This window comes from Arvicola amphibius, chromosome 13 (genome assembly GCF_903992535.2).
Source record: "Arvicola amphibius chromosome 13, mArvAmp1.2, whole genome shotgun sequence".
Lineage (NCBI taxonomy): Eukaryota > Metazoa > Chordata > Mammalia > Rodentia > Cricetidae > Arvicola > Arvicola amphibius.
Genome location: NC_052059.1, coordinates 15,781,902 through 15,853,990, shown reverse-complemented (window position 1 = coordinate 15,853,990; position 72,089 = coordinate 15,781,902). Strand labels below are relative to the sequence as shown.

Below are 72,089 nucleotides of genomic sequence, written 5' to 3'. Positions count from 1 at the left end.
ACGTTTTCAGAATATCAAGTAAACTCTTAAATATTTTAAGAAATATAGTAAGAAAAGAGATGATGAGAGGAACAAAAGATAGACCATTACATATGAAAAAACCCAAGACCGGGACAGTATTCTAGTTATTAAAAACAGTACCAGAAAGTAGAAATTGAAAGACTGCTTTCAAAATTCTAAAGCAAGATGACTATGCAGCCTAAATTTTATGTTATTGACATTCTCAACTGGAACTGAGAATAAAGTAAATATTTATTTAAATATAACAGGACTCCAAAAAGCTATTACATTAGTTCTATGGGCAATGGAAGCTATAATTCACAAAAAGTGAGGGGCAAACCACTTTCAGAAATATAAAACATGAAGACGTTACTATTAAAGTGAAGAAGATGCCGGGGTTTGGGGGTATCTTCATCTGGCTTTGTTAGTTCTAAATCAGTTGTTAGGAGCATCTTTTGTATTCTCAAAAAACATTCAAGGTCTAAAAAATAGACATCCAATTTCATATTTTATGACATTCAAGGCTTAAAATTTCTCCATTTTTGGTTCTGTGCGAAAAATGTAATGAAGCCAGTAGATCAAATTATATATGTTCTGTGATGTATCAGAACATATACACAATTATCTTGAGGCTGTGAAGTAATTATGTTGTGAAAAAGCTCCCATTAACAAGTGCAATTTTCCTCCAGCAAAGACAGTAACTAAATGAGATAAGAACATGTGAAACTCTGTTTTCCGTACTCAAACTTTCCACCAATGTTTCACTTGTTTTACCCCCTACCAAGGCCAATAGAAAATGTTTATCCCAAGATTGCTCTCAGTACAGAGGAAGTAAAAGAAATGTACAATAAAATTGATACCAATAATGTACTTGCCAAGCTCTTTAGTTTTGGTGTTAGCTACTTCTGCAGAAGTTAAAAGATTCACTTATGAAAAAGTGAACACCTTTTTTTTTTTTTCAAAGATAGTCTGGGGGATGGAGATATCCACGTGTCACTGCTCTTATATAGGACTTGAGTTCAGTTCCCAGTACCTACATCAGTTGACTCACAGCCACCTATAACTCCAGCTCCAGGAGATCTGATACCTCTAGTCTTCCAGAGGCACCTGAATTCACATGCGCATTCTCACATACAGATACACATATATAGATAATTAAAAATAAAGTAAATCTTTAAAAAATTGAAAACCTACACAGACCCTTTCAGAGATTTGATGCATGCAACCACCCTAGGCACTGACTGGGCTTAGTGTTTTCCATTCAAATAGGCGGTTGGTTACATTTATCAACTCCACAGCATCTGGTTGACAGTGATTCAATACATGCTTCTGCGAGATCAAGAAACTAAGAAAAATTTAGTTTCCACATCCACAAACATTTTGCTAATTTTTATTTTGTTATATGACTGCTCCTCCAATACAGGGTTTAACTAAGAAATTCCTGGAATTCTCTTTATAATATCAGTGTGTTAGCCTTCTTTTTTTTTTCAAAATTAAAGGAAATAATGCATATAGTTAAAATGTTACTATTCACCATAACATTGTATCCAACAGAAATAATGTCTCTATCCTCATTGTGGTTTGATTCTTCAATGATCTCCAATGACTCACATGCTAAAGGCTCAGTCACCAGCTACTTGGAGGTAAGACTTTTTAGAGAGTAGGGCTTGTGGAGGAAAATGGAGTCCTTGGGAGTATGCCCTTGAAGAGAATTGTGGCACGTTTGGTCATGTCTCTCTATCTAGGTTTCTCTGCTTCCTGACTACTTATGAGAGGAGCAGCTTTGCTCTCTGTGTTTGCTCTCATTTTGTCCTACCATACCAAAGTCCCAAACAACCATAGGCTGAAAACCCTGAAACCATGAGCCCAGATAAATATTTCCTCCTTTCCATTGGGTGTCTCAGGAATATTGTTACACCACTAGAAGTTGACTAACACTAGCTTCAAAAAATTTGTCTTCCAAGACTTCCAAGTGTTGCAAGGAGTGGGCCCGCTTGTTCTTCCTGGCTGCCAGGCTAGCGTAGCCCCAAAATAACCAGACAGAAATTGTATTAATTAAATCAATGCTTGACCCATTATCTCTAGCCTCTTATTGACTAACTCTCACATTTTGATTTAACCCATTTTTTTTTGATCTGTATATTGCCATCTGGAAGTGGCTTACCAGGAAAGATTCTAACCAGCCTCTGTCTCAGGTGGAGGATCCATGGCAGCTCTTTCTCACTCCACTTTCTTCCTCCCAACATTCAGTCTGTTTTCCCCACATACCTAAGTTCTGCCCTATCAAAAGGTTAAGGCAGTTTCTTTATTCATTAACCAATGAAAGCAACACATAAACAGAAGGACCTCCCACACCATTTTTCCTTTTCTGTTTAAAGAAAAATGAAGGCTTTAACATAGTAAAATTACATATAAAAAAACAGTTATCAAGCAAGAATTACAGTTACAATATTTATATCTACTTTATCTTTTATCATAACTAAGAAAAACTATAATTATAACTATAAATTCTTTAACTCCATCAAAGATTTCAGAAGTATATAATATTACCTAAGTAAACAGGAAGTGCATTATAAACAACTTTCAAAACTCTAGTATTGACAGAGACATTTCACTGCCTGGACAGTCACTCAAAGTTTTTCTGTACTGTTGGGGCACCCATCTTCAGCCCACAGGCCCATAGTATCCAGCAGACCTTTTCACAAAGCAGAAGATTTTAAAGACAGTTCAGTCACTTTCTTCTGTTTCCTGCAGAATGTCTTGCAGACTCTCTCATGAAGCAGGAACCCAGGAGGATCATCTCACCTTTAGTCAAGTTTAGCAGTCATTTCTCTGTGGGTACTGCATGTCCAGTTTAGCAGTTCAGGCAAGAGCAGTTTCTTGCCCAAATGGCTAACCAACTCCATAAGGAATCTCTTCCATGCCCATATTCCTCTTGGAGTAGCTGATGCTGCCAGGAGCAGATGTGTCTCACTGTCATGAAAAGTCCTAAATTCTTAAACATTTTAAATGCCATATTCTGAAGGTCTTTGAAAGATTTGAAGAATGCCTATCTAACTGAAATGTATCTCTATACATCTAGAAACTCTAACTAACATGACTAAAAACTTCACATTTATAGATTATCTATAATCTATTAACCTATATTTTTATAGATAATCTATATCTATTAACCTATATTTTTAATTATACATTACATTTTTAAATGAACTATGCAATCACAGTACTTTAATCAAAAGCAGAAATATACACATAACAAAATTGACCTTGAATTTGTATCAATAAACCAAGATCCATACCAATATAAATATTCATACCTATATCATCCAAGGCTACTAGAAGAAGCCTTGGATATGAGACTATTTTTACCTCTACAAATTAAGGATAGCCACCAAGAAGCAAGAAAATGAGAGCAGTAAAAAATACCATGTTTGGCCCAATATGATTCTAGCTGGTACCCATTGTTTTGGGGGTCCTATTGTAAGAGGTACCATGCTCACGATTTATAACCAAATAGTAGGATTATGCTGACAAGTTCTTTTATAAAGATGAAACAATCATTGACCAGGTACTTCCAACATCTGTAAAATGTGCAGCCACTCTTCTCATTTCCTTTAAGATCTTAGAGGTTTGTTCCTGTTTCATTTATCTTTCTGTGTTTTTTTCCTAAATACATATGTATTTGTTCATGAAACAAGAGATGATTAAAGAATTGAAGTTTTCTGGTGAATGAAACAGCCAGACCACTTTTCATGACAAAGTTGGTAATTAGAAGACCAATTTAATGGTGAATCAGGCAGAAATATTCAAACCATGACAAATGACTTTAATAATGCAGCTTGCAATTCTTGAACAGAAATAAATTTCACTTCCTCAGACTCTCGCCTTTTGCTGCCTGCCTGGAAGACAGAACTGTCCAGGAGGCATTCTGTACCCTTTATTCTGTAAAGCTTTTACTAGGTTTTAAGCGGCCAAATAGCTTGCAAATGCAAAGCATCACTCAACTTCTTATGATTTTTTTTCCTGAAGGTATACTGTGTTCAGAATTCTGAGAAGTCAGGATTTATTTTTCTTCTATTCTGCTTAGCCCTGCAATCGTGTTTTATTGTTGCCACGTTGACTTGAGGTATTAAAGGAAGCTACATTGGCCTCAAAATTGAAAGCTAATTTTGGTGTTTGTCATAAGTTTGTTAAGACCACATGCATTCCACAGTTTGAAAAATTTCATTATTCTGTCCATGCTGGGGCTTCGTAATTGGATAGTAAGGATGTTCAAAGACTAATTTAGTGAATTGCACAATATTTTAAATGGAATTATGCAGGTTTATGGGTCCTTAGGGGATTCGACTAGGAGCCTCTCGAGAAAATCTGTTTATCAGTAAATGATATTAGCAGCTTTCACCTAGCCTTTGTCTTCATTAAATCGCTGCTCTCCCAATTGAGGGTCACATCTGAGGCCTGCTTTGATAATTTGTCATTATTGTCTTGTTTATTGGAGCATAAAGTTGATACAGGCTGGGCTGTGCTGTTTCTACATGATGTGCAAAGAAGTTTTTATTAACAATTCTACCAATGCTAAATCAAGGCGAAATTTTCCAGGGTTTTAGAAAAAGAATCATTTGTAGCCTGCTCATTTCCTCCAAAATTCCCTCAGCACATCCCAAGCCCTTTTTCTGTATAGCCACCTCTCTACAGATAATTTTAAATGCCATCTTATCAGTAAAAAAAAAAAAAATTTGAACTTCTGTCTACAGTATTGACCTATAATATAAAGACAAATTCATTCTCCCTTAAGCATAACATGTCCTCATAATTACCATTAACAATTTATCTCTAGGCCCTTAGGACTGTAGTTGAGATAAGAAAATGATGACATAGCATACTAATTTTTGTAGCACAGTCAAGGGCACTTTTCACGGCACTTGAGTCCTCTCCACGGACGGGGAGGGATTCCCTCTAGAGCTGGTGCATGGCCCTGATGAAAGGAACATTGAGTCTGTTTCTGACTGCTTTTTGTATTAATTTCCATGATTCTTCATCTCTCAAGAATGATATGGGATCTAAACTAGAGATGCAGGATAGCTAGGCTATCTTCCATCAAACATCTGGGGTAACCCCTACTTTCCCGGACTGCTCTCCTCCATAGACAGCCATCTGATGGCTAAAGCCTTCTCACTGCATGTAAGTTGGGATTCTTCTTCCCACTTTTAGGTTCAGATGTGTCTCCCATTTCACTGCTATCGTCCATGCCTCCACCCTCCATTCTCACTCCTTGCTGCCCCATGAAGGGGGGAAAATGTATACTTTTCTCAATGAGGGTTGGCCCCGGGACAGGGAGACTAGAACATCATCAGAAGATGTATACCATGCTTTTGTGGCATGGATTAGAAGAATAGGAGCAAGGACTCTGTAGTACCACCAAGGGGGCAGGGGGCCAATTTCTCCTTTGGAACCTGCCTAGGATGATGTGTTTAGCCATATCAACATGCTAAGCTCTTAAAATGCCCTTGGCCATTCCTTACCCAGAATGGAGGTAAGGATGGACAGCGGTCACTTGAGGACCTCCCTGGGCAGTACACATAGGCTTGGTCAAGATGCCGGAAAGGAAAATGCCAGTCCTTTAAGTGTCACAACAAATAGAAACAGTTAATGCACTCCTTCCCGGGCTCAGGATGATGGCGAGGCATTCCTTATGAAAGTTCTCAGGCCAGGAACTGAGCCAACTCATTTTTAGCCAGTATTACCTAGCCCATTTACAGCGTTCAAAGATTTATGGTTATTATTGCCATCTACTTACCCACGTAATCACCAGCCTTTCACTTTAAAATGGTTAAAAATTGTTTCATAGATTGTAGGTCATTAATGTAAATGAGACTATTTCTATATTTGATTTCTTAATTTTTAAAAGGAAAAGAATAGCTCTCATGCTCACATACTCCCTCTCCCTTTTCCACTTGAAATTTTTAAATGGCCCTCTAGACACCTCTTTCAATAATTCTTACCCTCCAAAGCTGGGCCGCCTTTTAATTTCACTTTAAAATAGCTACATTGGGACCATAATATGATTAGAACTAATGAATATTGTGGAGAGAAGCAAAAAAAATTATTTAAAATCTTTAAAAAGTATAAATACTTCATGTGCATAAGGACCCGTGGTTTATCGCAGCCCAGTCAAGAGCTCAGCTTTGATTCTGGGAATAAATCATCAGAGCCCGCCAGGCCTCACCTTCCACTTCTACACAAAGAGGTCACGACTCCTGAGGCTTCTGCAGAGAACAGTAGGAAGCAACACTATGAAGACAGCTTTCCATCCCAATAAGAGTTACATTAACAGCAGTAATACCGAAAATGTCACTGTCCTAAGACACACAAAGCTACTTTTGTTTTGAATCTCATACAGCCTTCCTTCTCTTCATCTTAGGGAGGTCTGTACACAAGAAACCTAACTACAGTGGAATCAGATAAAAAATTGTACAAATAACTGTAGTCGGACTTTTCTTTGGACTACCAGCTCACAAATAACGGCACGGAGACTAATTATTAATTATGAAAGTTTGTCCTTAGCTTAGTTTTTCCTAATTAGCTCATATAACTTAAAATAACTTGTTTTTCTTTTTTAAATCTACCTTCTGCCATGTGGCTCTGTTTCCTCTCTTCCGCATCATATGTCTAGCTTCCTCAGTGTCTCCCTGGTGTCCCTCTCAAGCCAGGATTTACCCCATGTTCCTCTCTTTACCTGGAAGTCCCGCCTATTCTCTCCTGCCTAGCTATTGGCTATTCAACTCTTTATTAAACCAATCACAGTGATAACAAATATTCTGCAACAAATAACCAACTTATTCATGAATATTCTACACTCATTTAGAAAGCTGTGCTTTCAGAAAATTTATTAATTCTTCACTGTTTTCTCTTTAAACTAATAAATCAAATCTATTCTCAGCTGTCTGGAATTTTCTAATGAATAAAGTTTTACTCCCAACTGTCTGGAATTGACCTGCTACTCTGGCATGTGAGGTAGTTCTATCAGAAAGAGCTAGAGGGGAAGAATGTGGCCTTCTTTAGACTTCTGTCAACACCAAGACTAGTCACACCTTTCCAAGGCCTTTGTGTGTCACCCCTACTTGTCCAAAAAGTACTGTGTCACTTTTTGCTGTACATGTCTTGCTCTTACATCTTGGGTCCAGCTCCAAGATCCTAAATTATGAGAAAAGAGTGAACGCTATGCTTTCTTTCCACTACCCACACCTCAACCATCCCAAGGCTAATTTTATCACAGAACATTTTAATCCTTGAATCGAGTGTTCTGCATGGAGAAAACAGGAGTCTTCTGAGAATCATGGGTTTATTATTACATTTTTTTATTGTAAATAAATTTTTATTTAAGGGATTTGATTGCATTGCTCTCCATCCTGAGTCACATGGTTTCCAGGTTTCTTTCACTCGTCTGATTTTATAGGTTTGTGAGAGCTACCACAGTGAAGATCCCTGAACAGGCCTATTACCCTAGAAGTCAAGAACTGAAAGGTAATTTTGATTATATAACGATGAGAAAACGTGTTTGCCACTAGTCCCATTTCCTCTATATGGAATGATAGAGCACTTTTTGCCCTGGTGTTTTCTGTGTGGCAAAGAGTACCTCAGATGTTCAGAGACAAAAGGAACCAGTATTTGCCCCATTGCTCACATATGGAGGGTTCAGCAGTAGAGCGCATAGTTGCCAACGCGACAGCATAGCAATCACCGAGTGCTGCAGGACGCTGTAGCCTAGAGAGAAATTCACAATCAGTTGGTAGAAGAGGCATTTTCAATATTCTTATTTTCTGTTTAGCAGTGAGCTTACTTAATTCTTCTATGGAATTTAACAGCTAGGCACTTCTATGGCAGTTATACCATTTAGAAAGAATTGATGAACACACAAAATGCTTCTGGCTTTAAACATTAGATATTCTGAAGAAGCGATATATAGATAAATAGAATCTTGGGTTTGTTATAAAAGTAAGTCTAAAAATTCTATTTCTTAACCTATAAAACTGGGGAAGAGATATTCTCTTTTTTGCAAAATGTATTTCTAATTATCTTCTATAGAAATGTCTCTGTGAAACATTCAGAATCTTAATATAATTCTTTTATTTTATTTTTTTTATTTTTATTGAGCTTTACATTTTCTCTGCTCCCCTCCCTGCCTCTTCCTTTTCCCCTTCAATCCTCCCCCAAGGTCCCCATGCTCCCAATTTACTCAGGAGATCTTGTCTTTTTCTACTTTCTACTTCCCATGTAGATTAGATCTATGTAAGTCTCTCTTAGTGTCCTCATTGTTGTCTAAGTTCTCTGGGATTGTAGTTTGTAGGCTGGTTTTCTTTGCTTTATGTTTAAAAACCACTTATGAGTGAATACATATGATAATTGTCTCTCTGTGTCTGGGTTACCTCACTCAAAATAATGTTTTCTAGCTCCATCCATTTGCCTGCGAAATTCAAGATGTCATTTTTTTTTCTGCTGTGTAGTACTCCATTGTGTAAATGTACCACATTTTCCTTATCCATTCTTCAGTAGATGGGCATTTAGGTTGCTTCCAGGTTCTGGCTATGACAAACAAAGGTGCTATGAACATAGTTGAGCACATGTACTTGTGGCATGATTGAGCATCCTTTGGATATATACCCAAAAGTGGTATTACTGGGTCTTGAGGAAGGTTGTTTCCTAATTTTCTGAGAAATTGCCACACTGACATCCAAAGGGGTTGTACCAGCTTGCACTCCCACCAGCAATGCAGAAGTGTTCCCATTTCCCCACAACCTCTCCAGCATAAGCTGTCATCAGTGTTTTTGATCTTGGCCATTCTTACAGGTGTAAGATGGAATCTCAGGGTTGTTTTGATTTGCATTTCTCTGATGGCTAAGGATGTTGAACATTTCTTTAAATGTCTTTCAACCATTTTAGATTCCTCTGTTGAGAGTTTTCTGTTTAGGTCTGTACTCCATTTTTTATTGGATATAATCCTTTTGTTAAATTCAATTTTTTAACATTTATCTTGAGAATTTGATATGTGTGTAGTGTATTTATATCATTTCCACTCCTCTCCTTACTCCTCACCTTTCCCCTACTACCTCTCAAACTCATGACCTTGTCTTATTATTTCATATGCATATGAATATATATATTGTATGTATACATGAATATGTATTTCATACAGTATATATACAATATGCACATACTGATATATAAATATATTGTATATGTCATATAATATATTATGAATATAACATATTATATGTGTATATACTGTATGTTTTACATATGTGTGTTGTACATATATTAACACAGTCTACTAAGCTCATTTAGTGTTGTTCATATGTCAGCTATGTAGTGATGACTTCCCAGCATGGGTAGGAATACTCCACATTGCCATACCCTTATATGAAGAGCTGCAGGCAATCAATGACTGCTGAATACAGGAGAGTCAGTTTTCTCTGAGAGTAAGCTCCTAGATAGATTATTCCATTATTACAAGACTCTTGTTAAATTAAATAGCACTGAAAACAGTTCTGGAAAATATAACTAATTTTCAATAGATAAAAAAAGAAGAACATTTGATTTAGCTATGAAATTTAAAACACAGATATTTCGGGAATTTCACCTAATTTACACACAAATATGAATTTTAAGACACTATTTTATTTATAGTCAGGAGCCAGCAACAGTGGAAGCTGAAGGACAGAAAATAATGAAAAGGCAAGGATTAAAAAAAATTGGTAATTTAAAAAGATGTTTAAATATTAAAATATAAATGCACAAGTCTCACCAAATTATTTCTGCCTCTATTAAGTATCTTAGCTATGTACCTCTCCAAGACATTCACATTAGCCTAAAAATGGTAAGGAATACAACGTCTATGCATGCTTCCTTTGCCCAGATAAAAAATAGTAACAAGAGTTCTACATGTTCATGGAGGCATCTGTTTCTAAAGGGAAAGTAACTCTGCCCAAATATAATACAGTAAGAACAGGATTTCCTGGAGCTAAGCACACTCTCTAGCATGGTGCAGTGGTCACATGTTTTCTGGAGAGTTTCTCTCTGTTCCACCCACAATGAAAAGTCTCTCTGTCACCAGAAGGTCACAATATTATAACCCTCATGGATTGCTCCACTTCCCCAAATCTAGCAGAAGGAAACAAATTTCTCCATTCCCTGTTGTCCCCTGAGAGCTCATAGGGCAAGCTTCAGGAGGTGGGTGCAGGAAAGGGCACTTAGGTCTTATTCACCCTTGAATTTCTGTGTAGCCAGCAGATTTTTCCAAACTTGCCCCGTGGTGCAGTGCACACAGAGATTTTATTTTGCATATCAATGCCTTCCCAACTGCATTTCTACTCTGTAGTAGCTTTACAAAACAGTCTTTGGAAGTCACTTTTAGGGTCCACAATCCATTTGAAATGGAACAAATTAAAAGTTTGGCTCTATATCTCAAAGAACATCATTCCAAACAAGTTTAAGTTAAATCTTTAGACAAATAATTTGGTTAAATGATTCTTGCTATCATGTGTATAGAGATTGCAGTATATACAAATGTATTGGAACTCTGAGCTATTATGTAGAAAAGCCATTTTACTGTATTTAAACTAAACTTTCACTAACATTTAACGTCGGTGGGGCACTTAGCATGCTGGGTAACTACTTTTCTGAGTCATATCTTTGGCAAAATCTGTAGTGGCATTTCAATTGTATTTCAATAAATAAAACTTACCTGAACATCTGAGAGTAAAACAGCACCTCTCGTCAGCCTTACAGACCAGGTAATGGTAACACAGACCTTTAATCCCAGTAGCCACAATGACAGACACCTTTAATCCCAGTGGTGCACACCTTTAATCCCAGCTCTAGAGAGGATTATAAAATGGGAGGAGACAGCTCTCAACACACAGCCTCATTCTGAGATTCCTGGAGGATCACCATTTCGGAGTGAGTTCGAGGTAAGAGCCTGTGGTGGCTGCTTAGCTTTTCAGATCTTCAGGTTGAACCCCAATTTCTGTTTCTGGGTTTTTATTAATCATGTACCAAAAGTCTGTCTGTATAACTATGACAATTATAGCAACCAACATCTGAGATAGAGCACAGCCAAGTAAGAGTCAGAAAATGAAGTCAATAAATCCAGCCATCACACACATGAACCCCATTTAATATCCCATTTGCCATCTGTTCAGAAGCAGCCAGCTGGAATGCTGATATTTCTAACATGACTACCCAGAGATGTTGAGAGAGAGAGAGAGAGAGAGAGAGAGAGAGAGAGAGAGAGAGAGAGAGAGAGAGAGAGAGAGAGAGAGAGAGAAGGGGGAAGAGAGGCGCAAAGCTGCCTCTCCGAGAGGAAGATGGGAAAAAGAGTGAGGTCAGGCCGGAAGCTGAAGATCAGCCTGCCTCAGCGGATGGGGGAGGGAGTGGGCACGGCTCGTCTCTTAAAGGGACAGGGACCAAAACCATAACATTAGCAACCAAAATTTGACTGGGATGTGTGCTGGGGCTGAGCACCAGCAGAAGGAGAAAACACTAGTATAATTTTCTCAGGTTATTTACCTCTTGGACAGATCAAGTGCATCTATTATATCGATTTTTCCTATACCCAAATCACCACAATCGAAAGTATTATTCATACTTTTATAATCAATGTAAGATGAGTTTATCAAGTTGGGTAAGTTGATATCTTTTTCTGTGTTCCAAGTTGATCCCTGTCTTAAAGCTTTGTACTTGTGGGGAGCTCCAGTTTACAGATGGCACTAGAGAAATAAATAAATATGCAGGCTTTTTTCTTCAATGGAAGAAACTGGCACCTGTTTTCCATTCGGAAGGCTGTGAATGAATGTGTCATTAGAGCCCATCTTTATGCTTATTACAAATCCTTCCTCCCTAGGCCCAGATTCCTGAGAGCTCGTTCTCAGTCAATAGAACCCACTCTTGTGAGAAAGGCCACAGGTGCTTTGCTAAAGAACTGTACTTTTTAGAGGAGTTTCTATGTAGCAGTACAGAAAGTTTTATAGTGTTTTATTGTGTTTAAAGGTATAAAGAAAAATAAACCTCTTGGTCAGACTCCAGAAGTTTTGACCCAGCACCATCTAAGGCGGACTGACCTGAGTATCATTTTCCTCACATCTGGATCATTTCCCTGACAGCTATCAAGCTTGCAGGGATCTCTGTGCATACCCGAGGCTTTGAGGTATAAAAATGCAAACAAATCAATGAGACAAAATATTATTTTTATGATACTTCAAGTCTGTCTAACAAAGAAGACTCATCCACTGAATGATTTCTATGCAGCCACATCTTCCATGCACCATGGAGCCAGCAGTACAAGAGAAGTTATCTGGAAATGGGGAGACTTCCAACCCTTCATTACCCTGAAAAGCTGATCAGGACACAACTTTTATATTCTGTGAGACTCAATTTTGTTTCTTTTTCAAGGCTACCTTGCATAGCGAAATTGGACAATTTATCACACAATGACCTAGAGCAAATTTAGTACATGCAAGTGATTAGTTTGTCTCTTCCCCATGCAGCGTTGATATGATTTGGTAAGAGAGGCCGCAGAAAAGGAAGGCCACTTATAACACCTATCTCTGGGGAGCTGCTAATGAGCCATTGACCCTTCTCCACTGTAGGCTGCTGTGTCATATCTGATTCTGGTTTTTGAGATGCAGTTTCTAAGTGGTGATATTTTAAGTCTGTGTAAGACGTGTTAGTCATCAAGTTTTTTTTTTTTCTCATGGTTTACTTTTTTTTTATATTTAAAAATTTCCATCTCCTTCCCTCCTCCTCCCCCCTCCCTCCCCTCCTTCTCCCCCTTCTCTCCCCTCCTTCTCCCCCTTCCCTCCCCTCCCCTCCACCCATATCTCCCCTCCCTCCCTCTCAAGGCCAAGGAGCCATCAGGGTTCCCCACTCTATGCTAAGACCAAGGTCCTCCCAACTCCCCCCAGGTCCAGGAAGGTGATGGACCAAGCTGAGAAGGCTCCCACAGAGCCCGTCCATGAAGAACAATCAGAGCCCAGAGCCATTGTCCTTTGCTTCTCAGTCAGCCCCCGCTGTTGGCCACACTCAGAGAGACGGGTTTGGTCGCATATTCTGGTATTATTCACACCACAAATGGCAGGTCCCAGTCCATTTAACTGGAGATAATTTCACTATTTCCAGAAAAGAAAGTACAATATTGACAACATAGGTTAAATTAATAACCAAGTATAAACCATATCTTCAGTCTGTACTTAACTGCCTTCCATCCCTCCCTTGCTTTGCCAATTTACATGGGGTCATTGAAACCAAGTCAACATTTTTGTGTGTCACTTGGTATATGATTTAAGACATATTTTATAGCTCTCTTGACTTCCAACTAATGGTTTCTAGCACATTGCTATCAAAAACTCTGAGAAAGATAAAAAAGGCCATTTTGGATGAAATCAAGGCTCAGCCAGCAATCCACAAACTAGAGAGCCAGACCCAACCATCTAAACTGTCAAACTGGTCAGTTGTCTGGTTGCTTGATTTCAAATCCTGTTTATTTATCCCAGGTTAACTTAGTTTATAATTGTATACTCTAAAAAGAAAAAGTAAACCTTGTAGGCATTTTTAATTACATTCAAATCAATGTATTACCCAGGTAGATAATTCCTCTGAGAATGAAGGAGAAATGACAGACGCTCTGGGAGGATGAAAGAAGCCAGGACAGCAATGGGATTTTTCTCTTGATTCTACTGTATGCTAATAATTATGAAATTGGCTAGGAAGGGCTCTTTGCTGTGTAATGGTGTAGGTGGTAGGGGGAAGAAATACTACAGAGAGAGGACCAGGTAGTAAGAGGAAAGTCCCTACAGTCCAAAGGGAGTGCCGTCACTTCTTATTGCCCACACTGCTATATGGACCAAGGCTCACAAAACAAGTAAATTTTTCTATACTCACAATGTGAACCTCAGAGCTAGGCAAGAATCGCCTACAGACAACAAGGCAGAGAAGTAGCCTTTGGCATTGGAAAGGAAACATCTCCTCATCATCACAATCAAAAAGCCATTGCAATAAATACAGAAGTGGATACATGATAGGTCCCCCCTTTTTTAACATAAAATTTATTTTGAAAGCATCAGTTTAGAAAGAAGAGGTTTTTAGCTTTCCAAGACCTACTAAATTAATGAACCAGGCCAATTTATGATCTTCTATGTGTTGCTGAAAGAAAAAAAAATCTCCCTGCAGGTAAACTGTCTATCTGGAGTCAGAGATATTAGAAGCAATTTCATGAGCAGGATCATTAATTATGACCTATGAAATTTTAATAGTTGCCTTCTTCGGAGCTCTTATAGGAGCTGAGATCAAAGTAGTTCCAAAGCACTAATGCTAACTCGGTTATCAAGGAGTCTGGAGTGTTTGGGAGGGTTTAGAATCTGCATGTGTATTTTTATTCCTTTTGCTGGTGACGTGTTAAAGGCGTCAAGTACACAGCATAAAAGAACAAACATGTATCTGGAAGTTGGTGTGTGTGCATGTTCGGCTTCCTCTAAATTTCACTTACCCAATTCCAATGATTGTATAACACCTCTTGTATCTTATATAACTATATGGCTAAGGGTGCTAATTTCTTTCTTAATTATAATTTAGAGAAAGCATGGTGTAGTTGAAAGATAAATCAATGTGAACTGACCTACATTTATCCCAGGTCTGTAATATAAGAGAAGCATGCCCTGGGGCAATGGACTTCAGTGGTCTGGACCTTGGTGTCTTATTCATGTGAAGTGCTGCTGTGGTATGAAGCCTAATTGGAAAACAGGGCAACACCCTTGCTAACACACTTGCCTTTCATATCTAAAGTTCTATGGACAGATATTTCCTTAGAAAATGGAGATGTTCATAGTGCCTACCCAGTGAGCTTGCTGTAAAGACAGAATAGGACAATCCTTGCAGAGGAAAGTACCTAGAACACAGTACATGTATATCCATCTCTTATTGTTCTTGATATTTCTGAAAGTCAATAGAGTTCAGGAAAAGGAAGGGAAGGGGAGATGGGAGGAGGAAAAATATGTGAATTCCTGTCTCAGGACTCTGCCAAAATTCATTGACAAGACTGAAGAGAGAAGTTGAAACCACATAACAGATATGACCAGTTCTTTATATGACCAGGTTAATCAAAAAATGAGCGAACAGACTTCTGACTTAATGCTTGTGATTATAAATGATGTCCCTGCCCACATTGCTCATGAGTCCCTTTGGAAATGGCGCATCTCCTACTGTGTACCCAGGACAATTTTTCTATGTCGTTAATCTCTGGTACATGTCTTTAAATGTCTTCACATGTCTTTCTATGTCTTTAAATTCTTTATGTTTCTGTCCAAATCTGTTTCATTAAAATTATTTTCATTGTTTTTATTAGCTACATTTTCATTAACTCTCAGAATTAATATATTCATCCACTGCAATTTGGTCACATTCAACCTCCAATACTTTCTCCTGCAACATTTCCAGATCCATTCATGCCTCCCTAGCCTTCTCAGCATTGTCTTTTTAATATTTGTATCAGTTCTTTGAGAATTTTGCACAATGTGTTTTGATCTATTCACCCTCTCCCCTCCAAGTTTCCAGATCCTCCCCATCCCATCCCTTCCAACTTCAGATCCATTTTATTGATTTTTTTTTCACATCAAGGCCAATATATGCTTTCTAAATATTTCTTAATGTGTAGCCTTCCACTGGAGCGTGGTTGATTATCGAGCGCAATACTGTTACAGAAAACTGACCCTTCTCCCTGCAGCTGAGACTTGCTAACCACTCCTCCATTAGGATCAGAACTTCATGCCAAACTGCCTTCTCCATGCTGGGATTGGCTGTAGCCCACAGCTTCCATTGCTATTCCTTGGCCTGGCTCTCTTCCTCTTGGTTTCTCACATAGGCAGGTATCCTGTCTTGGTTTTCTCCACAGCTCTGGAAACAACTTGAACAAAGGCTCTGTTCTTATCCTTGAGCTACTTAGGTAAGTGTCCACATCTAGGCTAAGGACTAGGCTGTGCCAGAGAATGAACTTATCGGCACCTTCCAGGCTGATGTCATCTCCCTGGAGCTCAGTAGCCAACCTTGATCTGCACATGTGGATTCCCTCAGCTACTGACCAAGTTCAAAGACATCATACCCTTTGGGTCTTGCAGATAAGCTATTCCCTGAAGCTAGTTTTCCTATTCTAAACTTCTATCGTACCTTGTCTAGGCTCTTCCTTACCATCAAGCAGGATTTCACCAAACAGTAAGTTAAAGAAGAATTATTCCACCTGTGAATCTCCAGCTCCTTCTCCACTTCATCTTAATCACCACTACCAGGCTTTAGGTGTCCTTCACTGGAGCTTGTTTTCCTGTCTGTAATGCTAACAAAACACTTCAAAATTCTCTTTTATCTATTTCTCCTCTTTGCAACTTCTCTTGATCAACATTATCACACCTGCTTTACCACAAATCCCTTCCTCTGGTGATACTATTTTATGGCCTTTCTTTGTCTTTACATTTTAGACATGTATTCCAGAGGAAATGGGACATTAAATAAATGACAAGTGTTGTCACTCTGCATTTTCTTGGATGATTGAATTAAATGGATATTCAGGGGTGGCATTTCATAGTGATGTAAATTGTATAAAAGCATTGTCTTGCACAGCTATTGAGTGTACATGAAGCTGCTTGCTTACATAAATGCAATAAATACTCTGTGTGATTGTACAATATTCATTCATTGTAGGCAGAGGCTGTTTGTTCATTCCCAGCCACCCAGATCCAAAATAATTACACAGAAACTATATTAATTAAAACACTGCTTGGCCAATCACTTAAGTGCATTGCTAGCTAGCTCTTATATCTTAAATTAACCTATTTTTCATTATTTTATATTTTACCATGAGGTTAGTGGTTTACCGGCAAGGTTCCACTGGTGGCTAATGTCTTTCTCCTGCAGCAGCCAAATGGCATCTCTTTGACTCCACCTACTCTATCTATATATATTTTCCAGCTTGGCTATATTCTGTTAAGCCATTGACCAAAATCAACTTCTTTATTAACCACTAGCAATAAAACATATTCATAGCATACAGAGGGAAATCCCAATTCACCTCTCTTTTCTGTCTAATTAAAAAGGAAGGTTTTAACTTTAAGATAGTAAGATTACAACAAAACAGTTATCAAGCAAGAATTATAGTTATAATATTTATATCTACTTTATCTTTTATCAGACTTAATGAAAACTATAATTATAACTACTTGTTCTTCAGCTCCATCAAAGACTCCAGAAGGATATAATATTACCTAAGTAAACAGGAAGTGCATTGTAAGCAACATTCAAAACTTTAAAATTGACAGAGACATCTCACTGACTAGACAATAACCCAAAGTTCTTTTGTAGCATAGGGGTACCCATCTTCAGCCTACAGGTCCATATGATAACAGCAGACTTTTCCATGAAGCAGGAAATTTCAAAGACAGTTTCACCTATATTGGCAGTTTGTCAGTCACTTTCTTCTGTGACCTGAAGAATGTATGGCAGACTCTTTCATGAAGCAGGAACCCCAAAGGACTATCTCACCTTTAGGCAAGTTCAGCAGTCATTTTTCTGTGGGTCCTGCATGTCCAGTTCATACAGCATACCATAAAGCTGTCCAGGCAAGAGCAGTTTCTTGCCCAAATGGCTAGCAAACTCCATGAGGATCCTCTTTGATGTCCATTATCCTACTGAAATAGACTGGTGTTGTCAGGAGCAGATGTGTCTCATTGTCATGAAAAGTCTTAAGTTTTTAAAACATTTTAAATGTAATATTCTGTTCATCATTGAAAGACTTGAAGAATATCTATCTAACTGAAATGTATCTCTATATAGCTAGAAAACCTAACTAACATGACTGCAAGCTTGACTATTATAGATGACTATTAACCTGAATTTCTTAATTATACATTAGTTTTTTAAATGAGCTACACAAACACAATACCTTAATCAAGAGCAGAAATAGACATATAACGAAATCGACCTGAAAAATTGGACCAACAGACCAAAATCAGTACCAATGCACAGTATTTAAATTATATCTATATTATATCCCTCTTTAAATATAAACAAACATTTATAAACAGTATTTAGGAATTTGGGCAAAGAGACGAGAAGAGAAGAGAAGAGAAGAGAAGAGAAGAGAAGAGAAGAGAAGAGAAGAGAAGAGAAGAGAAGAGAAGAGAAGAGAAGAGAAGAGAGCAATTTCATGGCTTTGAGCCGACATTAGATCTGTGGCCACCCAAGTTCTTCTGGGCCTCCAGTTGCAGTCAGGGCACTGGGCCATTGCCCCAGGCCAATGGCTCTTTGTTTGGATTCCCTTATATAACACTGTGATCTACAAGAGATTAGAAAACCTGTGATCTTATTACTGAATATCGATATTTCTATCCACCTTGATATTTTTATCACCCCACCGCTCCACAGTTTTAAAGCAAACTGTCTAAAATCTTTGCTTTTCTGAGCCATCCTCTCCACAACCCAAGGAGGAATTGTTATGGTTTGTTTGGTTCATTAGTTGGTAGATTTTCTTTTATTTTTCTATAGTGCATGTCGGTAGAGTAGGGGCTGTGGTGTACGTAGAGGAGCATGCAGACATGTCATTGCACATGTGTAGATATTTGAGGACAACTTTGTGAAATTGATTCTCTCCTTCCATTTTTACATGGGTCTCAGGGATCAGACTCAAGTCATCAAGTCTGCACAGCAATGTCTTTATCCATTGTGCCATATTACCTGCACGTGACTTGTTATTTCTTTTTTTAAACGAAAGGAAGATTTCTAGTCTACTATTTAAATAATGAAAGCTTTAATGCCCATTCCCAATGTCCAAGCTTTATAGCTGAAAACTCTATTCTGAAGTCAATGTTCACTACTAAAATTTTGGGAACTCACTTCAATAGTCTATAACTCACTGCTATTTTTCTTAAAATAGACACTGTGTTTGCTGCATTTGCTAACTGCAATGAGGGAATGGATCTGAAGCTAAAATGGCGTTCTACATATGGGTAGTATTGGAGGTTACATAGGGACAGATATTTTTAAAACCCATATATACTTGACATATGTGCACTTTACATACAAATCTTACCTTAAACAAATATTCAGCTTCACATGTGTTCAACAGAGAGCTAGAGAAAGAGGGGAAGAATATTGTTATTAAAATGATATTCCTGTTCAACATGCCAAATCCACTTTTCTTCTTTCTGGGTAAACAAATTCTAACTGAACTATAAACATTGGAATGTACCTTTTCCAAGTTGAGAACTATTTTCCCATATAAAATCTTTTAATTCTTGATTTTTTTTAAGAGGAGGATGATTTACTTTCTCATGGTCAGATGATTCAGTCCATTGTGGCAGCAATGGCAGAACAGAGCCAGGAAACTGATAAAGGGAACTGCTAGGGCCTTAATTCTTTTTTTAAAAATATATTCTTCACAGTTTTCACAATGCTACATTCCAGTCACACTCATCCCCATACCTTTTCTTATCCTGCTTGCATCATACCAATCACCTCCTCTAACCAAAGTTCAAATCCCACTTGGGTCTTCTTGTTTTGCTTGCTTTGTAACTCACTAGGCTTAATCGGGGAGAGCTGTGCAATGGAGCATACCAACACACCAGTGGCCACTATACTGAAAACAATGGCCTCCTTTGCCCACAGTTCCCTGAGTTGAGTGAGACACCATGATGGGCTCTAATTCTTGACCTTTGACACCTTAGTGTTAAATCACATTCCATTTCCTCATCATTCCTTTTGCACAACTTTGAGATTTGATTAGTTTAAGTTAGCTACTTTCTTCTCTATGAAATACATATTGCTATACTTAACTCCGTAGGCATTTGTGCTGAACTAGGTGGTTAATAGCACACTCTGGAGACTACTGAAATATTCTAAATGCAATAATTTAGATCTTTGGGCTAGAGAAGAAAATGATTTAGGCAACAGTGTCCCCTGAACAACATCTGTGCTCAGTCTTCTACAGTGGCTGTTCTTCATCCTGATAGTTTTTTTCCCAATCAAAATTTGTGCAAGCTACTCACACAGTTTTTAAATAATTCTTTGCTTTCAAATAACTGCTCAAGACATGTAAAACAAAAATATAAATAAATAAATAAATAAATAAATAAATAAATAAAATGGGTCTATTTGGTGTTTGGTAGAGATGAGGTGTTGAAGAATTGTTTGTTTTCTCTACAGAAAATTTTAGGTCTCACTGCATTTTAAATTCTATAATTTTGTGTTGAGGAAAATAGATTAAAGTATTATAACAAAATATTCTTTTCCCCTTTCTACATAGAATTTTTTCAGTGCATAAATATTCTGTATAAGATAGGATAGATATCTGTCTACAAAATAACCCTGAACCTCATTGTGTATCTTCCTGCTCTCTTATCTCCTTGACAATGATACCGGTTCCCAGGATCAGCCAGTTTTCGGGGAGCTGGAGAGAACTGGAGAATGTAGGAAACAAATAAAACCACAAAGACGTGAGAGGCTGAGTTGTCAAAACTGTTGCTAAAAATACTAACACAACAAGCAAAATGAAGTATTGTCACTGAAATCACTTACTAAACAGCCAAATGTGAATTATATTTTACTTCTATCTACTAAAAGACATTTTTGCTACTAAACACCTTCTTAGTTGATATCGCTGGTGATCCAAAGTCCTCAGTGAATCCCAGGGGATATTTGAGGCTCATGAAGTATATGTAGACTTGCCATTGATACAAAAAGTATTAATTTTATAACTTTCAAACTCAAAATCACACTTTACAATCTATAAATGATGAATTGAGTGATTCTCACTTAATTTAAACTATCACTTAGAAAAATTGACTCACAAAATACATATATTGTTATGAGTAACTATAGGGAACAATGCTTTTAATCTGCTGCACATTTTTATATTGAGATTCTCAGTCGATTGGAATTAACTAAAGCAAAATCAACATACGTTTAATATTTATGTTCAACCTTACATATAATTTGGTGAAAATAAGAGTAAGTTTGTGAACCTGTATAGTATTTTATTCATGGTGATCAAAAGGGTTGCAACAGATTTTATTTGTTCACATAAAATGAGAATTTATCTATATCAAAAACACACTGTAATTTTGAAAAATCCTGAAATAGTTCCCATGTAGTTTTGAACTATTCTTAACTCAAGGTTGAAGCAGTAGCAGAGTTAATTAGCAAGCTTGCCTTATATCTGATCTATATAATTTCTTCCCAGATATGAGATTTCATCATTGATTTTCATATTGTATTTATAAAAATACAGATGAAATAGTCACCGCATCATAAATTGCAATCCTCTCTCTCTTACAATATATTAGCTGTGCAGCTTTAAAAGCAATATGTTTGATAGGATGGGCCCTTGCAGCTGTTTGTCTTCTCAAAATTCTCAAGATTAAGAAAAAAATTAAAAGCTCCAAACTTATTTAAATTAATTTCAAGTCGATTAAAAACCAGTGCTTTGATAAAAATCAAATCTACTTAGAAACATTAGAATTCATTATCCCATTAATCCTTATTAGCATGCATTTCTTCTGTGTGAGATTTCATCAGGAGGCACGTATATTATGGCTTCCCTCATTCTTTGAAGATCTGTGATACCCACCGTCTTTTTCAGGTACATACATTTTTAAATGAAAACCATAAGGGTTGATAGCCAAGAACACTATGAAAACACTTTTTAGAAGAAATGAAACCTGACGGAGTAGCTGAACCACATGATCACAGTGTTCCTTTGCAGATGAACTGAGCTATGGCTATTCCAACCTTGGAATTTCTTGGAATTCCCAAAGAAACCTAAAAGAGAGTGATGAGGGCCTATGTGGCCAGCGCAATATCAAGTAGCTACTGCACAGATACACTTATTGGAAAAGTCCATTTAAAGTTTCCACAAATTAATGAGTCTGGTGTGCTCTGAATTAGCTGACACCTTTTACCAAGAAAGATCTAGGCATCATTATGAACAGTTCAATTAAGACGTCTGCTCAGCAGGGTAACATGGGGCCAAAAAGCAAATAAACTTCTCGGAAGAATTAATAAAGGAAGAAAATATGGAACAACTATGATGGTCTTCTTACACAAAACGTGATGAGTCCAGTCTTGTTTCAAGGCTTCCTGCCTAAATTTAGACAAATAAATTTGTTTTGGTTTGTTTTTTATTCCATCCTGGATGATTTGATATCTCCAGAACAACTCTCTGGTTGTAGCTTCCCCGAAACCGGGTGCAGTCGCCAGGTGCCTTTAGACAACGGAACCATCAGTCTGGCCGCATCTGCTCAGCTGCTGGTGCCTTTGGATGGGATCTGCTCAGCTGTTTCCTTTCGACGCGTTCAGTCAAGCCTTTTGCCTGTCTACAGCATGAAAGTGGGGGCGACCGCAGAGAAGGCTCACATCCCAGGAGCAGCATACTTATAAACCTTTCATGGATTTACAATACCCTCCTGCAGATGCATTCTAAAAGCTTTCAGATGCATTGAAATTTCCCCCCATTTAATAAAAAAAATATATTTCCCACAGTGAAGTATAAAAGAACTCATTTCATTTAAGTCATGTGTTGGCTCTCCAACGGCCCTTACCTCATGGCGTAGAGAAAGGAACACAGATCACAGCGTCAGGACTCTCGAAGCTACTTCTATGTGAGGAAAGTTGCTCCCTTTCCAAGACAAACCTAAACTGAATTCAAAGAAAGCAGGTCGGCGCCCAAATACGGGCTGAACAAGGAGGCCGCCAATAAACATAATAAATTGTATGTGGAAAGCCCACAAGGCCTCAAACCAAGGAACTGCAGGCAACTGCGAAAAACTGGAAGTGGGAGAGATGCTCCTCCACAGGGAAGAGAACACCCATGGTTGTCCTTTGCCAGGTGACCAGCCCTAAAAGCATACATCCGCGTAACATTATATGAACTCGACAAGCTAAGTTTAAGAATATGTGCGTGTATATATTCATGCAATATAGAAACTAGTAAAAAAAAGGAGGCCATGAATTTGAATTTGCTCAGGTACGGGTGCCCGGGTGGATTTGGAGTGAGACAAGCGAAGGGAGAAATGTTCTAATTAAAATATAATCTCAAAACTAAACAATAAATAACGAAGGAAGGCAAGTCAGTCTTATGACTGAGATGCACTTAGATTTTTAAGTGGTTCTCACAAGGGTCACACGTGGGTATGATGACTGCACATGCACACGTGCTCTCGGGATGTTTGTGAATGTTCTGCACATGTGCACGTGTTCTCGGTGCACTTGTGTGTGTTCTTAGTTCTGTGTTGTCTGCTAATGATGCTTTCTCTCAACACAGCAGTTAAGGAATCTTTTCTACAGAAAACGTTGAAAGTAATACATTGAAGTTGCATCAAATAAACTGGTCATTTTTTCCTATCAGTTTATATGCTATGCTTGGAACATTATTAGTTCAAGTCTCTACCACCTTACACAAGATTTTCAAGAACTCCTAGGAACTTAAAAAACAAAAACGAAACAAGCCACGGCCCGAGAATCTAGAAAAGTTATGGGATCTAGCAGATTCCTTTGCACGTTTTTGGCATTCAAGAAGAGCTTCTGAGCTGTCTTGGATTTAGTCACCATTGAGTCCACTGGGCAGGTTCTGTTCAAATTGTCTGGTTCTAACTGTCCAAAATACTGTATTTAATGCCCTTTTTTAGAGAGAGAAATGGTATTGCATGACTACCAATGTATTGTTCAGTATTTTACTAAAGTCCAGTCTGCGATAGATCAGGAGATTAAAAACAAATAAATACAGAACATTCCCACCACCATAGTTACTCTGGATGCTGAGATACAAATCTGCTAAAGGTCCCCTTGAAGAGCTAGTTAGCATTACAGTCGGGATCTTCAGCTTCAGAAGCTCTGGGTTAAGGAGAAAATAAGCAAATCCATGTGACATCCAAACACAACCACCATGAAATGCTGGGATTCACCTTTCCACGCTACAATACAGTCCTGTGCTTCACTGCCCGCTTCTCCCCAGCAGCCACCAGTTCATAGACTGAGAAGAGAGCCTGGGAGACCAAAGGGCAAAAACCAAAATCCACCAGGGGGCTGTCTTCCTCTCAAGTTGGGGATAAAACCGTTGAATTCTTTTTGGTGTTCTTGTTTGATCTGGTTTTATCTCTGATTGCTTTTTAGCTTGTAGGGCTATCTGTCATTTTTAATTATCATAAGTAAAAAGTTCTGATTGAAAGGCTCTGTAATCTATATATGCATATCTACATTTGTGTTAGTTATTTAAGATTAAAAGTACATCCATAAGTACATAAATAGAAGAGAGTGATAGAACATCATAGAGATTTAAAAAAGAAAATAAGAAGCTTCATAGTGATTTCACTTCAAAAGAGGGATACTTGGTTGACTGTTGGCAGATGTCAAAAATTCACCTTTGCTTTTTGGACCAGGGCTTTCCAAAAATGTCAATGCAGACTTGGTCTTAAGTGTTGCCCTCCAAAGTCTATCAATAAAGGAAATGCAAAACAGCATTGATTTCACTGCTGCCAAAGTGCCCCGGCTTCGATCTGTGACCATATCAACCCCACTCCCAGAACAAAATGTAGCAAAATTTACACAACAACAGAGCATCATGCTGACTGTCATTGTCAAAGAGAAGTTGATGCTGCAGTGTGTAAATCTATTACTTTTGCTGAGAGGACTACACTTCCTGTAAACAACAACAATAACAACAACAATAATAATAGTAATAACAACACTGGGAGAAAACTGTACAGATACACTTGATAATCAGTTTTTCCTTTTCTTGGCTAAAAGAGTAAAGCATATCCTCCCACCATAGGCATATTGAGATTTTTAACAGTTCTTGATGTTGGAAGTAGGGAAGAGACGTGATATTGAGCCCAATGATAATGCCTAAGATTTATTCTTACATTCGTATTTAGTAATGCAGAAATATCCTTACATGATTAGTTGGAAGCTCGTGAAATGTAACAAATGCGTTATGACTTTATTTTGCAATTATATGTGAATTAGAAGAGTAGACTTAAGGGATATGCAGTCCAAATATCAAAGAGCACTATCTTCTTAGACATAGAATTACCTTTTTCTTTCTATTCTGTTTTTTTTGTTGTTGTTGTTTTCTCTATCATATGTACTTTTTTTTTTTAAAGGGGAGACAATGAAATACTTTCGTCTATCTCCGGGATGCTGGTACAATCGACATGATCTCCTCTAACATTTTGGCTTTTAAATAAAAGTGCCTCAAAATTTGCCATTATATAGATAAAGGAGGCTAAAAAAAATTAGATACTCTCCTACCACTCTAGGTTACAGACCCTCCCCATGTGTCGGAAGAAGCAGTAACAGTATTCCCTAATAAAATCACTTCAAAAATATAGAATGAAATCCAGACCTGTAATCCCAGCTACTCAAGAGGCTGAAAAGCAAGAGGATCACAAGGTCAAGGTCAGCCTATGCTACAAAGTGAGCTCAAGACTAATTTGAGCAACTCAGTGACAGACACCATGTCCCAAAATAAAAGGTGGAAAGGGGACTGGATATATAGCCTGCTGTACATAGCTCAAGTAATATGCTTGGTTAACATATATGTGAGTGCCTAGGTTCAGTCAACAGTACCACTGGGTGGGGGGGGGCGGGGCAGAAAAGCATGTGAACTTGTATAGAATTGCCCCCGAAGTAGATGCATGGAAACCTCTCTTCTGTGTTTTAAGATTTGCTCTCTTTTATTTGTACTTATATGTGTGTGATTCTGCATGTGTATACCACATGCACCTCTGTGGGTGCTCACAGAGGCCAGAAGAGCATGCCAGATCTACTGGCACAATGGATGTACAGATATTATGAGCCACCTGACTTGGGTACTGGGAACTGAACTTGGGTCCTCTGGAAGAGCAACAAGTTAAACGCTGAGCCAGTTCTCCAGTCCCCAAAATCCCAATTTTTAGATAGACACTTTTTAGAAACAATGAAAATCTAGTCTGCTTGAAAGCAGGTGGTTCATAGTTGGAGAGAAGAGCCACAGGCTTGGGAATTAGACAGACTTTGATTTGGTGTACATGCCCAACGTTCATCAGCCTGAGTCCCAGTGCTTTCTCCTGTTAAAGGTCAATAACAACCAGGTCATGGGGTTTTAGAAGATAAACCAGCATCTATGTTCAGGTTTTCCTGTCCTGTGGGGCGAGCATGTGTGTTCACGCGTGTGGGCACAGGTGTGCGTGTAAAGGCACAAAATTGATGTGGACTGTCTTCTTCACCCACTCTTCACTTTATTTTTCTGAGGCAGAACTCACCATCTCTGGCGATTTTGACTTATCCAGGGAGCTCTTAACTGCTGGGATTGCAGATAATGACCATGCGTGCACAGCTTTTACCTGGATTCAGGGAATCTGTACCCTGGTCCTCACTCTTGGGAGGCAAGCACTCTATCCACTGAGCCATCTCTCTAGCCCCTGTGCGGAAAGAATTCTATGACATAGTCACACACCTGTCAAATGCTCAGCAATTACTTGACATGGAAATAAACATACTACTTAAAGAAAGGAAAACTAGAAGACGACGTAATATTAAGGTGACACGGAGGACAGAGGGAGGGCAAAAGAAGTTCCAGAGAGGGCTTTGTAGTCAGAGAACAATATGTACCTGTCCAGAAATGCCATAGTGAAACCCACTAATGCATATAATTAATATGAGAAACAATTGTAATTAAAATATAATCAGTGTTTTAGAATGGTGATTGGTTGTTAGCCCATGCAGACTCTTATCAGGATTACACACTGCTCTTCCCTGGTCTTCTCTCCTCTCTGGATCACATGAGCATGTCTGTCCCTGCACCGCTGGATCTCTGCACAAAAGGGAAATGAGCCACATGAGCATGTACATCCCTGCACACTGGATCTGTGCACAGAAAGGAAGTCATCACTCTCCTTTTACTAGCATTTCCTTTGGGGGAAATTGAAGACAACGCACTCTGCCTTCCAAAACAAAATGTCACTGGATCTAGTGCACCCAGAGGAAAGAAATAACATAATGTTTAAATTTTTAAACTAAGTATGTATCGGTGCTAATCAAAGGTGGTAAGATGATCACCACAGTTTGTGCAAGAATTATTGAACAGGTAGAAACTCCTTCAAAACAAGAAGAAAAAAATCTTCAATGCCACTTTAGAAAACATGCAAGCATGTTACAGATTTTACTTTAGCCAGTTTGGTTACGATATTTCTTACATTGCTTTGGTCAGTAAGCTTGGCCCTGAAATAATTTGAGGTCAGTGAAAAGACTCCATTGCTATTTTGACAAAGCACAGCTTTGTGCAGGAGCGTCACACACCCAAACATTTATTAAATAATCATTCATCCTAGGTAATCCTCAAAATACTTCATAAAGTGTGTTCTGTGAATTTAGGGTCCCTTTAGGCAATTTTGAGATATGATAATATTCTGTAACCTAATTTCTATCACCTAATATTTGGTACTAGGCCAGCACTAATCCTTTTAAGCCAATGGCTCATCTCAGAATAGCCCGTGAATAAAGGTAGTGGCTACAGGCAAGACTGGGGTCTCACTATTTGTTCTTGAAGTGGAAAGGAAGGAGGATAAGATCTGTCTGCTTCAATGTTTTGTATACTTCAACTTCACAGTGAGGACCCACCTCTGACTTTACACAACCAAACTACAGGGTGCTCACTTCTTCCATAACAAATCATGTTTGGTATTCATTATGTAAAACAATATCTCATTTTAGTCGGAATTGGTATAGCTTATTATACTGCTGTATCTAGAAGGTGACCTGCGTGTAAAAGGTATATATTAACTAGCTAGGCAAAGAATCGTCCACTTTCTCTATACTGAAAAATTATAGGTCATTCTATCAGTGCATTATAGTGAAATGAAATCTAATGCACTTGAATTAATTAGGGTTTGGTTCTCCTGACCACTGTGTATATAAGTCCAGCTCGACAAGGAGGTGATGAAAAAGAAAGCAAGCATTTTGGTATCTAGCCATTCTTTATACCACACTCAGTGGTCTTGGTTCATTAATCTAGAGATGATCGTCATGAAATCATCCATCAATGGTCTCCAGCCTCTTGCTAAATGTTCTTTGTTTCTCAATTTGTTTTCCAGAATCCGATTTGTCATTTGGCCAGAATTCTCACTTCCTTCGCATCATAATGGATAACGCTGTTTGCAAATTTATTGTATAACTAGTAATGACCAATCCATTTTCTTGGAAAATGGGTTTTCATCTTTATACAGGAAGCCTATTAGAATGGAGGCTTTTTCTTAAACACCAAAACTGCTAACTTTTTATTTTGCACTAGCAAGGATTCGTTTTATGATCGAATCAATTCCATCTGTCAGTAAGATAGGACCAGTAGCCATCTCTCCACTCCCTTCTATGTGAGAACTGGTAGCTTGTGTCTCCTCTGCTGTGTGTTATCACTTTCAAGGATGTTAAAGTGATGAAGAACAGTTATTAGGATGTAGCCACTGCCTTTCGGACAGGTTCTCGCCTAAGGCTATAGCATAGAATAAAGACTATTGGGCTCTCAGCTACAACTGTATCCACTACTTGTTGACCACTGATTTGCTAACTGCTTTGGAGATGGAAGTGGATCTGAGCACAGCTCGGTCTCAACACCAAGCCTACCCCTGCTGTCACTAACCCCCTTCCTCACCACACACCGGGTCACACAGCCCTCTGTACTATACTGGCCCTCAGTTCACAACTTCTGTCATTGTCAGGCACAGATCCTTTCTTTGTATTTAGCCTCAGGTTCAGCAAATCATGACTGAGTGGGTGATATCACCTAAAAAATGAAGATATTATTAATTTCCTCCTTTGTTTTTGTTCCATGGTCTCTTCATTCATTTATTTCAGAAAAATTCCAATCTCTTTGTGTCATCAGATAAATAAAAATTAGCATTTCAAAAACTCAGCAGATAATTCTGCCCAAAGTGTGGGTATCTTTGTAGTTCACTTCCACAGAGGTTTTGTCTGTCTCTGTATTATCTCCAGTTCTACTGGATGTTAAAAATCTACTAGCCCCTCCCCCACTAAATATTACTCCTTAAAACCATTTATCAAATGCATAATTTTAAGGAAAACTACTGCCCAACTTAGAAATAATGCACAGATGGAGACTTTTCTCATAATATTTTGGTTAAATTTTATATGAGTGCATGTATTCTTTGCAGCCAGCAGCTTGAAACATCTGCTTCCATCAGTTGCTGGATGAAGGTTCTATGATGACAATTAAGGTAGTCACCAATATGACTACAGGGTAAGACCAGTCCAGACACCCTCTACACTGTTGCTAGCAGTCTTAGCTGGGGTGAGCCTGGGAATTTCCCTAGCCCCAGGTTTCACCCTAATCCCATAATGACTCCCTCTATCAAGATATCTCTTTCATTGCTCTCCCTCTCCATCTCCCCAACTCACCCAACCCATTCCCTCATGTTATCACCTCCCATCCCCTCCCCACTACCTCCCCCGACCCCAGTTTGCCCTGGAGATCTTATCTGTTTCCCCTTAAAGACACAAAAATACCTGCTTAGAGGCTCTGGCGTGCTAAAGGCTGAGGCTTACCACATCTGTCTCCTTGTGGTTTGAAGCTTTGACAAAGGAACTTGTATTTACAACTCTATGGCAATGCAGCCAGCTTTCTAGTTTGTTCTCTGTAATACACAATGCATTCTTACCTGCTCAGCTGCAGCCTCTCTGTGTCACACAGGAACTGTAAATGGAGAAACAAAGTGGCCAGGAATGTACTGTACTTCCTTAGGGAGACTTCCCCACCCATGTGAACCAGAGTTTATAGGCAAATGCCATGTGATTATGCATCCATGTTCTACTCAGACTGCAAAGACAGCCTGCTTCTCCATCCAGGCTTTCTATCCTGTCTTCAAAACCCAATTTAAATATCTTTTTTCAGCCTCGCGGGGCCCACAGGGTAGACTCAGAATGAGTTTCTCCCTTCTGTGCACAGCCACAGCAGTGTTTGCATATCACTAACACAGAACGAGTCATATTGCATGATGATAGAGAGCTTGATGCATGATGATAGAGAGCTTGATGCATGATGATAGAGAGCTTGATGCATGATGATAGAGAGCTTGCCAGGGTATTTTCCTCACCCGTCAGGAGAGAAGGAGGAGAAGAATATAGCAATAATACTTATGCAGCCTCTAGTGCTCATTAAACATCGTCTGTAATTGATGCTTTTAACAACTCGTATTATTCTCAATCTCAAATGGATGTGCTCTTACTTTCACCTCACCATAAAGGAAATGAACCTTCGGTGAAGTTACACTTGGTCACAGGGGCTGTGCACCAAACTGTGTCCTCCCAAAGTCCTTCTGTTGAAGACCCCAATGATACTCTTTGGAGATGTGGTTCTTGGGAGATAGTTAGGTTTAGATGGTATCATGAAGGTAGGAATCCCTATTATGAAGTCAATGTCCTTTATTATTTAAAAAAGGAGAAACTTCTCCCTCGCCGTGTGTGTGTGTGTGTGTGTGTGTGTGTGTGTGTGTGTGTGTGTATACATTCCATACAATACACATCAAGAAAGCAGTCAGTGAGGTATTGCAGTTCACATGTGTCATTCCATCACTTGGGAGGAAAGAGGATCAGAAATGAACATTCGTCCTTGGATACATAGCAAGTCTGAGGCCAGCCTGACCTTCATCAGATCAATCTCAATAGTATGGCAGAAACCAATAATTTTCTGAGAGAATTTAAAACCCACTCCACAAGACAGAATGAGTCTAGTACTGTTAACCAAGTCAAAAGCTCATAGCTGCCTAGGCATATGCCATAGGAGAATGTAATACCATTATTCTGTTAACAGGCCATATTGCTAAACTGACCCCAAAAGTTCTTATCTTTATGAACATTGTGGGATAATGCTTTTTTACACTGTAAAGATTTGTCACTCATATTATTTAATAAAACGCTGATTGGCTAGTAGCCAGGTAGGAAGTATAGGCGGAACAACAAGACTAAGAGAATTCTGGAAAGAGAAAAAGCAGAGAGACACAGAAACCAACCAGATGCAGAGGAAGCAAGATGAGAATGCCTCACTGATAAAAGGTACTAAGTCATATGGCTAAACATAGACAAGAATTATGTGTTAATTTAAGTTGTAAGAGCTAGTTAATAATAAGCCTGAACTAATAGGTCAAACAGTGTGTAATTAATATAAGCCCCTGTGCATCTATTTGGTACTGAACGGCTGCCTGACTGGGCAGGACAGAAACTTCTGTCTATAGATTAGTGCATGTCTTGACCCTTATCTGAAAGAGCTTCATTTTATAGTAGGTGGTGATTAATACAGATGCCTACAATTGTCAGTATGCAGAGAATAAGATTATAGACTTCTCAGCTCTTGATGGGAATTTATACCTATACCCAAACCCCTCCCCTTTAGTCCCAGGTACCATCAAGGAAGAAGAGGGGAAAATACAGTAAAATCCAGAAGCAGTGGGCCTCTGCAAAACAGTACTTACTTGCTAGACATGAGAGAGCCATCACACACATGAGCCCACAAAGGCTGTCAATGAATGCACATAGTCAAGACGGTCTACATCCCAGCATGGACAAGAGCATACTCATGAAGTCCCATTTCCTTATGAGAAGCTATTGTCAATTGATGGTGGGTGGGGGAAAGAGAGTAAATTTTCTTTAGGGATGTGACTCCTGAGAGGCTACCCATGCCCCATTAGATGGCCTACACCTATGAACATACAGGCAGCATTAAGTATATTAAGTGGGTTTAAAACAAAAACAAGCAAACAAAAAATCCAAGAAAGTTAAGATGGAAAGTAGTGGGGAAATGGGGGGGCTGGAGAGGAGAGAATAGGAGGTAGATTTGACCAAAATATATTATATACATACACGAAAATTTTGAGTAATAAAATATTAATAAAAATAAAACAAGAAAAGTGAAAAAGATAAGCAAAAGTAAAGGAGAGAAAGGGAAAAAGGAGGAGAAGGTAGAAGGAAGGGGGAAGGGAGAAAAGGGGATAAGAAAGAGAACAGAGTAGGGAAGGGAAACAAAGGGAGGGGAGGGGAGAAGAGGGGAGGGAAGAGGAGGAAGTAGGGGAGGGAAAGGAAGGAAGGATAGGAAAGAATGGGAAGGGAAGGGAAGGGAAGGGAAGGGAAGGGAAGGGAGCAAAGGGGAGGGGAGGGGGAGGGAAGGGGAGGGAAAGGGAGGGGAGAAGAGGGAGAGGGAGAGGAGGGGAAGGGGAGGGAGGGGGGAGAGGAGGGGGAGGGGGAGGGAGGGGAGGGGGAACGGAGGGGAGGGAAGGGGGAGCAGAGGGGGAGGGGAGGGGGAGGGGAGGGGAGGGAAGGGAAGGGAAGGGATCATTGCCATGTAGCAAACACGTAACTCTGAGGTTACAGAATTTACCTGTGTTGTCTAGATGGTCACGGATATTTGTGCTGTTATTTTGCTTAAGCGAAAGCATTTGGAAAATTCAAACTATATTAGCCTTTTGAGATTAGTTGATGGTGTTAATGGGCTTTGACAGTGTAAAAGAGACACAGGTCATACATAATTAGGCTAAATTAAGCAATCAATTTCAAAACGGTAACTGTTATAAGATTTACTTAAGTCATTGTGCTAAAAGTCTGCACTGGCTGGTTTTGTGTGTTGCTTGACATAAGCTAGAGTCATCAGAGAGATAAGATCCTCAGTTGAGGAAATGCCATACAATCCAGCTATAAAGCATTTTCTATTTGACGGTCAATGGGGGAGGGTCCAATCCATGGTGGGTGGTGCCTTCCCTGGGTTGGTGGTCCTGAGTTCTATAAGAAATCAGGCTGAGCAAGTCATGAGAAGCAAGCCAGTAAGCAGCTCCCCTCCAAGGCCTCTGCATCAGGTTCTGCCTCCAGGTTCCTGTCCTGTTTAAGTTCATGTCCTGACTTTTTTCAATGAAGAACAGTGATTTGGAAGTGTAAGGCAAATAAACCCTTTCCTCCATAACTTTAAAATTTGTATAGAAACATAAAAATGGGGAATATGCAGACTCCTTGGTCTTTCATCTGTCCCAAAGGCAGAGAAAAGATCAAGTCAGGATGGTCCTCACGTGATGAGTAGAGAACAGGTCCGTTGGGGTTCTTTTACAGCTTTCAACCCCAGGGATACCACGTCTGTGTTTATAACAGTCCAAGTGAGAAGATGGGGCTCTGCCTCATGCTCAGAATCCATTAACTCCTACCCTGCCTACAAAGCCCAATGCAGCCAGATTTATTCAACTCTCACATCCTCTCTGTCATGTATCTCAATCCTGTCTCCAGAGAAAAGCTATCGGCACCTGCAGCACTTGGGTCAATTGCTGATATGGAATGAACCAGAAGATGCTGGAAGTAGCACTTTGATCATCGTGCCACCCTTCCAGTGGCTCCCTCCATCCTGAGAAGTGCTAGGAAATCACCAGAGGTAACTACTTATTGGCTTTAATAGCCTTGGGGTAGCAACTGGCCCGCAGTATGCTTGCCTACTAGAAATTATTAAACATGGTTAATTAAAAATTAAGGTACTCAGAACTCAAGACTTTTATTTTGTATGTATCTCTCCCCCTCGCTCTCTCCCCGTGTGTGTGTGTGTGTGTGTGTGTGTGTGTGTGAAGACACAAAGCCGGCATGATGACATGATGTCTTCCTTGATCACCCTCCACTTTATCACTTTATTTATTTTGGCAGTCTCTCAAGTGGACCCAGCATTCTCCAATTCAGTTAGTGTAGATAACCGGTTTGTGCTGTTGTGACGGTTTGAAATAAAATGACCCTCATTGGGATTGGCACTATTAGGAGGTGTGGCTTTGTTGGAGTAGAAATGATCTTGTTGGAGGAAATGTGCCACTGTGGAGGTGGACTTTGAGATCACCTATGCTCAAGCTTTGCCTAGTAGTGTAGTTCACTTCCTGTTGCCTACAGATGAAGATGTAGAACTCTCCACTTCTTCTCCAGCACCATGCCTGCCTGCATGCTGCCATGTCCCACCATGGTGTTATTGGACTAAATCTCTAAAACTGTAAGCCACCGGGATTAAATATTTTCCTTTATAAGAGTTGCTGTGGTCATGGTGTCTCTTCACAGCAACATAAACCCTAACTTAGACACCTGGGTACACCCTGTCTATATTTCTGAATGCTGGAATTATAGGCAGCCATAGAACCTACCTGGCTATACTTTTCTCAGTCTGTTTATTTTTTTTAGAGCTCAGCATTTTAAGTTTGAGCAATGCCCATGCTTGATTATAAAATGTGTAATGTTTCTTCTGTCTTTAGAGTGATTGTTAGGCTTTGACTTTTTTTGCAACTACAACAAATTATGCTTTAATGGTGATACTGGTTCTATCACGTTACTTACAGTTCCTGTAATATTCAAACACTATGGGAATCAATTTTTCAAATCTCCTTGATGCCATTCATCAGCTTTCATCTTTAAAGAAGCGCTCTCAAAGAGCAGTCCAGGATGAGAAATTTCAGGGGCCTGTGAGCTTTCCTGTCTGCTTCACAGGTTGCAATCTGAAAGTAGTCCCTAGCTCAAACTTAAAAATGGGTGTTATCAGAGAAACTCTGACTGCCTATTCTTGACAGTTGGCAAGAAGCAAATCAGGTCTCATCAATGAACTGTTCATCCTGCTAAAGCGTCACTTCCTTTTATGTGTGTTTGATGTGGGGTTCCCCTCTGTATGTTGTAAATACCATTGGTTAATAAAGAAGCTGTCTTGGGCCTGGGCAGGGCATAATAGAGGTAGGCAGGGAAAACTAAACTGAATGCTGGGAAAAAGGAGGAGGAGTTAGGAGAAGCCATGTAGCCCCGCCCAGAGATGCCATGTAGCCGCCAAAGGGGGAAGAAATGAGCTGCTAGCTGGAACCTTGCCAGTAGGCCACAAACCTCGTGGTAAAATATAAAATAAAAGAAGTGAGTTAACCAAAGACATAAGCACTAGCTAGAAATATGCTTGAGCTATTGGCCAAACAGTATTGTTAATAATATGGCTTCTGTGTGATTATTTCAGGGCTGAGCAACTAGGAATGAGTAAGCATTCTCCAACAACATGTGTTCATCAAATTCTGTCTCCCAAAATACTTATGTCTCCTTCTAATAACATGTACAGCTAACCATAACCCAACCTTTTACTTAGTTCTTGAAAAAATATGTCACTGTGCGTAAATGTACTTAAAATCTACTGTACTACCCAACATGTTTCTAAGGATGTAAATGTAGGACGTGATGTAAAAATAAATAGATAGGAATCTTATACAGGAGCCATATGGGACACTGATGAAAGATTAAAGATATATATATATATATATATATAAAATGAGACATGCTAATAAGGTGGTCGGACACTCTTGAAATTAAATTGAAATGTAATATGCAGAGATGAAAGGAAATTAAGTATGAAACCCTACGACACTTATTAAGCCATCAGTGGGACTCTAGATGATGATGTCATAACCAGGAGAGGAGAGACAACCCATGCAAAGTTGGACGAGATCCAGTTCGCGCTGTAGATTTATGCAGTTAATTTTGTCCCTTGACTGCATTCAGATGAGCATTTCTCCTCGACATACACCAAGAAAATTGCTGCATTATAGCTCCGCTAATGGTAATCAGTATGCTAATGAGCGCCAGAAGGTCGTTACAGCAAAGAGAGGTTCAAAGATGTATAACCTACAGGAAACAAGAGCGTGATTCTTCAGGGACTGTGAGTGTCTTGTTTGCAGGTCATAGATTATTTGTTTTGGTCAGTGCACTGCACGGGGACTTTAATTTAAGCTGGGAAAAAAATGAAGCTTTTTGAATTGTGGGAGCAGCCAAGCTTAATTAAGAAAAGTAATACCAGGTAGCTTTAAATTTGTGGTTTTAAAAAATTATCCATAAAATTCCTGGACAGTAGTAAATGATGCTTTGCAACGTGGAATTAGTCTTCTGTGATTATGCAGAATGCAAGCCTCCTATTTATTTATTTTTAAGGCAGAGAGTGCTTGCTCCATGGCTTTCTGTCAAGAATAAGGTCAAAATATCAGAGGTGAAAAGGGGGCAATATTCAGAAGTTAAGTCACATTATGGGCAAATAATCTCAGAGTCTCGACCTTGGGGGGAATAAAGAGATATTTCATTGTTTACTTCAAGTGAGTGTTTGGCTTCCAAAGGTTAAATGTGTATTGATACTGAAAACGGAGGGCATTCAATCAGAAACGCTGCTGTTCCTGCTTATGAAAAGGCTCAAGGACACAAAAAGCTGTGCAGACACTAGACTGAGCTGGGAGGTTCTAGAACGTCCCCCAGAAACTTGCTCTCAAACAAGGATTTGTACATTTTAATGGTAGAAAAAAATCTTAATGCTGCTTGACTCTATTATGCAGATTGTGTTTAAATGTCCTGTTTGGCTGATATGCTCCATGGGTGGGCTCTATCAGCTGGGAGGGCTCCTCAGGAGTGAACAGGGATAACCTGCATCTCCCTTGTCTGTTGGCACTGGGATCCATCACTGTATTTTAACTAAGTATTTTTCCATCCCACAGAGAACAAATAAGAGGTTTCCTCATGCACACCGACATGGATAACCGTGGATGAGTAGAGGACGTGCACACAACTGTGTAACCTACTGATGTGATGGTAGAAATAATGACCTCCTGCTGCTGCTGCCCCGACAATTCTCCAGACAAAAAGGTTTGTGTGTTCCTTGTGTAGCAGTCTTCCCAAATTAAACACCTTTCTGTGTGAATCAGAAACCTTCTTTGTTCCACCGTCTCAAGACTAAGCAGAAAGACAACTAGCTCCTAAAGCTTCCTCTCTGTACAGAAAAGCGTTCTTGGACTTAAATCAGTGTGTAGAGGCTGTTCTCTTTCCTCAGGACATCTATGATACATACCTGCTCACACAACCTCCTGCCTGTCCCTCAAGAACTATTTGCCTGGGGAAAGATAAGTCTGTATGCCAATTCAAAAAAATATTCCAGAAAAGAGAAAAAAAAAGAATGAAGGGAGGGAAAGAGGGGAGACAAGAGAGAGGGAGGGACAGAGGAAGGAAGGAAGATGCAGCAATGTAGGGATACACAGATTATGAATATTAATAATTTACCAATATAACAATATAGTGTTGTGAAAATATAATTAAAGAGCAAACACTTCTTCCACACAGAAAATCTCTCACAAAGTAGTCAAAACAGATATTGGTATAATTGCTGAATAACTGGTAAAGCCAGATGTGTTGGATGTTATGTTCCACTGAGTTTGCAAAGGCAGTAAAAATCGCACGCCCTTTTATGTAGCTAAGCTTAGACAACCCATGCCTATGTCATTGAGAGAAGCAATCATCAATCAAGCAAGGGCACTTGAAGCTCCCATCAGTAACAATGCTATTTCTAGTGTCAAAGGGTCCCCCTCTGAGTTAGCCATGAGTCTTTATCTTGAGGAAAAATGAGTGACTATCTCCAGAGGAGGAGATGTTCTTGTAGATTGGAGATGCCACCTAATGTATGCCCTAGCCTCCCACAGAAGCTGGAAGAGGGTCCCTGGCTCCCTTTAGTACTGCATTCAAAGAGATGGTTGCTAAGTCCTTAAGAAAAGAGTACCAGGTTATAAAGCTGCCAAAAGACCCGTCTGGCCTTCTAAAGGACTGGAAGGGAAACACTCAACTTCAAGGGAAAAATTCTGAGAAAAGGAGAGTAATATTGTCCCTCTTTTTCCGTGATGAGAATTAAGTCTTTCAGTGAAATTTTGTATTTGTTCTTATTTCACCCCAAATAATTCCTCTGGACTGCATAGATCTGGGAGCAGGAGATGCAACTGCAGCCATTTTAGCTTGAAGAATTCCAAGATCCCAAGGCATGGTGACCCTGCGAAACTAGCTTAGCATCCCCGTAAGTTCAGTGTGCACAGGAATCACCTGGGGACCTCACAGCATGCAGACTCCAACTTCTACTCCGGAGGTGGGGCCCTGGTTCTGTATCTCTAACCAGCTCTCCGTACACTTAGAAGCTGTAAAGTCAAAGCCCACACTCAGACAGGCAACTGCTTCTATGCAGTGGCTGGTTCCAGCTCTCACCAGTAGAAAACCCACAGTCAATAAATGCCTGCCCTTGAATTAATCCTCCAAGATCTTTATTTTTTTTTAATTTGAGGAATCCCAAAAATCAACAATGCTCTTCTAAGGAAAGATTATGTCTCAGAATGGTATAAATTTGGAGCCTTAAGTGGGTGATAGAGTGATAGAGCACATGTAGTCCCCAAGGAGAGGGGCTGACAAGATGGCTCAGTGGGCAAAGGCATCTCTGGGATCAACACTGTAGAAGAGGAAAACTATGAGTTCGAGGCCAGCCTGGTCTACAAGAGCTAGTTCCAGAACAGTCTCCAAAGCTACAGAGAAACCCTGTCTCGGAAAAAAAAAAAGAAAAAGAAAAAAAAAAAGAGGAAAACTGAATCCTGCATGTTGTCCTCTGATCTCCACGCATTACTGATGGTACCTGCACACCACACCCAGAGAGAGAGAGAGAGAGAGAGAGAGAGAGAGAGAGAGAGAGAGAGACCCAAAATAAACAGATAAAATAAAGTTATTCAAAGGGCAGAGATGTGTGCTGGCCTGAACCCTACTGGCAGGTGTTTCTCAAGCAACATAGGTGGAGATGCAATCTGTCTTCCAATATTGTTTTCCCCCTGGCTTTGCTTATGCCATCTAAAACTAGAGAACACAATAAAATGGGGAGTGCTAATATCTCCACAAAACCTTTAGAACTTCAAGGCAATTTTCTGACGTTGGATTTTATCAACACAACCCTTTACGTATTCAGAGCCAACTAGCTGTTTGTTGCTACTTATGTTAAAGCTTATCTGCTTTAGATGAAGCTCCCGAGAGATCTCCAGCCTCTCGGTACTTCTATTTCCTTCACTGATTAATATAGTTTCTAGTGCCTACTATTTAACTGAGTACAAATTAATGGCAATTAAGCAGTTAGCTCTTATCTCAGAAAAATGTTGTTGAGTAAAGACTTCCTGAGCGTAAACATTTTTATTTGCTTAGCTTATCAGCTACATTAGCCATAAGTAGGGATTTATGAACAAGAATAAAAAACATATCCTTATAGGACATAGTGGCGATCGTGCAGATATCCTCGACACCAGAGCAGGCCTGCTGGAAATGTTTGTGTCTCAAATCCAGCTCTTACTAGAAGACCTGAGACATTGATGAGGAAAAAACATTTATGGAAACCTACATCCCGGGAGTCTATTACAGATCACAGGCAATGTTTACATGAAGGGTAGTTCTTAGTCTATTCTGGATGCTCTAATAAAATAACCATACACTAGATGACATATAGACAACAGAAGTTTATTCTTCTCAGTTCTGGCCCAAGGTCAAGGTGCTGGTAGGTTTGGTGTCTGATTGAGTCCAACTTCCTGGATCCCAGGTAGCTGACTTTTCATATGAAGAAAGAGCAACAGAGTTTTTCTCTCACCTTCAGAGAATAAAAATAATAACACTGGTTTCATTCATGAAGTTTGTCCTGTGGCTGAATAACTAACATCCAAAATACTCTGGCTATTAATGTTTTCAATTTAGAAGTTAGGAATTCAGCATACAAATATTGAGGGGACACACAGAAACATTCTGACCATAGAAATGTTAACTTAAACTTTGTCTTGGCTGGTTCAGCTCTCAGAAAACAAATGCTTCCCTTGTTTATACCCCAAATCTAGTTTGCAAATATAAAGACGAGTGTGCAGAACTGGGGGAGAGTGGAGACCAGCACTGTCTGATAAGTTCCTCTTCGACCTACCCTGGCTGTGCTTGCCAGTAACTTGCCAGCGTACTGACTCCACCTTCTCTGAGAAGCCCTGAGTATGGAAATCCTGCAAGTGGAGAGCTTTGGATTATTCCCAGGTCGTCTGGGGAAATGTGAATCTCTACAATGTTCGTTATACCGTATTTGGCTCATGGATCATACAGTTCTCTGTTGCTAATTTCACCATCACAGTTCCTCTCCAAACTCATTAGCATCAGTTTGACCTTTAGAAGCTCACGAGTGTAGCAGACTGCACACCAATAGTGCATGTATGCACTGTGTTTAAATGCATACATATATGTGTGAGTGCCCGCTATGTCTGTCTACTCTCCATACTGTATGTCAAATCCTAAGGATTCAAATTACTTATTATATTCCTATCAGGAGCTAAATAAAAGCACTTTCTCTAATGGTAACCAGGCAGAGAGAAGTAAAATTATCTTCAAATGAGCAGGAAAGAGCATAATGTTCTGGCTTACAGGAAGCCAGTATATCCTGAAGCCTTTTCCTTCCTTCTCATTCTTTGTGCTGAAGCAGAGAATCATGCCCTTAGGTTTTCCATGCAATATATGTAGATGGGAGTGGAAAGGAGCTGTGGTGTGGGCTCAAAGACAGTGCAATTAAAAAGACAAAGGGTAATTTGTTGATGGTTAATGTGCTGCGTCGTCTTTCCTTCAAAGTCACCACGAATCCACACCTTCACATAATGTAATTCAAAAAAAATATTATTTTAGGCATAAGAAAATTCTATAGACGGAAACATATTGGATGAAGTATTGCTTGTGGTGTAATTTTAATTCTGAAAGATCTTGCTAAGAGGGCTTATTTAAATGGGCTCTCCCTGAGATGAATATTTAGGAGAAAAAATTCCTACAGGATGATTTATAGCAAAATTATATGAACAGAATGAAGGACAGAAGAATTTTATTAGAAAAGGCTCTCATTTCCACAAAATATAAATTATACCTTTTAGAAAATATATTGAATTTTATTAATATTCTGTAGACAGCCTGAAGTGTTAATCTCCACCCCTACCTATAAGACTTTCATTATGATGTACAAGGTGTATTTACCCTTTAAGCAAATAATTTTTGAGCAACTCGGTGGAGTATCCAGTTTACATACCCTACAAAATATTGTCATTGCATTTACAAAATATATATTTTTGTATCGTTGGCGACTTCTAATGGTCTATGCATGGAGTATGTATTTTATATATAAATATTCATGCCTTTAGCATTACCATGCCAGCACACAGATTGAAGACGAACTTCTGTATTTGATAACTGAAGAAAAATGTTTGTCCAACAGCTACTGTTAATGTTATTATCATATTAACCACCTTTTTAATAGAGATACAATTTGGGCCTTTCAAATGCTATTATTAAAATTTTGCCTTATATCGTGTTAAAATTTATAGCCAGAAGAATTACTTGTGGTACACAAGTGATCACCATATTTATGCCTGGCATTTGAAAATGACCTCATTTAGACCTTGGTAGCTAATATTTTTGATGAGGAAATTGACTTATTATGATGTAAAGAACTTGGCCATAAATTCTTTTCCTGTCTCTGTCACTGAGCTCCTCGGGTTGATGGCTTGGTTGAAAGGAATTACAGACAAACTGATCATGGATGAAGTGTAGGTTTCTGCAAGGACAAGTTCGAATTTAGACTCTGCTGCTGGCAGTGTGGCTCCTCCTACTAAAATTCCATTTTGGCTTTGTTTATTTGTGTATTTATTTATCTTCACTATATTGCAAAAGTAATTTGAGATGACTTGAACGCTAGCTACTCACATTGTCGAGTCTTAGCATGTGTCTATCAGAAGCTAATAGTAGAATGAGACCACAGGACATGTGGTCTGGAGGTCATGTTTGCAGGTCTCTTCTAGCAAGCTATCACTAGTGCAGGCTCCAAGGTGTGGGTAAGCCAGGAATGGTGGTTAATGCCTATAACCCCAGCACTCAGAAAACGGAGGAGAAAGAGTTTAAGGTGAATCTGAGCTACATGGAGAGACCGTGTCTCAAACAAAACAAATTCATCCAAAATAAAATGGACATGTGGAGTCATAGGTTACTAATATGATGGAATTTCTTGCCCAATAAATCAAAACTGCCTCATTGCAAACATCTCCAGAGAAACGACCCAGATGATGGAGCACTGATTATTCATTCCTAAGGTTTGCATGTTGCCCAGCGATCTCAGTCTCTGTGAGCATCTCTGAGCCTGCACTGTAACCAGGTCCACTGAACCTCTTTCTCTGCCTGTTTGATATTCAGTTGCATGCTTTCATCACTGAAGCTACTGCCAGTGAAAATATGTAATAACAAAGGGAAAGAAGAAAACAGAAACGATTCTCTCTGGCAGCGTTTGGGGACTTTAAAATTAAAAAGTCCCTATCCTGCCTGCTATCCAAGCCCAAAGTAACATATTCACTGGCATCCTTTCAAATGGCCTGAACTATATCCCTCCCGTCCTTTGATTTATCCCCCTGCTGGCCCTGCAGGAGAGCATCATATTCCCCCCTGCCCTCTGTCCTCTATATTTCATTTCAGGTGTCTATCGAGGCAACAGAAGATAAAGCTCCCTGCTTTCCTCTGTACTAAAGTTCTATATGGAATCAGTTCACCTGTCTGTCACTCCTCATTAAATTCTCACCCTCTTCATTCACATCCTGATCTTTGCAAATGAACATTTGCTTAATAAATGTTCCCAAGACTAACAGTGCAGAGTGAAAATCCCACACAGCAGTAAATTATTAACTCAGTCACAGAGGGAGTGCCATATATGACTTTTCAGAATGAGTTATTATGTGGATCATCATGTAATTATGAATTTTTCAAGCCATGATAGAGGAAAATTGAATATTTAATATTTTATGGACATATTCTACACTGAGGACATCTTTCAAAATTTTATGATAATTTTTAGAGTGAGCGAGGAGCAGAACAAAAGTTACAAAATAATTGCAAACTTGAATATTTAATCACTAGGGACGTTGTTGGTTATTTCTCAAATTATATAACGTAACCAAGGCTGTGAACCTTTAATCAGAGTGAATTCAAGTCAGGGAGAAAGCACATTAAAACCCAGTGATAAATATGTTTCAGTTGTTTAAGAAATCAGAATACAGGGGTTAGTGTCGTCAAAGTCAGATCTTAGAATGTAAATATTCCGTTTATAGAAGAGGTCATCTTCAGTGATTTGTTCTAAGTGAGTTACTGTTGAAACAAACAACCTCGTTAAATAAACACCTTTAAAATGTTTGCAACCAGTCCTAAGACACAAACTCCACAATCATTTGAAGTTCCTTATTAGAAAAGAAAACTGGCATTTGTGAAAGAAAAAAAAAACTATTTTTAGCCTTGGTTAAAAAGAAAGGAAAAGTTTCCAAGCCCACGTGAGAAGCCACGGCAGCCTTGGTTTCGGAATCCCTCTGTTCAGGGTCTGTGTTCTCACACATCCCGTCACTGAGGACACGTTGCCCTTCCTCAGTGCGGGGTCTGCTGACTCAGGCCGCCCATCACAAAGCAACACTTAGCTCTCCAATTATCACTACGTTCTAACTTGGAAAACTGGGACATTAGGTGATTTCAATTATCTCCTGTAGGTTTTTCTCGTTGCCGTTTCTCAAGTGCTAATGCAGGAAACGTGGCACATGTTTAAAACCCAAGGTTCTCAGCCCTGAGATAAATAAATAACATTTGTTCTGCCTCATTCTAGTCCCATGCTCCAAACTGATGGCTGAAATGATGCTGGACATAGACCTTTTTTTATTTTTTTTTTATGTTCAGAACCTTTTAATTTTCATCCAGGGTTTCAAATCACTACAAACTGTAGTCTGCCAGCTATCCTGTTTCTAAAAATGAAAACTAGATTTCTAAAAAAAAATGCAACAGATGCATCTTTTGGAAACATCCGTATACAAGCACTAAAGATACAGAGATAATTACTAGTCAGGACTGACCCTCAAATTGCCCATACTCTAATGAAGTTCACAAACGAACAACTCAAGTTCAGCACAACAGCTGTGGTTAAAGTAATAAATATGTCAGGTGGTGTACCTCTACAGGAGGAAACAACATCCCAAGTAGAAAGATGGCCTTTCCAAAACCTGAAATCTAATTCACATACACAGACACACACACACACACACACACACACACACGGTAATACTACTTCATTCATTCATTTGTTGTTCATTAATTCTATTATTCATTTAGGAAACTTTTGATGAGTATGACTCCCAAGTGTTATCCTTCCACAGGGCACAGAAAGGGACTAGAACTCATTGGTTGATCATTGTTGTGTAACATGATTCCAGGAAATTGAGTGACTTGGAATGTCACCTGTTTATTTACTCATAGATTGGAAGCTTGGACTGGGTTCAATTGTCACCAGAAAGGGATTATGGAGTTATATAATCTTTTAAGATCTTTAAGGAGAATGAAATTTAACAAGGCCACTTTAGCTACCCTGGAACATGAATAGCTTGAGCTACGTGGCTCCTTTCTTAGGAATGTTTCCAAAGTCACATCTACCCATTGCAAAGTTTTAGAGGGAGAAAGTCTGAGCAGATTCTCAAACTTTGGGGCCAATCCCTGTTCCCATTCTCATTCCAATACTGTCCACAGCCCTTCGGTAGAGACATTGGTTATCCTTTATCCCATATAACGCTTCCATCAAAGACGCCTTTGCTTTCAAGGGCACCAATCAGGTAGCAATACGGTTTAGAGAAAATTCTCTAATTCAGACTAACCAGGGTTGACATGGGAATGAGAGTCCCATACAATACAAACCCCCACAGTTCTGGCTTCTGTGTATCCCTGTTTTTCTGTGGGAAACCTGACCCTGGAAGGACACTATAAGAGGTACATGACTTTGCACATAAGTGGTGGGATAGCCTGAGCAACAGAGACTGCCGTCATGACCTGCATGGGACACACAGTCTCAATGTTAGTGAAGCCAGCTCTTCCAGTTTGTTTTCCCTGATCTTCCCTTCATTGGTACCTTCAGCTGTATGACACACACCCATGCAGGACATGACGCTCAGGCATGGCCAGAATCCTGTCAGGTAAAACACAAAGACCTAAAGGGCAGAACTCCCCATTCTGGTGAAATAAACTGACTGACCAGCTCCCCTTAATCATGTACTTTTAAGAAACGTTTTAGGATCATTTAGGGTCTTTAAGGTCAACCATGAGTTTTCCTCTTTTGCTTCTAGAAAAGTCCATGGCTAGTAATTTTCTAGCTTTTACGAATAAGAAAAGACTTCTTAGAAACCTAACTACCATTCAGAAGCCCCAGATAAGCCAGGCTTTTGTAGGCCTGTGTTTGCACTCTGTTCCCAGACTGCGGAAATTCCTTGTTCTCACATATCAGTTACCGCAGAAACATTTTCAGAAACGTCTATGACCAACAATTCCTTGGGGAAATATACAGAGTGAACCAGGCAGAATCCTCACCCTGCTGAGGACACAGATTATCAAAGGATGGCAATGAACATCTTATGGGTTCAGGTTGGGGGATGTGCGAAGTGCACCAAGGGACACTAAGATAGAGACTAACCTGGTTTTGTAAGATGGGTGGAATTTCCATGGAGAACAGGCTGTGTTTGCCATTTGACAAACAGAAAGAGAGCCTTGAACACAGAGCTAACAGCAAATTCAGCATTAGTTCTGAGGCAGAGAATACAGCGTTCTTGGGAGAGTAAGCAGCCCAGAGTCTTACACTCCAGACCTGGAACAGTGTGAATCCTATGCTCACTGCCACAGCCTGTACTGACCCAACTGTTTTTAGTTTATTAGTTAGTATGTTTTACCTAAGATCCTCCTGGCAACATGATAAAGCAAAATTGATATTGGCCAATGTGCTATTTGATGGCTTCCCGCCCTCTTGATGAGAGTGGCCATTTTGTATTGCGTCAGCAAACATAAGCTAGAAAGGGTAAATTGACTACAGTGAACCCCCTCCCTTCCATCCAAGATGTACCCACTCACCCATTTATTCAGCAAATGCCAGGCCTTGCGCTGGGCAAGAGAATAATTCTCTACTCCCTCAAAGCAGGTGAGCTCAGTACTGTGCTTACTAAATACGCAAACTCTAGGCATCGTAAGTAGTTATGATATTGTCTTAGTGTGGTTTCTATTGCTGTGATAAATATCATAACCAAAAGCAACTTGGAGAGGAAAGGATTTCTCTACACTTAAGCTTGCTAACACAAAGATATCCTTCTAAGACAAAACAACAGAAACACAAGAAACCTTTCTCTCTCCCTCTCTGCATTTCTGTCCCCAACTACCCCGCCATCAAAACTCTTTGATGGGTAGCTTCCCATGGTCCCCAAAATATAGAATGACTTCCCACAGCAGTCAGCGCTCTTCTCTGTCCAGGTGCAACCTCATTCTCCTGAACTCTTCTTCCTCACCTCACTGCCTTGCTGTATGCCACCCAGTCCCCAGAAGCGCAGGCTTCCTCTGCTCTGGAACAGGCATTCAAGAATGAATAGAGTCGAAGCAAGGGCATAAGAGGGGAGCAGATCAACCTTCAGATTCCCAGGTCTAGCAAGCTGGTCAATGATTGGTGCCTCCTCTGTTCTCTCATGAGTAAAAAACAAATTATATTCTTCTATTGGAAGAGTTGAACTGGATACCATATCCAAAGCACAACACAGTGGCAAGAGCTTGGCACTGCAGGTGGAACCTGGTAGGCATTCAGACCAACCTACTGCACGCACGCACCCACGCGCGCACACACACACACACACACACACACACACACACACACACCATGCGTGCTCATGTTGCTTATTGAAAACAACCTCTTCTGTATTAGAAAACACCTGTTCTTGAAGCATCCTGTCCCATTGTCTTCCACAAATCCCTATTCTTCCTTCCCCTAACCTCTACAGCACCCAGCTTTGACCCCCACCGTGACACTTCAAACTGGATTTCAATGATCTGTCACTTGCTTCTCTTTATTAAACCATGGGTTCTGCTGGAGCCTGTGTTAAACACAATACTTAGTGCCTAGGGAGCTTACAAATGTTTGTTGATTAACAATGTTTTTCTCTACTTACTAGATTATAACTAGTGTTCAAACAATATTTTACTTTGAAAGCGAGGGCCAATGGTGTGTGGAAAAGGAGATTTTTCTTCTAAATTGCCAAGCACATCCACTTTCCATACCAAAAGCTATTTTGGTTCCAGAATCTCTGTCTGCAAACTGTGTTGGTCTTCCTTTAGGAACATGAGGGAATTTTTATGACAGGAAAAGCTAATGCTTACAAAACCTTTTCATTGTAAACGTTGATTATTTATGAACTCTTACAGGAAGGAGACCCTCTGGACCCTGACACATGGGAGAAGCCATCCCCCAATTTATAATGAATGAATGTTGGAGTAAATCTCTTCATTAACCAGAGAGAGAAAGGAACTTACTCTCCGAAGTAATCAGTCATCTCTTCAAGCACAAATGCCCATAGACTTTGCTTCCTGACTGGTCTCTCTCATGGGGCAGACCTCTTTCTGACCTGCTGAATCAAAGATTCTGGTGACAGGTAGACTCCCCAGAGCTCGGAGCAACCACAGCCACAGTTCTAGAAACCCATGGGTGGTCTTGGCTGGCCAAATGCGGTCCTTTAAGCAACTGAGTCAGAAGCCCATTAAAAGGTGTTAATTTTACATGACATGGCACAAGTTTATAAATAAATAACAAATGGCCACCACAGTTGTCATCTCTGCATTACTATGTACCTGCTGCTACCTTGGCCACAGCAAGAACCTCCTGATGCCTACCAGGACTGCCCTAAGGAAGGAGGTATTTCTGTCACCAAGATAGGACTTCTGATGCCTCAGCACTGGGTCCAGCCACCTTTAGGAAATTCCTGTCAACCTTCCTTCTGTGTCTAGATGTGCTTAATCTAAGATTATCATTCTAAACTGCAAGAACAAAACACAGATGTTAGGATTTTAGAAAAATGTACTTTGGGGGGCCATTAGAAAAAAATACTGTTTAAAATATATAACATACGTAACTATTAAATACATAAAAATCTCATGTACCAAGAGGCAAAACATGATGAAAGTTGCTGAATATTTTAAGTACCTATATTGCTGCGCAAAATGGTTTTGTGCCATAGAATTTTCTATGGCAGGAGATTTATGAGATTTTGTCAACGTGGTAGATCATGCTGAAGTCAGGGGAAATACTAGCACATTTTTGGTTGCTTTCTATTTTTAATTAAGTTTGAGACCGCATCTTTGCACTTGTGAATGTGCACGTAAAAAATGTATGTGGGCGCCCGTGTGATTAACACTAATGCAGACCTGTGCTGGTATCCAGATGTGCTTGCAAGTTGGCTCCTCACATTACACAGATTACTTGGGGATGGATCTGTGCAATGGTTCTACTTGGTGGATGTCAAGTAACAAAACTCCATCTTCTTGACCACCTTCACTCTGTTCTGGGGAGAAAGAATTGATTAAGCCTCAGGGAGTCCTTCCTGGGTTCCCACTCCAACAAAGTCAGGAGGATTAAGTTTATTGAGACTAGCTATCTTTACCATGTTCTTAAAAATAGAAACAGACTGAGTTTTAGTAGCTAACTAAAATCCATCTGATGCTAACGTGGGGATCTTGCTCAGAAACACTCTTGAGAATTAATTTATTCAGAATACAAAATATTAAGCAAACACGAACTAGCAAAAAGAAAAATGACTGAGAGCAAGTAACACAGATACACATCAGTGAAGGCCTAGGGAGGAGAATGAAAGAGAAAACAAGAACTGAGAATTCTCAAAGGACACAACTCAAATTCTTTCTGTCCACAAGCTGCCCTGCCCCCTACCTCCACTCTTCAGGATCAGCTCCCAACCTCCTTCGTGCCTGGAACACATACCATATAATTTGGCATGCAACTATATACTCTTCTGTCTTGTTCCTATGCTTTCTTTGTGTTTGCCTCCATCCAAACACAACTGCCATTCTTCTGTTTGGAGGTCAGCAACTCCATCTAACACATTTGTGTTTTTCTGGGGTCTAGCACAGCATGGCACACATTAAAAATTTCAATGACTGCTCTTTGGATGAGCAGTTAGCAAGTTATTTGGGGGTCTCTAGCAATCTCCCTCCAACTTTCCTCACTGTACCCTCACCTGATGAGCATGTTTCTATTTGTTATGTGCTGCGCACCGCGCCCGTGTCTGCGCTCTGTGCGCTAGAACCCAGTTAGTGAGCTTCGGGAAAGGGGCTGGAGGTTGAGAATACACACGCAGAGACAGACTGACAGGCAGACCTTTAAACACTGATACCAAAGCCCCTCTTTATTAGCACCATGTAGGCTTACATACACTGCAGTCAATGGTCAACAGGTGAAAATCCCATCCTCTGATCCTCTAAACTAAGCACAGCTTCTAGTAACTTCAATTAGAAGGTTCTAGCAGGAAAGAGCAGCTGAAGGCCAGGACTCATTAGTCCCAACAGTTATGCATCTAATTCTTTACCTTTTTAACACAAAATTACTTTTATGTCTAATACTGACATAAAATTCCGCTCTGAAGTCCTGTCACAATGTGTTGAGTTATTTACCAATTGGTACACATATAACATGCTACCATTTGCTAGAATGTCATAATGGTATTGCATAAAATGAACATCTATATGTCCTTTTGTTCTTGTCCTATTTCTTCAAACTCTAGGAGTAGGACAGAGGCAATGATTACTTTGAACATTTTCACATTATTAATGAAGTTTCTAATTTACTTTCCTGAAATGTTTCAAAGCCTGACACCCATGATATTCTGAGTGTTTGTTGCCCCACACTCTTGACAGTACTGGCTACCTTCAATATTTTTACAGTTTAGCATCACTAAGGAAAGGGCTAGGTTAAAGCAGAAAGAAAATAAGAAGGAAGAAATGAAAGGAAGGAGGGAGAGAGATATTTTGTTTTGCTTTTAGTTTCTCTGCTAGTGAAATTAACTTTCTTCATTATTTTTTTGCATATCTTTTTTTTAAAAAAAACTGACTTTACTTTTGACTTTTTGTATTTAATGGGAAGCCAATCATTGCTCCCTAGGGATGTCTTTCACTTGTAAACGACATACATATCGTTCTTCCAGATAAAGCTTACACCTTGTAAACTGCTTGAGGGCAGCCACTACATCTTAGAGTATGTCTTACAAGCCCAAGTTTAGCATATTTTAATGTTTCCATTGAGGGATATTCAATAAATCCATTCCACAATTTCAACCAATACTTAGCAACAGTGATTTTGCTACAGGGTCTGCGCCATTATTTAGTTCCATCATACTAGGATGGAACAGTCAATAGTCTCAAATTTCTGAAAGATCAAGTGAACTTTTTCTTTTTGTATGTCAAATAAAGCTCCCAGTTTTATGCCTTGCACTAGATTCAGTTTTCTACACCTTAGGTGTGGAAAAGAGAAGCCTCAGAATGCTTTTGAGTCCAAGCATAATATTTGAGGGAAAGTGTTGAATGAAATTAAAAAGAAGTTCTGGGCATTTACAAATATATATTTACACACCACCACCATTTCAGATTAGTAGTTTAATTGGAGATCAAATCTCCCGCAATTTATGATTTTATGATATAGAGACCAATCTTTGCCAATGCAGAAAAACCAAACACTTAAAAACACACAAATGAAAATGAACATGAAAAAAGCCAGTGAATGTTTACACTATGAATACCAGAAGGGAGACTGATTTTATGTAATGATGAGGCAAGTTTTAAAATCTTCAGCAAAATTTACAATCACTTCAAGGATTTAGGAAAGCATTTAGATCAAAGTAGGTTTTGAGGAGTTTGTTTAATGAAACAAGGAACTGATCTGTGAGGTTTAGGAGGCAGGTGTAGGATTACTGCATGGTGGGAGGAGAAATAAAGAAAGTGCTATCGCGAAATGCAGGTGATCTGAAGGAGTCTTGAGGCTTGAGATGAGGCACACAAGGAAGACTCATTTAAACTCAAGGAGTCAAAGTCTGAGTCAAAACCACGGATGTCTAGGCACTTTCATCCTAATGGATGTCACGTGATTCTCTGTCACTCTCCAGTCTGAGAAAAATAAGCCAGATCTAAAGCTGAAGACAGGCTCTTGACTTTCATTGCACTGGAGAACACACATACCCCTTTTACATATAAAAGTAAAGAAAATACCACAAACTATTGAGCTGCTCCCTCAGTGGAACTACCAGTCATTTTTATTTTACACCTTTCTGTATCCTAAAAATAATTTTACCACGAGCATTTGCTATATTTAAAGCAGCAAAAACTGATGTCCGATAAATATGCTCTCGATAAGCATGTCACATATTTGTAGCTGATCCTAGGTTAATATGACACTCTGTTTCACAGTTCAGAATTCTCTAAACTAATTCATCAAAGGCTGAAGTTGTTGGTGCCAGAGAATCTGCACTATCGTGATCTCCATCACCTTCCTCACTTGGTGGGGACCAACAGCTGACACAGTTGGTCTCAGTCTTTATGGGTTTTCTAGCATATAGCAAAAAAAAAAAAAAAAAAAAAAAAAAAAAAAAAAAAAAAAAAAAAAAAAAAAAAAAAACAAGCTGAAGAAGGGGCAAAAATTATGAAAGTTGCTTTCCACACACACATTTTGCAACTACACCTCTGTCTTTGTCCTTGAGAAGCTTTTTGCTTGTTTGTTTTGGTTTGGTTTTTTAGATTTAGAAACAAAGAAGTCTAGGAAGGCAGTTATGCTTATCACTATACCCAAAGCCAGGGCTCCTAGGGGCTCACAGAGACTGAAGTGGAAATCATGGAGCCTGCTTGGCTCTGCACCAGGTCCTCTGCATATATGCTATGGTTGTTAGCTTTGTGTTGTGGGAGTGAGGGTGTTTCTGATTCTTCTATATACTCTTGGGACCCTTTTCCTCCTAGAGGATTTCCTCGCCCAGCCTTGACCTGAGGCTTTGTGCTAGTCCTATTGTTTCCTGTTAGGTTGTGTTAATGGATATCTTTGGGGGGGCCTGCTCTTTTCTGAAAGGAAATGAAGGAGGAGTGGATTTGGGGGAGAGGTGAAGTGGGAGGTGGGCTGGGAGGAACAGAGGGAAAGGAAACTGCAGTCATGGCATATTGAAAATAAAATGCATATAATTTTTAAGTGGGAGATATTTTTGGAAGATTCCACAGAAATAGTTGTAACTCAATAAAATTTAGCCTATTTGGTTGATTGATGTTGGAGATTCCTACATCCAACATATTTCAAAATTCTCTGGTATGGCTTAATGCACTACTAAATTGAAAAATAAACCAAGGCTATCTATAAAAATAAGCGAAGGTGTTTCATCACATGGAAAACTTAAATGTTGCTATTCTGAGTAGCTTTCACGGCACTCAGTATTAGTATTTAGATTTTGCGAGACATTTCATAACAGCTGGAAGATGGCTGCCCCAGAATCCCCTCCAGCCACACCCTAGCCCTTCCTCCTGCTTCTTGAAAAGGCAACCAGTTTCCCCATGGCTAGTTCCATGGATTACTTTCTTGGTGTTCTGAAAACCCAATACGTCAAAAATTTCTGAGTACTCTGTGGAGACACGGAAGAATACTCTAGAGGACTCTCGGGAGCTTAGATATCTTTTATTACTCGTATAATTCTTTGTGGTGCTGGCAGCTACCAGGCAGAAAATGGTTCACCCTGCACCAACAAAAAGCATCCGTATGCATTGATTTATTGATCCAGGTATTTATTTATTTATTTATTTATTTAAGATAAGGTTTCTCTGTGTAGCCTTGGCTGACCTGAAAGTCACTCTGTAGACCAGGTTAGCCTTAAACTCACATAGATTCACCTGCCTCTGCTTCCCAAGTACTGGGATTAAAGGTGTGTGCCACAACCACTAGGCAGAAGCATCAATATTTTTACATATACAGGACACAAAAAGAAACAGGGGATTAGTCCTGGGAGCCGGGGTGGGGGGATTGAGGATGTGAGCATTCCTTTGCCAGGCATATTTTAACAATGCTTACCTCTCCTTATAAGGCACCAGCACCAAATCAAACTAGGATCTGAGTGGCCAAGTGCATACTACAGATCCAATGTATTTAAGGGTCTTACCTACAGGGCATGTATGGGGAGCTATAAACAGGAATGTGGAGGACCCCAAAGCAGCAGCATTTGACCCAGCAAAGATGATGGCTCCCCCATAGCCTCATAGACTGATTTCTGCCCTTCTGTTAACCTTTCCAAACATACATACTCTAGGACCTTCAGAGATTAAGTGAAGTAAGAAAATAAGGCATAATTACATTCAAATGGCTCCTAGGAGCAGATACACTCTCAAGTGAGTGGCTAGTGCACCTTCCCACTCCCTCTTTCTCTGTGGGAAAATCAAAAGTCAATAGATATCATCGGATAGTTTTCTGCCTCCAGTGAAGAGGGGTAGCTGTTTTTCCTGGAAGACTAGAGTTTACAGCAACTGTATTCTCTCACTTTTGGTGGATAAGCTCCACCTCTTCTCCTTTTTCTCACTCAGCTTCTTCAAAGGATGGAAATGGCTATGAACCCTTCTCCCACATCAACACTTGCTCATACAGCCTGAGGGACAGCTGCAAGAACTGGGTCACTGGGATTGCCACAGACACACATACAATAGGCTCTTAAAGTTTATATAAAAGGGGCCGGGGGGAGAAAAGTTATTTTAAGCCTGGTTTCTTCAGCTCAGAATAAGGTTTGGGATATTGACCTGTGTGGTAAAAGCTAATTGCAGTTCATTTATTCATAAGTATGCATTAGTGGACGTCCATGAAAGAAAGTTATAACAACGTAATCTTTGATCAGTTTACTAACGATGGATGTTCAGCTCAGAAACGTTATTTTTCAAGGTATTTCATTATTGGGGGAGAGGTTGCTTGTTCTTCCTGGCCACCCTGCCAGGAAGATAATCACACAAAAACTGTATTATTTAAATCACTGCTTGGCCCATTAGCTCTACCTTTTTATTGGCTAATTCTTACATCTTAATTTATCCCATTTCTAGTAATCTGTGTATCACCAAGTGGCAGTGGCTTACCGGCAAAGTTTCGGTATGTCTGATTCTGGTGGCAGCTTCATAGCATCTCTGACTCCACCTTTCTTCCTCCAGCACTCAAACTAGCTTTTCCTGCCTACCTAAGTTCTGCCTTGCTATAGGTACAAAGCAGTTTCTTTTTTCATTAATGGTATCATAGCACACAGAGGGGACTCCCACATCATTTCTTGTCAAATTATAAACACAGAATGAGAGTAACATGCAAGCAATGCTAATCATAGAGGCTAAGGTTTGGCGTGATAGACTTATGGGGATTATAGAAGGTGCTTACACAGTTTGAAGAGTTGCAGTGGGGTGGTTTTTCAAGTAGGCAACAAAGTAGTTCAAGATTTGAATCCAAGTAAATTTGCCAACACCACAAGACTAGGAAAGATGGATTTTAACTGGACAGATAAAATATAGTGTTTAGGAAAGTCCTCAGGATAGGGCTCTCTCTCTCTCTCTCTCTCTCTCTCTCTCTCTCTCTCTCTCTCTCTCTCTCTCTCCCCCCCTCTTGTGTGCATGGTGTGTGTGTGCATGTGTGTGCAGCAGCGGGGGTGTGTTTCAGAGTGATGAGCAGTTTATCATAAGATTCATAACAGATTCTCTGGGTATGGGGCAATGACCGACAGCTCTGTGACATGGAAATGGGGTACTTAGGAGAAACAAAATTTTAGAGCCTTTCTCTGAATGACTAAAAGTTCAATTAAGGTCCCTCGAAGCCATCTGGAACTCCAATAAAGTACTCTAAAGCAAAGAAAGGCAGGAGATGAGGGCTATGAGTACTTGGAGATGAGTGGGTTGCCTACTTTCCACACCTAGCTCCACAAACGTTCATTCAGATTGGCTGGTTGTCAGGCTGTGCAGGCTGAAATACTTTACTACTCTTTAAGATTTTAGAAGGTAAGAAGTCTATGTGGAATTATAACTTTTATTGTAAATTTATCCAAAAATCTTATCTATTCCTGCTTTTATTTGTTTTTGATTTTTATCTTTCATGGGATATTATATCTGAATGAGGTGTTATAGAAAAGAAAACTTTAGCTGGCAGTCGGGAGACCTAAGCTCTGTGTTAGTTCTGTCTGAGAATAAATAATGGCTTTTATGTAGGTCAGTCTTCAGGCTCCTCATCAGAAAATGACAGGGGAAACAAAGGGTGTCGGGCTCAACACACCTGGAAATCATCTCTGATCTTCCCAGCAAGTATGGAGAGCAAGGCGTGTGTGTGTCTGAGTGTGTATGTGTGTACATGTGTGTGCATGCGCACGTGTTTGTGTGCATATATGTGTGTGTGTGTCTGTGTCTGTGAGGGGGTTGTCTGCATCTGTGTTTATGTGTCTGTGTGTCTGTATATCTGTCTGTCTGTGAGGAGTGTGTATGGGGGGATGTTTGGGGGAGTTGTCTGTGTCTGTCTGTGTGGGTGTCTGTGTGTCTGTGTGTATATACCTATGTGCCTATATATGTGACTATACATATTGCCCATAATGTAAACATGTGAAGTGAGAATTTTTTAGGATGAGGCTGTTAGAAAGACATTTTAAAACTATGTCCCATTTTTTAAACTGTCAAATAACCTCAACTGTTTATAGATGTTAATGGTGTTGATAGAAACTCCCCTAAATTTTTCACATGCATAGATTCCTTTAACCTTTAGCATCCACAGTGTATCTGGCATCACTAAAAGGTGGAACAGAGGTTCTTCTGAGCTATTTTAATCCACAGAAAAGGTGTTACATATAGTCAAGGGTTCAAACCCCAATAGGTCTGTTTACCTCGATTATACCAACGGGATACATCTTTCTTTTATCAGTTCTTGGAAAGTGTATAATTAATCTTTGAATTAAAGACAGGTCCTCAGAACCCAGCACTGTCCTGTATACAGTATGGATTCAATGGAGATTCACAAGCCAGACAATTGATAGTAGTATATACTTGGGCCTGGCTACTCTGACCTGTCTCTAAATGGTTTCTCTGTCCACAGTGCTCAGAGCTGTCACAGCGAATCACTACCATGAAGAGCTCCACTTCAAAAAGACAGGGTTCGTCTGTGTCTCAAAACCAAACTACACACGAAAAACGCAAGATCAAGCCTTACGCTCAGCTCTGTGAGGAAGCGGTGTTTGCTTTGAACACACCTGCCCTTCAGTCACATCCCGTCCATCTTGATAGATAACATTTTAAAATCCTTCCTCCACATAAATAGCTTGCATGTGTTTGTATAAAGACATTTGACTTCATAGTCCATTCAAAACGTGTTTCAAAGACACTCGTCTAATCTATGTCTTCTAAACAATGGTGCTTGTTTGACTGTAGAAAAAGAAAATATTGAAGAATCTTCTCTGGTGGCTTTGAACACTGCCCAGGGAAAGGGCGCCTTCGGGGAACAGCTGAGACTTTGAAAACCCTAAGGAGCTTTGTAGCTGAAATAGCCTTGTAACCTCTCAACAGCTTTTTACAAACAAGATCTTTCAAGCTCCGTCTAAAAGAGAGGGAGCAACAATTTGAAGGAGGAGGTTTCCTTTGTGCCCGATTATAGAGCTCAGTGGTTCCAACCTTTGTGTTGTATTATATTTCTGATCTAAATAAGGAATTATTTATTACCTGAAAACGGTGGTATTCAGATCACAAGGGTTTCTCAGAGTATCGACTTTGATTCCCCAACTGTATGTCGAGATTTGGGAGGACAGCCTTCTTATTTGGAAAGACTCCGAGAGTCATTCTCACAAGTAGCCTCTCCAGGCAGAAGCCACACAAGTTCTTGATTTCTGTTTTTATAGCACAGGTGCCCTCATTGGCTTCATGCCTTTTGCTTTATTTTAACACGGATGGAAGCTTTTCCTCATGACAGGAAAAAAATGGGGGGGGGGTATTTATTAAAACGGGCCAGGCATGGAAACCACACACTTACAAATGCAGCACTTTGTAAGCTCAGACAGCGTGATCACAAGTTCAAGGCCAGCCTTGGTTCCGGAGTGAGTCTGAGGCCTGTGTCTCAAAGTCAGACTCCACATGGGAAATTCAGTATCAATCCTAACACTCAGCTCTGTGAGGAGGTGGTGTTTGTGACAAGGCTGTCTCTGCTTTTAGCACAAGAACTACATAAATTGTCTTTAATAAATAAAGCTTTAATTCTACAAATGTTTCTACTATAATTTTCTTCCATCCATGTTGCCTGGCAATATGGCCTAGGAAGTCAGTATTCACCATGGAGCAGAATGAAGCCTTCTGAATACACCTGTTACAATGCTGTCTTCTGATACCACAGGAAATTTGATGCCATTGTTAACATTTAGCCCTAGAACCATTCAAAATTTTAAATAAATTACCCAAAAGATTGTAATTTAAAGGCAATATCTCCTCCTCATCAGACACTGTTTTGGAAGCAGACTCTTACTTGTGCTCTGAAAAAAATCAATCAAAGTCCTTTTAGTTCTAAGATATAAAATCAGGGCACGTGCTCTAAATGACTCAGGAACACTGTTTGAGGTGAGAGATGGCGGATGAGGACGTGACAGGACTGAGCAATAACCAATAGGTCTGAGCACTTGGAAATACAAAAGGCATGCCTGTAGAGCCAAATGCACGCTGTAAGACTCTAAGATGAATCTCTGACTTGCCACGCTTTGGTGTATTGTCATGTATCCAAGACCCATAGCAGTGGTCATTAACGAATGGATTCATGCTAGAAACAGGAACTTGACTCTTTCAGCTATCTTATATTCATCTGTTGAGAGTTCTCTGTTTAAACCTATACCCCATTTTTTTTGGATTATTTGTTTTTTGCTGACCAATTTCTTGAGTTCTTTGTTTATTTTGTAGATCAGTCCTCTGTCTGATGTGGGATTGGTGAAGATCTTTTCCCATTCTGCAGGCTACCGTTTTGTCTTGTTGACCGTGTCCTTTGCTTTACAAAAGCATCTCAGTTTCAGGAGGTCCCATTTATTAATTGTTGCTCTCACTGTCTGTGATACTTGTGTTCTATTTAGAAAGTTGTCAGTCTCCTGTACCAGTACATTCAAGTGTACTTTCCACTTTCTCTTCTATGAGATTCAGTGTATTTCATTTTATGTTGAGGTCTTTGATCCATTTGGACTTGGGTTTTGTACATGACGATAGATATGGATCTGTTTTCATTCTTCTACATGTTGATATCCAGTTATTCCAACACCATTTGTTGAATATGCTTTTTTTTCTATTTTATATTTTTTGCTTCTTTGTCAAAAGTCAGCTGTTCATAGGTATGTGGTTTGATATCCAGTCTTCACTTCTGTTTCATTGGTCCTCCTGTCTGTTTTTGTGCCAATACCAGACTGTTTTCAGTACTGTAGCTCTGTAGCAGAGTTTGAAGTCAGGGATTGTGATGCCTCCAGAAGTTTCTTCATTGTACAGGATTGTTTTGGCTATCCTGGGTTTTTTGCTTTTCTATATGAAGTTGAGTATTGTTGTTTTGAAATATGTGAAGAATTTTGCTGGGATTTTGATGAGCATTGCATTGAATCTATAGATTGCTTTTATTAAGATTGTCCTTTTTACTATGTTAATCCTACATACCCAAGAGCATGGGAGATCTTTCTATTTTCTGGTGTCTTCTTCAGTTTCTTTCTTCAAAGATTTAAAGTGTTGTTGTCATTCAGATCTTTTACTTTTTTGTTTGTTCGTTTGATTTTTGAGACAGGGTTTCTCTGTAGTTTTGGAGCCTGTCCTGGAACTAGATCTTGTAGACCAGGCTGGCCTCAAACTAACAGAGATCTGCCTGCCTCTGTCTCCTGCGTGTTGGGATTAAATGCATGTGCCACCACTGCCCGGCTCCAAACTTTAAACTTTTCAATTAAACTGTTTTGCTTTTCTAAATACAGATCACAAGTTTCTCATGAAAACTTAACTTGAGATGTGCTGATGTGTGTACAATGCACATGAATTTCAAAACCAGTACAAAGGAAGAATGGTAAGTCATGGTAATCATTTTCATATTGTTTAGACACTAAAACTGCAGAATGTTGAATTAAATGAAATATTTGTACTGGATTAAGTAAAATAGATTTTAAATTAATCTCATTTCTTTTTATTTTCTTTCAAAGTGATAGTCAGAGTTTACATGTATGAACTACATTGTATTTCTCTTGGAGAAACTACCCATTACATTTCCACTGTTAGACTACCTTAGGGAGGTAAAGTTATGTTTCCCTCAATGTTCTCATTAGCTTTCTATTATTGTGATAAACAGCATGGCCAAAATCAACTTGAGGAGGAAGGGGACTATTTGGCATACACTTCTAAGTCACAGTCATTAATCTGGTGCCTGTGATAAGACCAATAGCTGAAACCAGCAATTGTGATAGCCAGGTGACCAAGCCCCTACCCTTTCACAAAAGGTGAGGAACGGCTGCTGAGTGGCTGGACACAAGGAGTTCAAACAAACATGCAACTCTAGGCTACTTATTTCATTGTTACTTGGGAGAGAGGGTGTGTGTGACTCATCACACATGTGGAAGTCAGAGGACAGCATTTGGAAGCTAGATCTCTCCTCCCACCACGCGATCAAGGATCAAACTCATGCTGTCATGCTTACACAGAAGACTTGCACCTGCTGAGCCACCTCTCTGCCCCCGACACACAGTCTCTCATGATGCTCTGAAACAAAACCAAGAAGATTAAGGAGGAGCAAACTGTCTTGCGGCAAAACTGAATCAGACAAGGAATTCCAACAGCCTGCTCTGTTTTAACTCTCTGCTACACTTTCCCCAGTGTAATATACACAAAACGTTAAAGACAAAAGGAAAGAAAAAGAAAAGCAAGAATCAATTATGTTCACTAATTTGAAACTTCTGCAAAAAAGTTAAAAATGAAATTTTTAATTCCCTAACACCTTTCTTTTACCATAAACCAGAAGAATAATACTAATCAAACTCTAGCAATTTACAAAGCTGTAGACAGAAGTTTCTGTCCCACCTGGTTCCACAGCCATTCAGTCCCAAAGAAACATACAGAGGCTTGTTAATTATAAACTGTTTGCCCTATTAGTTCAGGCTTATTATTAACTAGCTCTTATGACTGAAATTAACCCATAATTCTTATCTATGTTTATCTACATGACTTGGTACCTTTTCTCAGTTCAGCATTTTCATCTTGCTTCCTCTTGCATCTGGGTAGTGATTGTAGACTTCGCCTTTCCTCTTCCCAGAATTCTCCTAGTCTGGTTTCCCCACCTACACTTCCTGCCTGGCTACTGGTGAATCAGCATTTTATTAAACCAGTACAAGTTACAAATCATTACAGGGTACAAGAGCATTAGCCCACAGCACAAAGCCTTGTAGAGCTGGGAGAAAAGTTGGGAAAGGACAATGAATGGGTTGAGAACCAGGTCAGGCATAAAAATGCTGGTCTTGCAAGCATGAAAATCTAAGTTTTACCCCCAAAACCCATGCACGGGGAAAAAGGAACACATAGTACATGCTTATAACCCAAGGCAGGGTAGGTAGAGATAGTCAGGTTCCTGGGACTGTCTGACCAAACAGCCTACCCTGCATGGCTTGTCAGATTCAGGACCAGTGAGAGCTCTATCTCAAAACAAACAAGCAAAAAGGTGGACAGTTATGTGACAGCTGCACCTGAGATGAGGCTGCCCTTGGCTTATATTTTGCCTATGCACAGACATGCAAACATGCATACGATAGAGAAAGAAGCAAGGATTAGGACACATTTAAAGAAATACTGTGGAAGAGCCTGAGTATTGAATATATGAGAGAATTCATTTTATAATGATATATTAATGATATATAATGATTACTTATAACACACAGTTTTCAGTATGTATGTTGCATTCTGATAAAAAGTTGAGAAACCTATTTTCTAATCATTAAAATAAACTAAATTTAATATTCTGTGGCCAGGGATGATATTTTTCAAGTGTAAACATGATATGAGACTCCTGATGTGACTGAGGTCTCACTAACACACTAGCAAAAGTTTCACAATTAGAAACTTCTGATCGATGCTGATTGATTGGTTGATGGCCAATACAAAATCAGCTCAACAGTATCTTTGGAGTTTTGATGGGTTTTTTTTTTTGTCTCATAATGTTTTGCTTGGACATGTTTTTAAGATTGCTAATCTTTTGTTTGTATGATATAGTTTCCAATTTTACATTTTTATAAAGTGTGTGTGTGTGTGTGTGTGTGTGTGTGTGTGTGTGTGTGTGTGTTTGTGTGTTACTAGCGCTTTTGTTATATATTGCTTATTTGCAGGTTTTTGGGGGTTTGTTTCTTATTGTTTGTTTAGGAAAGTAGGAAGGAAGGAAAGAAAAAAAGAAAGAAAGAGAGGGAGGGAGGGAGGAAGGGAGGGAGGGAGGAAGGGAGGGAGGGAAGGAGGGAGGGAGGGAGGGAGGAAGAAAGAAAGAAAAAAAATGCAGGGAGCTTCTGCAATGTACGAACCTAGACAGAAACATACAGCAGGTTACTGGGGCTAGCTCACCTCAGAATGGAATAATTAATCACAAGAACTCAGGGGTCACAGGGTCCAGCTCATCTTCAACTTCTATTCCTATGGGCTAGTCCACTTACTTTTGATACATAGCCAACTAACCCCAAAATCAGAGACTCCAAGCAACACCACTGCATTCTGCTCTCAAATTCTGTAGGTCAGGGCTTTATGGACATGCTCATTTTGCAATACTTTTATCTGTATTTATTTAATTTTTTATTTGTTTATTGGGGTTGGTGCACACATACCATAGTGTACATGGCATTCAAAAAACGTTTTAGAGGAGTACATTCTATTCTTCCACCATACAGAGTCCAGGAATAGAACTAAGGTTATCAGGCTTGTCAGCAAGTGCCTTTATCCACTGAGCCATATTGCTGGTCTTCATGATACTTGTGTCTAGCACTTCAGTGAGTCTCAGCTAGAGGATGAACTAGTCTGGAGCATCTAACACTACCTGACTTGCATCTACGTGTTTGATCCTAGAAAATAAATAGAAGGCTATGACTGCTGGCCAGAGCATAGAGCATGACTCCTTGTGGCTCAGTTTCTACACAACATATGGCCTCAAGTTAATCCATCTTCTCTCTTATCAATTCAATTTTCTGGGCACAAATGTCCCCAAATTCACTGTGCTTTCTATTTCTAGACAAAGTCCCATCAGACAGCTTGTCAGGTGAAGTTACCATTAACTCACACAGGTTGATAAGGAAGGGACATATACCTGAGCTCATAACAAAAGACTGGTGGATTCAAACCAAGTGAGACTATGCCAGAGCTATTGTGGTAACTCTATAGGAATTACCTCTTTCATTAGAGACCCTTGTCTGTCTGTCTGTCTGTCTGTCTCTCTCCCTCTCTCTCTCTCTCTCTCTCTCTCTCTCTCTCTCTCTCTCTCTCTCTCTCTCCCTCCCTCCCTCCCTCCCTCCCTCCCTCCCTCTCTCCATCCCTCCCCCTCTCTGTTTACACTAAAGAATAAAACCAAGGTCATAAATATATTAACCAATAGCTTCAGCTCTAGTTGACCTTTTTAAACTCATAAAACCTTAATTATTTTATTTGAAAGAATAGTGATGAATATGGCAGCCACCCATGGATTATTCTAAGGAGTGAAGATAAGGCAAATATGCTTGGTGCACTGCCAAGCTGCTGGAAAAGTTAGAGCAGCGTGATCTCCTTCATCCCTATCAAGATGGCAGATGCTGAGAAAAAGTAGAACAGAAAGATGGCTCCGAGAAGACGCAGATAGAATGATGCAGAGACAATGGGTGTGGGGGCATCCCAAGATGGCAATGTGCAGAAATCCATGTTGGCTAATGGCTAAATGGAAGCATTCTCAGCTGCTCAATTTTCCCTAGTATTGGCCTTGGTATTTTGTCAAGCAAGCCATGGGAGATGACTTGTTTATAAAAGTCACTTTCATTAGAAATATCAGATTGTCTTCATACCTGGGGTTACTGAGTAAAAATAAAAGAGGGACCCCACTTTTGACACATCCTGACACTTCCTGCAAAGAGTAATCTTTCTTGGGTCTCTAAACAAATGAACACTAGGCTTTCTGGGCTGTGGCAGTGCCTTGGGATTTAGCACAGGGATGGAAGTATGTAACAAACTTTAAGTGAAATAAATGGATCTCATCCAAACAACTCCCCAATGGGCAGGTAGAGGGGATCTGTATTACAGGATGCTTTATTAATACTTGATGGAAAGAGCCTAAACCCCTCTGCTACTTGGCAGTTTTGAAATAACCTTTGTATAAAACTGTGAACACAGGAAGCTATGTAAATTAACACTTGGCTTAGTCCTAATGCAATATTTTCTATTGTAAAACCATTTTAGCAAATATCAGTTGACAGCCAGTCAAATGATGCTTTGTACCATTTTTAATTGCAAAAATACAGAAATGCATAAAAGACAGGATGCTTAATAAACATCATTGTTTAATAAACATTACTGCATGTTTGCTAACCAGATTTAATGTCAATTACCGAATATTTACTAGATATTAAATTAGCATTATATAGAAAGCCTAATATGTCAACCACCTCTTAATGAATACAAATTTATGTATTTCAAAAATCACGGTGATTTTACTTTTACATAGAAATAACTGATTAAAGTCTTGGACTTTGAGTTTTTAATCAAGTGGACATAAAAAATCTATATGTACAATTTTTCTAACATAGGTAAGGACCCTGATAGGCACAGAGGGATAAACACTGTTAAATAAGAGCCAATTGTTATCGTCCTGAGCGCCATCACCTTGTGGTGCAGACAAAAGTATATATCAATAACTCTGTTAGGAGGCTCATAAAGATCAAATATCATAATAGGGATGAAACATCATTCTTTGGGGATGTTTGGAACAGACCGATTCAGCAGAAGAGTATAGTGAACATACAAGTTTTCTTGAAGAAGTGAGATTAGAACAGGTCCCTTAAATAATGGGTAGAAAGCACAAGGAACAGTCTAATACCAGCCAAATAGGAACAACCAATGAAGGAAGTCCCTAGAAGCAGAAGGATACAAAGAATATTTTAGAAAGACACAAATAATTATAGTGTGAGATCCATGAAGCCAGGGATTCCCTTTACACATTTCCAGGATGCTGTTCGAAATCCTAAGAACTAATTGAGTTTTAAATAAGTGAAAAATTTGCAGTATTCATTTGCATTGTGCAATGGTATAAATTTAAAATGTTTGTATGCAAGAAAAAGCAGTAGTTAATACCAATATCAAATTCTGCCAAAGTTGCAATAAATTGTGAAATTTATACACCATTATGGCAATAATACTTAGTGAAACTCATAGAAAACTTAATTTGTCATACAAAAAGCCATGAAAACTAAGGCCCTCACTCATGAAACATGATGTATTAGAAACTCAAAGGGGCTAAAACGTACATATTTAAAGAAATTAAGTTAAATGTATTTGCATAGCAAAAATCTGGTAAAGAGTTTAGCACATGGTTACTGGTGACTTTCTACACTGCTCACTGTAACAGTTAAGAATGCCAGGAATAGTTCCTGCCATTACCAGCTTACCCAAGACAAAATTTATTGCTCTTACAGAAGAAGCAAGTTTCATGCAAGCCTCATGGTAACAACAAAACAGAAGCTACAGCACTTACATAAATAGGAAGGAGACAGAAATCAAAGGTTAGAACTATTGGACCTAAAGCACAAAGACAATAAGAGAGAAATGTAGGAAGAAAATATCTACAAGGACTCAGAAAACAATTAGTAAGTACATAAACATCAATAACACATTGAAATTATATGTATTAAAGTCTCCTATCAAAAGACATGAAGTGACTGAATATCATTTCTGCTTCACCTATGTGCTACCTATATGAGACCTATCTGAGCTTGAAAAACACAAATTAGATGAAAGGAAGAGGTTAGAACAGTGGTTCTCCACCTGTGGGTCATGACCCCCTTGAGGTTGTATATCAGATATTCTGCATATTTACATTATGGTTCATGGCCATAGTAAAATTAAAGTTATGTAGTAGCAATGAAATAATTTTATGGTTGGGAGTCATGACAACATGGGGAACTGTAGTAAAGGGCCACAGCATTAAGAGAACCACTAGGTTAGAAGGTATCTCATTCAACCACTATTCAAGAGAAGAGGGTAGTTGCCACCAGAGGAGAAAGTTAGCTATCAACCCAACTGCAAACTTTTTGATCTACAATGGTGGCCTGCCTGCATGATGTGCTAGTACAATAGCATCACAAATGTTGTGGGAGGAGCCAACTGCTGTCTGACTGGATTCAAGTCCCACTCCATGAAATAGAAACCATGCCTGACATCGTTCAGGTAGTCAAGAACATGAGACTAGATAGCCCATTGACCTAGGAGAAACCCAAATGTTATTGTTCTGCTAGCTGAGTGTAGTAATCACAAAGACACCTAAAGACTTTCTGCTATGATCAGGTTGGTGACTTGCTTAGCCACCGTCAGCAAAGATTCCTCCTGTAGTATATGTGAACAGATACAGAGACCTACAAATGAAAGATGCAGAGAGAGTGAGAGACCTTGATACACTCAGTCCTACAGAAAATGTCTTTATCGAATCCCTTCCCCACAGGGTTGATGAAACTACATGGAAAAGAAGAAAGATTGTAAGAGCTAATGGGGGGTGGAGGGCACCAAGGAAACAAGGCATTCTAGACACAACTGTACCAATGCACACACAAATTCACAGAGACTGTAACAGCATCTGCAGGCCCGGCACAGTCTAAGCCAGATGTGGCCTCAGCTCTGAGAGGAGAAATGGACACAAGTTCCCCTCCCTAACCTAGAAGCTACTGTAAGTAGAGACTGCTTATTTGTTTCCCAGCCATCCAGACCAGAAATAATCACACAGAAACTATGTTAATTACAATATTGTTTGGACAATAGCTTAAGCATATTTATAGCTAGCTCTTATATCTTAAATTAACCCATTCCTATTATTTTATATTTTACTATGAGGCCCATGGTTTACCAGCATGGTTCTGATGGGCAGGTGTCTTTCTCCTTTGGTGGCTACATGGTGTCTCCTTGACTCTGCCTTCTTTTCTCCTCTATCTCTGCTTGGAATTCCTGCCTTACTCTATTCTGCCCTGCCATAGGACCAAAGCAGCTTCTTTATTAACCAATGGTAATAAAACACATTCACAGCACACAGAGGGGGATCCACATCTTACCAGTAATTTAAATGAATTTTTGCCATTTGGGATAATATTGCTTCCCCATGAGTCATAGATGATGTAACAAAAACTCCAATTCCAAATCATGAGAACCATCTTTTTGAATAGTTGACTAACAGAGTTCTGATACTACCAAAACAATAGAGCTATTGCTTTTGCCCTTTGTTTTCCCAGAGCTTGAAGTCGGGTCCCTAATGATGAAGACACGATGTACTTTGGACACAGGATTTGAGCTGGATCTGGTCCCAAATCATCATCCCTGAAGACTAACTTTCATAGTACTGGAAAATGTTATACAAGATGCCGTTTGAGAAAAGCAATTAGTAGTCCTACCCAACTATGATGCCTATGAAAAACAACAATGATCACCATGGAAATATAGCCTTAAAGGTGAAATAGTGGCATGTATAACATGGTAGTAGCCAACAACATATTTCTAAATTAACTTAAGGCCCACTCAACAGGAGAAAAATCACATCCTGGTACTAGAAACCTAGACAACTACCCATGGCTAATAAGGTTTTATGTCTTAAAGGAGAACATATTTTCATAAACCAATATAATTTCTAACTGCATTCTAAACACTTATCCTTATACTTACAGAAAATGTAGGTCTTACCCTTCATTTAAAAAACTGTTTAGTTTTACAACAGATGGAGACCACTGTAGACCATACCTGCTAAAAATGAAGAGAACACTTAGCCATGAGGTCTCCAATTCTAATTGGTACATCTACAATACTACCTCTACACCTAAGGCTTAGTGAACACCAAGGAAGAAGGGGCAGAAAGAATGTAAAAGCCAGAGGACCAGGAAATCTGCTGTGAGATTCTGTCTATAAGACATACAAGATATGACAGGAAAGCTACACTCATGATACCTCAACAGTATGCTTGGCTACCCAAGATCTGAACAATACCAGTTGAAATGCCAACATGGATGTGGGGAAATTATGAGGCCACAGCCCTTAAATAAAGAGGTATAAGAAATTAACAACTGCTGAGGAAGGTAGAATTAGCTTTCTACTGTTATGAGCCCCCTAAACAGTTATCCAACACCAAATGGTGATCCGTAAAAACATACATACACAAGCAACACTAGAAGGAATCAGCAGATTGTATTTGTGTGTGTGTGTGTGTGTGTGTGTGTGTGAAAAACAATTCAAGAAAACAGAGCACAAATTTGAAAAAGAGTAGGGGAGGTATTGAAGAGGCCAAAGAGGGAAAGAAGAAAGATGTAATTAGAGTCTAATCAAATAAATAATCCACGAAAAATGATTTAATGATCAGAAGAGAAATCAACCAAAAAGAGAGTAAAACAACATTTTTTAAAAGTCAATAAAACAAAGAGTTGGCTTTTTAAAAAGTAAGTCATCAAAATTGACCAACCATATCTAAATTAACGAATAAAAATGCAGAGCACACAAAATGAAAAACAGAATAGGACACATTAAAAAAAACTTATAAGACTATTCTGAACAATTACATGGCAAAATAACTTAGAAGAAATGGATAAACACACAGAAAAAAATATTACCTGCAAAGACTGAACTAAAATAAATACAAAGTTTGAATAGATCATTAATAGTTTGAAATAGTCATTGAAAGTCTTTCAGCAATTGAGTGTGAGGATTCATACTGATAACATCAACAACTGGTAGGTTGAACTGATGCAGGAAAGTTATCATGGGTCTAGTGCCAGCCCATACCACATAGTGAATTCCAGCCCAGCCTCTGCTGAAATGAGACTGACTCAGCACACATGTTCACATGCACGCATGCACGCACACACGCACGCACGCACACACACACACACACACACACACACACACACACACACACACACACACCTGCACATACACTGCAATGTAAAACTTGCAATAAAATTAAGCAGGGTCATACGGCTTTAAGACTGAATTCAGCAAAATAGTCAGAGAACTATTTTCAATACTCCATACTTTATCCCAGATAACAGAACTGAAAAGTCTATATACACTGTCAGAAAAGGGCCAACAACACTGCTGGAAAATAAAGCTACAGCTGATTTGAGTTGATCTCAAATAATCGTTGGTGCAAATAAATAAATAAATAAATAAATAAATAAATAAATAAATAAATAAATAAAGCAAGCTCCCAAATTGTGCATCATGAACAAGTGGAATTTGTTCCTGGCATGTAAGGCTATCTTAAAATAAACAGCTAAATCAATGCAATGCATTTTAGCATCATAATGAAGACTAAAACCACGTGATCATCTCAATCTGTTCAGATAAAGCATCTTATAAAAATTCTTGCTGATTTAGGAATATATGAAAATTCCTTAATATAATAAAGGTCATATATGAGAAAACTCGGAACTAATACTTCAGCCAAAAGGGAACAGCTCAAGCTTTTACCACTAAAATATGGAACAAAGTAGGAATATCTACTTCTGCTACTTTTAGTCAATAACTCTGGAAGTACAAGATATGTATACATATGGCAAAAGGAGAAAGAGATACCACAGTAGAAAGGAAGGTGTAAAACTGTCCCCATTGTTGAGGGGATGATCTTATGTCTAGAAAAGACCAAGGTCTTCATCTAAAATTAGTGGAACTGATTAATAAACTCAGTTATGCTACAGACTGCAAAGTCAACTTTCAAAAGCCAATAGAGTTTCTATACACTGCTATACCAAAAAAAGACAAAGAAAATAATCTTATTTATAATAGTATACTAATGAGTGAGTGTGACCAGAAAATAAGAAACATATATACTTATAACTATAGAACATTGTTGACAGAAATAACATCAGAAATAAATAAATGCAAAGATATATATGCTTATATGCAAGAAAAATTAATACTATTACTATATCCATTCTATTAATAGTGACCCACAGATGTAGTAATCCTGAGTTTCTAATGCTAATTAATGTGAGCAAATGAAAATGAAACAAACACAAACAAAAAAACACCCAACATCATTGTACTTCATTTCAAAATATATTGTAGGACGATGATAAAACAGAATGATTTTGGCAGAGGCTGCTCATTCATTCCAGCTGCCCTAACCCTAAATAATCACTGAGAAATATTATTATTTGCAATACTGTTTGGCCAATAGCTTAAGAGCATTTCTAGCTAGCTCTTACATTTTAAATTAACCCATTTCTATAATTCTATATTTTACCACGAGGCTTGTGGCCTACCATCAACATTCCTGCCAGCATTTCATGTCTTCTTCTCTGACTTCTCACTGACTCTACTTACTTTCTCCCAGCATTCAGTTTAGTTTCCCCACTATCTTTATTCTACCCTATCATGGGCCAAAGCAGTGTCTTTATTCATTAACCAGTAAAAGTAACACATATACAGAAGTACTTCCCATACCATTTTCCCCTTTCTGTTCAAATAAAAAGCAAAGTTTTAACTTTAACATAGTAAAATTCCATATAACAAAACAGGTATCGAGCAAGAATTACATTTACAATATTTATATATACTTTATCTTTCATTATAACTAAGGAAAACCATAGCTATCTATTATTCAACTCCATCAAAGACCTCAGAAGGATATAATATTTCCTAAGTTAACAGGACATGCATTGTAAGCAACTTTGAAAACTCTAGAAATGACAGAGGCATCTTGCTGCCTGAACAGTCACCCAAAGTTCTTCTGTACTGTTGGGGCATTCATCTGCAGCCTACAGGTCCAAAGTATCCCACAGACTTTTTCATGAAGCAGGAAATTTGAAGATCTCTTATGCCTTGTACTAGTAAAGTCCATCAGTTACTTTATTCTGTGTCCTGCAGAATGTCTGGTAGACTCTTTTATGAAGTAGGAATTCCAAAGGACCATCTCACCTTTAGGCAAGTTCAGCAGAGATTTACTGTGGGTCCTACATGTCCAGTTCATACAGCATAATATCAAACAGTTCAGGCAAAAGCAGTTTCTTGCCCATATGGCTAACAAACTCTATAAGGAGCCTCTTTGATGCCTATCTCCCTTTGAAGTAGATTGGTGCTGTCAGGAGCAGATGTGTCTCATCACCATGAAAAGTCTTAAGTTCTTAAAATATTTTAAATGCCATATTCTGTAGGCCTTTGAATGGTTTGAAAATTATTTATCTAACTGAAATATATATATATGTATATATATATATACCCCCTAACTAACATGACTACAAACTTGATTATTATATATGACTATCTATTAACCTGTATTTCTTAATTATACATTACATTTTTTATTTTTTTTTATTAAAAATTTCCTCCTCCTCCCTGCCTCCTCCCGGCCTCCCATTTCCCTCCCCCTCCCCCCACACATCCCACTCCCCTTCCCCACCCTCTCCAGTCCGAAGAGCAGTAAGGGTTCCCTGCCCTGTGGGAAGTCCATGGTCCTCCCCTCTCCATCCAGGTCTAGGAAGGTGAGCATCCAAACAGACTAGGCCCCTCCAAAGCCAGTACATGCAGTAGCATCAAAACCCAGTGCCATTGTCCTTGGCTTCTCAGCAGCCCTCATTGTCTACCATTTTCAAAAAGTCTGGTTTTGCCGGGCGGTGGTGGCGCACGCCTTTAATCCCAGCACTTGGGAGGCAGAGGCAGGCGGATCTCTGAGTTCGAGGCCAGCCTGGTCTACAAGAGCTAGCTCCAGGACAGGCTCTAAAGCTACAGAGAAACCCTGTCTCGAAAAACCAAAAAGAAAAAGAAAAAGAAAAAGAAAAAAGTCTGGTTTTATCCCGTGCTTTTTCAGTCTCAGTACAGCTGGCCTTGGTGATGATGAGATAGGAACACACTCCTGATAGATCGGTATAAGCAGTTTTTATAAGCACTGGTGAGAATGCAGAGAAAGGGGAAATATAATACAATCTTAGGAATGTAAATCAGTCTAGCACTTAAAAATAGCATTAGAAGTACCTAAAAATAATAATGTAAGGATAGAATTTCTGCATGGTCCTGCACCCTCAAGTCAGGATTACTATGTATTAAAAAGAAATAGAAAATTGAAGTTGATGTGCCAAAAACACATCTGCCCTTTAATGTCCATTTTAATGTTATCTATAATAGAGCAAGGTATGGCAGCAATGTGACTCTCTATTGAGGAACAAATAATAAGGAACATATTGTATTAAAAGTAATGGAATGCTATTAAGCCTTGGGAAGAATGAGATCTTGGCATTTGCCATATAAAAAGTAATCCTTAAGGATATTATTATGAAAAGTGAAGTAGTCCCTACGCAGAAAGAAACATCTTGGATGGTATCATTCATACATGGAACTGCTTTTTTCAAGAAGTCAAATGCAGGAGAGACAGCCCTCGCTGCTCCTGAAGAAGACCAGATTATATATTCAGCACTCATGTCTGAGGGGCTCAAAGCCTCCAGTTACAAAAAATGCTGCCCTCCTCTGGCTCTGAAGGTACCTGCATGCACATGGTACACACGCATGCACAGAGACACACAAAGGAAAAAAACAATTAACATGTCAAATATGCAGAGATAGAAAATTAAACAGTGGTTACTGGGTGTGAGGGTAGGGAATGGGAATGGAGCAATGTAAAATCGATGTCACAAAGTGTTGGATCTAGGGGACCGTTGTGATGGTTAAACTTGGCAGGGAGCTGCATTCCTCAGCGGCTTCTATCCCAACTTCCTGTTTGAGTTCTCTCCATAATGGAATGTAGAATGTAAGCCGAGACAAGTGATCTCCAGTGAAGGGCTTTTGGTCAAATTGTTTTGTTGCAGCATATAGAGTTAATTTTTTTTTTAATTTTCAACCAAACTAGCTACTATTGTGAAAGGACCCTATAAACCTTCTGTGAACTTTAACCTCACTTTAACTCACTCCTTTAACTCAAGGCCAAGACTCCACACTCCAGAAGCCATTTCGTATCCCTTGCAGAGTTTTCCTCCTTCGAGACCTTCCCTCTCAGATGGCACCAATTCCAACCGGCTTTTGCTTCAGTTCCCTGCACTCAGAAAGGGCATCATAAACACATGTTAAGGCAGATGTATTTGGACATGGTTAATCACATCATTATGGAGAGG

General features: G+C 39.3%; 1 long non-coding RNA gene across 1 annotated transcript; it reads right to left on the bottom strand.

Moving 5' to 3' along the window:
* Positions 1-26,129: 26,129 nt before the first annotated feature.
* Positions 26,130-60,053, bottom strand: LOC119800232. Its single transcript, XR_005282996.1, has 4 exons — positions 59,988-60,053; positions 48,169-48,305; positions 29,736-29,770; positions 26,130-26,878 (listed from the first exon to the last, which is right to left on the bottom strand). It is a non-coding gene; the product is annotated as an uncharacterized LOC119800232 (long non-coding RNA).
* Positions 60,054-72,089: the final 12,036 nt, after the last annotated feature.